We start from the raw sequence: 69638 nt of genomic DNA, 5'->3' as shown, positions 1-69638 counted from the left end.
ATGTTCTATGGACTGTTGTTCGATGGAAGTTTGCAGCAACCGGCTTTAGTTTTCTCGATTATCTCCTTTCTTTACATTCTCCATAATGACACAACTTTACAGTCAAATCTTTGTAACTTAATGCCTTGCAATTAATATAGAACACTTTGACACCGTTTTGATTTACGATCAAATTCTCGAAAGTTTTGCTTACTCAATTCTCTTGTTTTCTATCACTGGTGCCTGACAGGTGGAGGCAATACTAGACAAGGAGAATTTTACTTTGGAAGAGCTTCTGGATGAAGAAGAAATAATCCAAGAATGCAAGGCCTTAAACAGTCGTCTCATAAACTTGTACATTCCTGACTCCGAAGTCTGGTCAACTCGAATTAGTGGAGTTTTTACTGCCATAAGATTTATTTTTGGCTCATGTTTATCTTGGTTTTCAATAGAGTCCAAAAGTTTATAACGGTGTTAATAGGAAGCTTGTATAGTTAATTACATGAAGTGCAGGCTGAATATGCAATTGATCTAACAAACGTAATAAATTACTATTTGCTTATGTGTGCATGTGTTTATTTATCTATTTCAGTCTGAGAGATAGAGCTCAGGTTGAGCAATTGCTTCGCTACATTACTGAAGAACCTCCAGAGGATGCTGAAAACAAACGGGTTTTCAAGTATGCAGCTATATGAGTAAATTTGTTTCAAAATAACTCTTTTAGCAATTTAACTTTCTTGTTTCCCCCATGTTAGCATCTGACAATTGGTTTCTAATTTAGGTTCCCATTCATTGCCTGTGAGATCTTTACATGTGAAATTGATGTCATTTTGAAGACCTTGGTGGATGAAGAAGAGGTTATATTGCAGTTCATAATGCAATTTGATTCTTTCTTAGAAATTGCATTGCAATGCTTTGCTTGTATATATTTCCACTTACCATTCCCGATATTGCAGCTCATGGACTTATTATTCTCCTTTTTGGAACCTGATCGTCCTCATAGTACTTTACTGGCTGGGTACTTTAGTAAGGTATATATTTGACAATGTTGAAACTGTTGTTTGTGCGACATTTTAACATTAACTGTATGGTTGTATATAAACAACTTGTTCAATGCTAATTCCCACGCCATTCTACAGGTTGTTGTTTGCCTAATGACTAGGAAGACAGTGCCTCTTATGAATTATGTTCAAGTAAGTAAACTGATTGACTTTTGTAGTAGACCTTGCTAGTTTAATTTTTTGATAATATTCAACTTTTTTAGGAGACCACAAATCATTAGTGGGAATAAAAGTCCTTTTTCTTGTTATTTTGTATTAGCACCTTTTCTGAAGCAACTTTTGGACTGTACACACCGCATAAGCTGTGTGGTATGTGGTCTCCTTATGAAATAATCTTCTCATGGATCAACATAATCTTTGCAGGCTCATCAGCATGTTTTTCGCCAACTGGTTGATTTGATAGGAATTACATCCATTATGGAGGTGAACTTCTACCTAGTAGTTATAATGAAGTGAGATCATGCAAATTTGTTAGAATGAATTCTGAGATAAGTTCTTTGCACAGGTTTTGATTCGATTAGTAGGTTCTGATGACCATGCATATCCCAATTTCATAAATGTGGTGCAATGGTTGGCTGAAAGCAACCTGCTGGAGATGATTGTTGATAAATTAAGTCCATCTGTAAGAGAAGCATCTATATTATGTTTATAGTCCTTAAAAGCGGGATTTTTGACCAGCAATATGTTCTGTATTCACCTATCTCTGCCAAACATTGTAATTTCCCCCTTGTCCCATAGGAGGGTATTTAATTCATGTTTTGGTCTTAAACTTACCCAAGCCCTTCTGCTCTGCCCATTTTAATTGATTCCAGGCTTTCTCCTTGAGCTTGAAGCCACACTCATGAATTGAATTTAGGCTTCTTAGGTTGAGCCTTGAGTGCTGGGCACTGGCTAGGTGAAGGAATTTGTCTACTCAGCAACACAATTTTGTTAGTGATGCTTTTACTACTAATGCGTGGTCGTAGTGTTTTGTATTTTCCGCATAGACTTGCATAAATAGATCTTCGGGCTAGAAGCAGAACAAAGACTGGAAGAAAATGAACCCTTCTTGGAAATTGATATATCCCGTTTAATTTTAATTAGGTGTTCAAATTATATAGGCTCTTACTTTGTTGTCTTCGGTTTTACATTATCTTACAACTTTTTTCTTTTCTTGGAACCAGAGTCCTCCTGAAGTTCATGCCAATGTAGCTGAAACATTATGTACAATAACTAGAATTGCATCTTCTACTTTAGCGGTCAAACTTTCAAGTCCAAGGTTTGAATTGCAAGTTTTTACCTTTTCTTTAAATATATAACCAAAATTCATTAGTAACTTTTTTAATACTGTGCAGTTTTATCACAAAAATTTTGGATTATGCATTGGAAGATTCACAATCGAAGTCCAGCCTTATCTACTCACTCTCAGTGTGTATTTCTTTGTTGGATCCCAAAAGATCAGTTGTGTCATTTCCACTATTTCATTCGTTCAGAAGTCAAAACATGTATGAGCCGCCAATTCCTATAAACCCGGATACTATTGGCGCTATGCTCCCTAAACTTGGTAAGCATTGTCAATTTGACATGGGAACAAGCATTTTATATGTTTGATATTAGAGTTTTCCATTTAAAGAATATATATTTAAATTTGCAGGATATTACATCATCATTGCTATAATTAGGGTTTGATAGGTGCTAACTTGAGGCCTCTAATTTTTCTTTTTTTTTTGGGGGGGGGGGGGGGGGGGGGTTCTTTACTCTATCCTGTTAAATCACTGGAGAGCTATATTCTTTTACCACTTAGAAGTAACTGGATTAATTGTTTTTTGCCTGTTGAAATTGAATCAATAATTATACTAGAAGAAAGGTTTTGGAAAATTGCCAATGAAATGGACTTCATCAATAATTTAACTTCTATTTTTATTCATAAATGAGTTTTACCCTTCTTTCCCCTGTTTGATAAACATTTGTTTGAGCAGCCTTGTGACATCATTAATATGTATATCTTTTCGACAGGTGACTTGCTTGTGATTTTGAATGTGTCATCTGATCAGAAGGTATTGCCTACAACATATGGTGAATTGAGACCTCCACTTGGGAAGCATCGATTAAAGGTTAGTTGTTGATATGTATGGGTTTCACCATCTCCTTGAAATAGTTTTAGTGTGTTTATCAATTGAGGCCGAATTTTTGTATACTGTGCACTTGGAAATGGGTGGAAATGTGTTAGGCTAGTCCAAGTTTTAGCTTAAACATGATTGACCAGCATTTCAGATATGCAGCCCAAGCTTGGGCCTATTACCTGACATAGACTATTTTGTAAAGTGTTGTTTGCCAACTAAAGAAGTCTAGCTTTGCTCAAAAGCTTAATTTTAGTGCTTAGTTGATAATAATGCTTCTAAATGATTTAAATAATTATGACGACAACAAGAAGGCTGGGTTAGGCTAGGCCAAAAGCCGAATGGGCTTACGTGGCATATGTCAACCTCTACATGAAAAATGCTTATATTCATGGTTTTCCAAATGTTGCCTTCAAATATGTTTTATTGTCTGACCAAGCTTTATTTTTTTCTTTTGGCCAGATTGTGGAGTTTATTGCTGTACTTCTGAAAACTGGAAATGATGTGGCAGAAAAAGAGCTGGTCAAATCAGGAACCATTCAACGAGTTATTAATCTTTTCTTTGAGTAAGAAACTCCTTTTCAATTTGGAAGAATTAGTTGTCTTGAGAAACCTTGATCTATTCTGTTTAAATATTCTTATATCTTTTGTGATGCATTTTCTATGAATACAGGTACCCATACAATAATGCATTACACCATCAAGTAGAAAGTATCATATTATCATGTTTGGAGAGCAAAACTGATGCTATTACTGATCATCTTCTTCGAGAGTGTGATTTAATTGGAAGGTTTCTACAAGCAGACAAACAACGTATTCTGTCTGCTGAAAGCAATCTGGTACATGGATGCTTCAACTCATAGATAAGATAACATGTAACTTTTCAGATGTTTTAATTATTGAGTCACATTACTTTAGAACCTTTTTCTAAGTAAGAATTCAGTTATCTTGATTTTCTTTGTGTACTATCGAATTAAAAGGAATAGAAAGATGCACATGGGCTCAAGTGATATCTCCTATATACGGAAAATTATACATCTTAATAATTTTGATTAGTCTATACGAATGCCTTTCAACTAAATCATGTGTGATCTTTCAGCCAACAGTACCTGCCGCAGGAAAACGTGCACCACGGGTAGGAAATATTGGACATATTACTCGAATTGTCAATAAGCTTGTTCACTTGGCACATAACCGAGGCCAACTACTGACATTTCTTCAGGTTAGTTGCTAGTAACTTGCTTCCATATACAAGGTTCTTGGTTTTTCTACTTGTATACATGTTTCAACGATCTGTGATACTTCCCTGAATGCATGCCCTTGAAAAAATTTCTTAAAAACTCAACATTGAAGTTTTTGTGTCTCATTAACAGTCTTTCATGGAAATAGAAAATTTAATTTGGCATGGAGGATACAAGTCTTTGATGTGCCTTGCTTTACAATTGTTATTGATTTTGCATAGAAAATGTGTTTTGACTAATTGGTATACTCCGTTTCTTTATATTACATATGATATTAAATATAATAATAGTAGGTTCCTAAATCCAACCTATGTGAAACAAGAATCAATAGCTGAGGTATCTGTAACGTACACTTGATTTAAATGTGCTTAATTCTAACAAAAGTTACTTGAGCTACAATTACATCAACTTAAGTAGACTTAAGACTCCAGTGCAAGGTCCTTTCTTTAAATACTGCTGATGTTTTGTTTGTGCTCCTCTTTGTAACGTGAAATTTCTTCTCCTAGGACTTCCTTATCTGATTTTCCCATGTTCAAAACCATGGGGTTGAACTTAATAAAATTCATGTTGGATGGACTTTATTAATACCACTGTTTCATTTGTTTAACATCTGCAGCAAAACAGTGAGTGGAATGAGTGGCAAACTACAGCTCTTCAGGAGCGTAACATGGTTGAGAATGTTCACCGTTGGGCTTGTGGGTAAGCTTTCTGATCTCAAGAATCAGCCCCAAATGTGTAGTGAAAGTGTTGTTGGGAGGATGAAGATGCTCTTGTTTATAAGATGCTCTTGTTTATAAGATGCTCATAGTTTGGGTGCTAATTCTGGTTGTAGTAACATGAGGCGCTGGCCATGTATTTTAATGGGCAGTCCTTTAACACAGCCAGAGATTACCTCCAGCTGTAGGGATTATGTGTATGATAGTAAAATATTGGAGTGGAATTTGAGTCCCTTGACATTTTGATTGAGCTTCTTTTTTTTTTTTTACGTGCAGACGACCAACTGCATTGCAAGATAAGATGAGGGATAGTGATGATGATGACCTTCATGACAGAGACTATGATGTTGCAGCTCTAGCAAATAATTTGAGCGAGACTTTAAGATACAAAATATATGGAAATGATGATAATGAAGAGGTTTGTACGTACTGGCCACCACTTGTTCTCTCCCTGCTTATAGTTTTTGGTTTTTGCCAGGTTTGTCTTTTGTGTAGTTACTGCAGCCTAAATGCTGGACTCACTTTGATGATCTTGGTTGCAGGAACGTGGAAATCTTGATCGGGATGATGAGGTAATAGTTCTATTTATAATAGTAACTGAAGTTATTTTATTTGGTTTTCAGGGGATTTGAGAACCACTTTTTGCTATTTATTCTGATCTCATTTGGAATCTGGGCAACGCACCTGTGCTCAATCTGGCCCTTCCATTTATAGAGTTGTGAAACAAAAGTTGATGTGTGGTGCCTCTAATTTTTAGTTTTACTTTTTGAGCATTAGTCACCTGACGTCTCTGGTGCCTGTTATCACTGACTGTTACTTTGTGGTATACATCAAGCAAAACATATAGCAATCTTTTAGTCCTTGTTAACGATTAGATAATAAAGTTCTCTTGTATCAAATGCAGGATGTTTACTTTGATGATGATTCTGCTGAAGTAGTCATATCATCCCTTAGACTAGGTGATGATCAAGGGAGGTGAGAATTTTCTGTCAACTAGCTACCTCGAGGAACCTGATTCTGTGGATTTTTCAAGCTGGGTGTTTTTATTTCCATTCAAATTAATGTTCATACAGTCATACATATGCTGATCTCAACCTTCGCAATGAATAACAGACCCGTTATGCTCCCCATACATATATACATTCATATATGTGTGTGTTGTTTTGCATAATTATGTATTTTCCTGTTACTATGACCGGCATACATATTTATAGGTTGTCCAGTATGCTTCATCTTTCATTTTCCAAGTGGTATGCATTCTTCATGTCTATCTATCGTCTGTGCATTGTACTGGATTTACATGGTTGTATTAACTTCTTTATGCTTTTATATGGGTATTGTGCCGTGATTTGTGGTTACCAGCTCTTGAAACAAAGAAAAAGTTGGTTAGGATACATTGCCTCATGATTGATGCATTACTACTAAAATTGCCAGCCGACATAGGATGTCAGGTGTTTTTCTTTCATTATTCTTCTAAATGATAGAGTCATATCATGTCAAAGAGTATCAAATATGATCTCTTAAGAGTAGCATTTATATTTATCCTTATTACTATTAGGGTTTTACTATTGTTATGAATAGATGATAGTATTCCTCTCATGACACATCACATAAGAGTAATATATTCTCTCTCATTTGCCAGGTTACTATTTGATCTATTATTTTCCTGGTTAATCATGGATTTTAAGAAAATATTTGAGTAAACATTCTTTTTTTCTTTTAATGCAGTAATCTGTTTACAAACTCAAACTGGTTTGCTTTCCAAGATGATCAAATTGGCAATGCACCTGGGGCCACATCATCCTCAGAGATGATGGATAAGGTAAAACTGAATGAAGCTGCTAATGGTGGTAGCAACAGTAGTGACGATGAGGTAGTTGTTGGAGTAGATGAATTGACAGACAGCAAAAATACTAGTATTGCAGCCAACTCAAGGACAAACTTCTTTAGTGGTTTAGCTGGTAGCAATGCCATGAATGGGGATGTTTTAGACTTCAAAAGTGTGAAAGCAAGCGGTTCAAACGATATGGAATTCTTCAGGTTTGATGCACCTGAGAATGAAGACTTATTTGGGGACAGGCCTTTACCTGATTGGGTGGGATGGGGAGAACCTGCCTCAAGCACAAACCCCTTTGTGGATCATGACGAGTCGGATGGTTCTACTAAGCCTCAAGTAGGCAGCCCTAATGCAAGTTCTCCTACAAAAGGCGAATCAAGCCCATCAAATGGATCACCATCAAGTAGAGATTCTGGGGAGGGGGGTAGTCCAAAACCAGTCGTGGTACCCTCTCTATTTGAAGAGGATGTTGAATTTGTAGGTGTAGAATTAGAAGGTACTGAAAAGGCAATGGAACAGGCTCTTAAAGAAGGGATAGTTGGGGAAGCAGGACCTTTGAAAAGGAACATAGTCCCGAAAGTGCCAGAGAAGGAAAGTTCTGAAGAAGGCAATCCTGGTATGAAGGAATTCAATGATGCAAATTACTGGAGGGTTGACCAAGAAGTTGCTGTTCTGGAGTGATGCACATTGCAGTGATTGATTTTTGTGTATCTTGCTTTCCATTGTTTGTATGAAAAAGAATTGGACCAACAGAATCGGATGCAGCCCCATTCTCAGTTCTCAAAGGCCCAAGTCACAAATTGATGTACAGTATATTTTTGTTTCACTTTTTGTCTATGTTGTTTTTCCTTATCGGATATTTTAAGCTTGTTTATTATTCTGTCCAAAAAAAAAAAAAAAAAAAAGCTTGTTTATTATTTACAGTTTTGCTTCTAAGGGAATTCGTGCATTAATTGAATATTTATTCTTGCCATAAACTTTGCTTCTCTTCGAAGTTGAAGTTAATTTGCCTTAGTTACTTGTGTTGCTGTAACAAAGCTTGATGGATAGGGTGCTTACTCCTAGTTCTATATATATATATATAAACAAGGATTGGGAGGAGTTTGATGTAAAACTATTGCAGTTTTTTTCTAAAATGTTGTCTCATGTATTTGGTCTATTATTAATGCGAGTTGAACCAACTTTGTTTTTTGTCAGTACTAATTGTCAACATACTATAATATTATTGGAGATTTTAATACCGGTAGAAAATTTTCCTTGATCAATTGTAATTTTCCAATTAATTCCACACCACGACTGAAAGCTATTTCCAATAATTCAGCAATTCCAGGAGAAACAACACACTTCATTTTCTTTAAACTTGAAAATTAAGTTGCATTACCATATGTCAATGTTGCTAATGGCAACACATTTGACTAAGAAAACTTCAATCAGTTTTTTTTAACTGTTTGATTAAACAGGCAATGAATGAGTGATAATTATGGTGTCTGGATTATGATATCATTCCGCACTCAGATTCTTCACGTCACTTCACTTGGGAGATAATAAATTAATAATTATGCTAAGATTGCCATAATGTTCCACTATAATTGCTCTATAGTATAGAGGTAAAAAAAATAAAAATCACCTCATTTGTCCCCATTTGGTAACTTGAATAGTTTTTCACATTTAAGTAGTAGATCATAATTTCTTATTTTCTTACTTTGTAATTTTGCTACACCTTAGAGTAATGGTTATAGGAGAAACATAAGGACGTATAGTTATTTATCAAAATTATCCATATTTTTGCCCTCTAATTAAATATACATTTGGTGTAAAACAGTGACAACCATTGTTAAACATAAGCAAATGTTTATTAGTGTGAAAATAGACTATACTCGAACCTAATAAATCTAAGCTAAAAACGAGTTTATAAGTCTGGGGCGGAACTAGATGAAATATTAGATAGGGACAAAAAATATTTACACAATAAAATAAGACTAAAATAAAATTTTAAGGGGGGCTAAATTAAAATTTACATATAATTTACATATAAAAAATTAAAATTATGGAGACATTGCCCCTTTTCTATGTATGTAGCTCCGCCCCTGTTATAAGTGATAGCAATATAAACCTTATTATTATAAGCAAAAGCTTATTATCTTTTAACTATAATAACTTTATTAATTTGACTTTAAATATCAAATATTAAATAATATAAACAGTTATTTCATATCTATTTTGTAATTATATTACTTAAAATTTAAAAATAACATGTTTTCACATATTTCAGACATAATTGATTACCTTATTAATATTACTTTTCAATATCCAAATATACATTAATTATCACATAATTGATTATTTTAAAAAATAATTATATAAAAAGAGTTATTTAAATAAATGTAATTTTTGAACATTCCAAATACACTTTGAATCTCATTATTATTTCATTAATTTAATAATATTAATATTGAATTTATACAGCATGTGCAATAGCACTTTCCACGTAACAGGAGTAGTAGATGCATATGCAGAGCTATATGTATCCCAGAATTTATTAAATTCTGAATTTTGTTTGACTAATTATATGTATGGAATATTAGTAATAACAGAGAAAGTAAAAAGGTTATTAGTCCTTAATTAGGCAAGCATATTGGGGTGAAAAGCACAGTGGTTGGTGAGGGTAATGAAGTGGAATCTTAGCATATCTATGTCTGATCTCTTGTGAAGAAGCAACATCTTCTTTCATTCAATTATTACATCAGTCCCCACTCCTATAACCCTATATCACCTCACCACCACACCCAAACCAAATTTGCCAACTAATTATTAACATGGCCTCACCGTCAAAATCACATGTATATATATAATTTGATTTTGATATACTTTTAAAGAGTTTTAAATAATTGTTTAATTAGATTTATGTGTTTAGATAATTTTTGAAGTAATAAAATATAATATTGATGGCAAAAAAAAAATTCATAACAATTAAACTAATATAACAACAGAATCGTATAAGCAAAATTGCGATTAAACTCTTCGTAAGTTTCTTCGTTCGTCTCATGACAAAATAACGCTGTAGAGGGTGAGAACTTAACTACATGATCTCACTACACAATTTTAAAATTGTCATGAGAAGATATTTAATTTCAAGTTCAGTAATTACCGTTGTCTTATGAATCTTTTTAAAAATTAGTTATTTTTATTGGAGTTTAGCTAACATGTATTTTAAGAGCCCATGATAAATTTATTATGAATAGAAAGGATTAAATATTTTTATTTAATAAAATATAAAATAAATATATTGAAAACTTAAATTTTTATATTTTTAATAAAAACTTTAATTTATAAAATTAATATGTATTTTTAAAACATAAGATAGATAAACTTTTTTTATCGATATAACAATACATAATTAATTATTTGTATAAAACTCTTATATAATAATAGTATGAAAAAGGATGGCTGAGAAAGTAAAATTTTAGTTAACTAATATTAATTAATTTTTTATTTTAAATTCTAAACATTTTTATTTTTTAAAGACTTTAAAATTTAAGATTTATAATTTAATCCGTGCATTTAATTTTTCTAGTGCTTGAAGCCAATATGATTAATTAATAGTATCATATCTTTTGGTTGAACTTGACCTGAATGTTGAAAAATTGATTAAAAATTGATTCAGCAAATCTCAAAATGGCATAAAAATGGATAAAATAAAAAATAAAAAATAAAAATAAGGGCGTTACCATCAAAACGGCGACAGAGTTGGAGAGCTGTTGCTGCTGCACGTGCATTTAGAACAGTCAAAATTTAGATTTGTACTTCAACTCCTCCTTAATCAACCTTAAATTTTATAATGTTTTATGTTTGGATCCACAATATATATGAATCCATATAATTTTTGCTTTTTTAATTTTATTCATCTCATCCAATAACAAATTATTTTACTTTATCTTTTGAAAACTGAAACAAATATAGAATATCCAAATTCTTATTAGCAATCAATAATAATATATTAGTATATTACTACTAATAAATATTTTAACCAAAATCTTGTAATAATTTCTCCTGAATAAATTAATATTAATGTTAATGTCTTTGGAAAGATGAACATATTGGTCTAGTCCAGTCCCACGTGTGGTGAGGACTTTTGTAATTATAATAAGAAGAGTGATAATGAGGTGGTTTTGGATAATTTAATTAATTTAGGTGCATTGAAAAGGAACCTGTCTATGCTTAGTGTATAACGCCTCTCACATCTCATTCATATTTTTTTTTCCTTTTTCTCAATATCTCTCAATTCCACGAATTTAGATTTTTTAAAGTTTGAATTTTATTTTAGAGAGTAAAATGTGATCTTTCATTATTGATTTTATAGGTGTGACAAAAAATAAATATGAAAGAAAAACTATTCAAGTGTAAAAAATACACTTTACTCTCTAAAGTGAAATTCAAACTTTAAAGGATTCAAATCCCAGTTTGACGTATCAAAAATTAATTCATCGTAGATCAAAACTCTTTTAAAAATTTATTATTAATCAATAAATTATTATATACACAAAACGATATTTAAAATTCTCAGCATTTATTTAAGTAGACTAATAAATTAACTACTAAACCAATTAAAAACTAATAACACATGTTAACTACACACATATTATTAAAATTACTAATTGATTTTTTAATAAAAAACATACAATATTAAAGTTTTTAATATTTATATATATTTATTAAAAAATTAAAATCTTTCATTAATAATAATATTAATACGTGCCTTAAAATACATGTTAGATAAATCTTTTATTTTAAAGATACATATTAATGTGGTTAATTAAAAAAATTGTATAAAAAATATAAAATATAATTTTTTTTAAAATTTATTTATTGTTTATTTGTTTCGCAGAAGTTGAATTCCAATTAGAAACTAAATTGAGTGAGACCAAACCCTCAAATTGCTGAGACATTTAATAGCCACAATTAGTATTCGTGTTTTCTGGACCTCAAATCAAACGCCCTCAAAGTTAGATATAAAATACTAATCCTCTCTCCATGTCATATATATTTCTTTTCAAAAAATTTATACTATTTTAGGTTCAAATAATTAAGTTTTCGGTTTTTATAAACTATTTTTCTTTAGTTTTCCATTTAATAATATTAAAAAAATACCTAATCTCTATCATTAGTTTATTTCATTAAGTGATGTCGCCGCGTGTTAAATTGTATATTTTTTTATTTGAATTTTTATAGGATCATTTAGTTAAGTATTAGAGAGTAATGCAAAAAATTGAAACAAAAGTTGATCTTTAAACTTTTTGTTTCAAATTCTTTTGTCTATTAAATAAAAAAAGGAAAATATTTTCACTTAGTATAAGGTCACCAAATTCTAAAAATAAGAGAGTCTAACTTTTTAATCAAATTTACCAAAAAAAAAAATACATTAAGAGCCTATTTTAATTTGTTTAATATTTAATTTTTTGTCACATTTTATTATTTTAATATTCTAAAAATATTTATATCAACATCTAAATCATTTGAAAGCATTTTCCATAGTTTAGTCATCTCATTCCTATGAATTGATCATTTATATTATAGGAAGAGTTTTAAGTGTACCGAAAACACCGATATTTTAGTCGTTTTACTTGTTGATCTAAATTATAAAAAATATATATAATATATATTAATTGAAATCAACAGTTAAAACAACTGGAACACCGGTATTACCGATACCCTTAAAATTTTTCTTATATTATATGATCTATAATCTACAAACTCCCTCTCTCTTCCTGGTTCTGTGTTTCATGCATTTGGTAGGACCATAAATGGTAAAAAATGTCATTTACTAATAGTAAATTATTTCAGAAAGCCTCTGCAAATATTCAACTGTTTTTCTTCCATAGAGGATGCAGAAATTGTTTCCTATTCATTAAGCAATCTTATATATTTATAGAGGGAAAAAAAATTAAAACAGAAATTTGAAAATCAAAAGAAATAATAAGAAATATTGAAAATTATAGTACACCTGCCATTAAATGAATGTGAATCTTTAATTATGAAAGAAGAAGTTGTTACCATTCCTTAAATTAAAGCCAACTAACACAAGGATGGAAACTTAACATCTACACTATTGTAAAATGAAAAAAAAAATTATAAAAGTTTTTAAGAATCAAATCATATGTTCACTCTTTAATTAGTATATATAATGGAGTATATAATAATTGCATGTTATAAGTGTATAATAACAACAATAAAGACAGGCTTTTAAAGACTATACTATATCAAAATTAAATAAAAAGAACTAGGGTACTTCTAGTCTAGGGCATGTTCTTTTTTAATTTTTTCTCTCATAAGGGCCTACATATAATCTAGGATTATAACTGTTGAAATAGCTCTTTCTAGCACAAAGATGCTTCTACTAGTTGCTAGCCTTTTGTTTTAAATTAAATATTTTAGAGAAAAAGGCAAATCATACTTGACTTTTTAGACATTTAAGTCATTGAGAATTTAAAAATATATTTAAGTTTTTGACCTTTTCAAAATCTGAACATATCGATTATTGAGTTTAATTTGTCCAATTTTAAAAATCCTCTCACATGTGCATCCGTATCAACCATGTCAGTACGACGGAAGTCACATTTATTTTTTTTGTTGAATCTGATTGATCCAAGTGAACAAAAAAAATTGATATGTTCAAATTTTAAAAAAGTCAAAGACTTAAATAAAATTTCAAATCCTCAAAAACTTAAATGTCTACTATAAAAAAGTCAAACACTTATTTGTCTTTTTCTCAATATTTTATTAGGCCAATGCCAAAAAATTAACTGTTGATGTAGACTGCAATTATACTCATCCATTTTTAAAAAGGTAGCACCGTTATTATGTAAATATTGTTAAAATAAAAAAAATATTTTTATATCTTAATAATATTTTTTAAAAGATATTGTTACATAATAAAAATATATTATTTTAATTTTAATAATATTTTAAAAAAATATTATTATATTATTATAATTACTATAATATAGATATACTATAATAACTCTTTTGGAATTCATGTGATTGTATTATTATTGTTCGTAAATAAATTTAGAAAGTCAACAAATTATCTTGAACATAATGTGATAGCATAAGTTAATTTTACAAGAGTTATCTTCCTACTAGAATTATAATTTGCATTTTGTATTAACTTTTTTGTCTAGATATGTTATTATGTAGTGAACAAATTTCAAATAAAATCAGATTAATGTCTAATTCCATTCAGATGAAAAAAAAACATGGCAATGTATATATGTAGCATGTACAAGTATTAAGGAATGATATATTTCATTTGATAAATAATAATAATAATAATAATAATAATAAACCCAATTTTATTAAATATTAGTCAACTATTTTTATTGTAAAATTATCCTTTTAACTTTTTTTGAAGATTTAAAATTAAAAATTAAAAATTTCAAAAAATTAATTGGTATTGACTAAAAAATTAATTTTCTAATAATAATAATAATAATAAATGAGCTAACATCATCATATGCTAATTTCTAAAGAAAGCTACACATGAAAGTGTTAATAAATGGCAGACATTACCACAAGCTCCCATGACCCCTCTAATTCTATGCATGCCCCACACAACATTAAATAATCATTATGGTCATGTACTACACATACTACTCACTTCTGATCTGGATACACTTAAGCCATTATCATAATTTCAGAAATAATAAAAAAACATGCAAACCACAACAAATAGGGTCCAAATATTTGGTTAATATATAACCATAACCATATAGTTACAATAGTAATAATCATTGACCATGATGCTTGCATAGTTGCATCATTATTATTTGTACACTTGATAGAACAACATACCAACTTTTAAATTTATATATATATAAGAAAAAGATATTTAGTTCTTTTTCAAATTCAAGTGACTCTATGTCCTTATAATAATTAACTTCTCAAAAATACAAATATATCTTTAAGTCTTATTAATTTTTTAAACAAATATGCTAAGAGGACCAGTTTTGTTTGATGCATCAATTCCATGTTCACCACTGCGACTCCCTGTAATCCATGCCCTGCCATAAAGATTTAGATTAAGAAAAAATTTACATCAAAATTTTGGGATATTTCCTTTTAAAATGTATCTTTTTCCACTTCATGATAGATCATATTATTAGTATTTAATTCTCAAATAATATACTAACAAAAACAAAGAAAATATTCAATTTCAGTCCTTATCACTTCGATTCGCATTAGTAATAAATTTGAGCAGAACTTTCTCTGTTACCTTGTAATATTTTTGCTGCTTGAATCCATAAGAATTGTCAATCTTTTTGCTGTCTTCATGAATTCACTACATTGAGATGAAAAATTGATTCAATGTATATATAAGAACATTTTTGGACTAAAACCATGAATGGTAATAGTGTTATACCTGAAGGGTTCTTCTCCAATTTTCTTAACAGCACTTGTTTCGTCGCGGTAAAGAACATGGTTGAAGATCTCAGATCGTTCCATATCAAACATGTTGGCCAGTTTTCTATAGAGTTCTTCATATGAACCAAGGCTTGATAGGTCTAAGGTTCTTCCTACATCTTCTGATTCCAAGAAAACCTTGCAATGGCTAGTTTCCAAGCCGATTTGCCACGAAAACTCGGCAGCATTAGAAGCTTTTCCTGGTGGAATGTGCTGTGAAACTGCAAATTTAGCTTCACCTAAGAAGCACTTCTCTTTGATCTTAGTCTCGTCCGGCGAGTCTTTTCCGGTTCGAGAGATTTGTTGCTCAGTGAGAATAGGCTGACCAAAAAGCAAAAACTGGTGTGTCTTAACATTGTTATCAGAACTCTCCAGACTCTTGTTGGATTTTCCCATGGTGAGCAAGCATGATAAGCTCTCTTTGCTCTTATCATGGTTGGTCATGTCGCGGTTATGAACATCGAGCCGATGGATACTAGTTGGAAGCAGCCCCAACTGCAGTTTATTGCTGAGGTGGAAATCTGAAAGAGATATTCCAATTTGAGCATGCCTGGTTCCCTGTATGCTTGCGGGAGCGTTTTCAGATAAACAATACATGGGGCTATTCGGCCCGATATAATTGCCCGGAAACATTGGTAACGATGTGAACTGAATGTCCTGAGGGAAGTCTGGGTGCTGAGGAAACCTCAACTTCTTCCTTGGTGGCGAGAATGGCGAGATATTGATGATTGGCATGTTTGATACCAATTCAACCAACCATGGACTAACTCTCTTCACATTTTGTAGCAAATCAGGCTCATCCCAAGTAACCTGCAGGGGAAATAGGAAGAAAAGACTAATCAAGAACCAAAGCATACCGAGATTCTCTATGGTGTGTGAATTCAATGTTCGAGATATAACCATTCATGTGCCTCTTCCTATCTGCTTAAGTTTTTGGAATGAAAGATTTCATGACATGGTATCAGTGGTTTCAATGTGTTGTATGCAATATCTATCACTTGGGAACCTAAAAGGTTTGAGTCTATACAAGTAATCCATTTCAAACATATACATTCACATTTTAGAACCAACATTGAGAAAGAACAATAGATCTCCAAAGAAGCATATACAAGAGAAGGACCTATTACATCATGAGAGAGTTAAGTTACCTGAAGAATTCGCCAAGGCGAATTCGGCCAGCGGATAGGATCAGCAACCTGAACAGAAGCAACAGTCCCCATGAACCAGCTGATCCTAGAAGAATCCTCAGTCTCAAAGGGCATCTTGAACCTCATGCCAGAACACCATTGGATCCTCATTGCATCAGTCACAGAAGAAGCCTTAATGCAGAACTCAGGAGTGCTTGCCCTTGGAGAATACACAACCTCAAATGCTTGCTTCCTTGCAGCCATTGACACAGCTTCCACAACATCTTCAGCTCTCACCCTTGAAGAAGAAGAATAAGAACACCTTCCGTTACTATTCCTTAAAAGCTTGTTGTTCTCCTCTCTCAAGAACATTGATAATGCTCCATAAGGCCCTCCATTACTATTACCATTACCAGAAGAAGCTGAACTCCACAAAGATGAACCCTCACAACCACCACCAATTCCAATTCCAATTCCCCTTTTTGCCCTCCTAATCCCAACACAAAGATCACCATTTTCAGCCCTCAGAAACACCACAGAATCACCAGCTACAAGCTTCTTCTGATTAACAAAAGTGCTCCAACCAGTTGTAAGCAAGTGCCTCCTTGGTGTACCTCTATATATATGCCTAAACTTCCATAGCTCACCATGAACATCCTTTGCCACCACCGTCTGAACCGGCGGCTCCGCCGAGTAATCGAGCCGGGGGAAGATGGTTTCTGCACAGTAACGAGGGACTGAGAAACCCCCACCATTGTTAGCATCAGATTGGGTCAAAGTCTTTGCAAAAGATGCAGGCTTTTCTTGATTCTCCACAACAACTTCACCCTCCAAGGTGTTGTCGTTTTGATCAAGCTCTGAACTTTTCAGTGGAACAAGCTTTATCTTTGCGAAAACTTCATCTGTTTCAGGGTCAGCCATGAATCTCACTGTTGCAACCCTGCAAGGGATGAGTGGTGGAACCCTCAAAGAAGGAGCTGAGAGATCAATGGCGGTTTGAGCGTGTTCTGCATGCCCTTGTGGAAAGTAGAACACTTTCGAGTTCACTTGAGGCATCTGAACCATGGAACCTGCACACGCATGCCATAGCTGCGGATCCAAGCTCTTCTCAGCTTCCTTCATTTCTCTCCTTCGCTGCAAACTCTGTTAAAACCAAAAACAAAGTTTGATCAAACAGTGTTGGTGAATGGTGAATGGTGAGTGAATAATGTTTCTGATTTTGTGATCCAAAATGTGAAAAATTTTCACTTTTGAACAGAGAAACAAGTGAAGTGAAGAAATCAGAACATGGTAAGTATCTGAAAACAGAGTCTTTATTATTATTTGTTAGTGGGTGAGTTAATACCTTAAAATGTGGCGAAAAAACTGTGTGTGTTTGCTTGCACCGTTTGAAAAAATTGAAAGGCAACACCCAACAAAAGAAAGATAACAACTTTGACGCAAGGTGTGTCTATAAATCACGTTGTTCCCATGCGCGCCATTGACACGTTTGTTGATGATGAAATGAACAAGAACAAAAGAAGGAGAAGAAGCAGAGAGAGAAAGCGGTTCAGAAGAGACAAGACACACAACAGTTAAAAACACTGTTTTTTTTCTTTCAATTTTAAGGGAAGATGGAAAATGAACTAAGCCCAATGGTTTTCTTCTGCTTCACTCAACCAAAAAGTTGAAAAAGTTTTAAACTTTGCAGAATCTCAGAACAGAAGAAAACAAAAAAAAAGGAAGAGCTTTTGAGAGTTGAAAGCAGAGAAAATCTGAGTCAAAATAATGAAATGGTGTCTTCTTCTGAAGGGTATCACAAGACCTTCATATTCATTCATTCATTCATTCATCTGAATTCTTGAGATCCCAAAGAGAGAGAGAGAGAGAGAAAGGAACAAGTTTTTGGTTGTTCTCTCTCACACACGCGACAGAAACTATTAACAAAATAAGTAACGAAGCCAAACAATGAGCTCAGACAGAACTTGTTTTAAATAATTAATTAATTAATTAATTAAAGTGTTATTTTATATATATAATTATGAGCATATGATATTGTAAAGATGCAAGTTATTAACATTACGTGATGATATCATGTCAGAAAATATCACGATTTTTTGGTACAAGAGCAGTGCTAGTGTAGCTACCTACCTCATAGCTGAATCAACTATATATGCTTTCAAGGACCATTAATAATTTAATATATATATATATAGATAAAAAATCACATACAATAAGATTGTTGAAATTGAGAGTCAAAAAGATTAAAATAATAATTTAGTTAAATTTATTAAATTATTTAATAATTTTTAATTATTAATTTTATATAAAGATAATTATATGTGAATTTTGAAAGAAACAGGTTAAAAAATTTGGTGTAAGAGGTCAGAAATATCGAATTTATATTGCTAAGAAATTTTTTTTGATTGAAAATTGGAGACAAATACTAAAAGATAGTGATGAATTTTGTGTGATATAGTATAACTAATAATGTGTATTGTATATAATTTAGTAACTATAATTATATATATATATATAATTAGTTTTTTAGTATTTTGATGACAATACCGAAAAGACATTACGGGAGATTAATAAAAATGATTATGTGAATTGATCGATTGATTGAGGAAAAATATCTCTTTAAATGATTAAGTATAATAGGTATTTAGAAATTAGTTTTTTTGAAATTACGAATTATTTGTAATTTATCTAAACAATTATCTCTTTTGAATCGAGATTCCTAACAATAATAATAAAAAATTGTATGTGAATTTTTTTTAAGTATGAATAATCTAATTCTCAAAATTCAACCGATGAATTAATTTAGTTTTCTAATTTTAAAAATGACTAATTAGATTTTTTAAATTGATAATATGACTCAAAATTCTGAAGAAGTTATTGGAGTTCAACAATCTTGTAAAATTAATTTAGGGCATTGATTAATAATAGATAAATTACTAAAAAAATGTTTACAATTTTATATTACTTACTAAAATAACTTTAAAATGTAACAAAAATAAAATAGTTTTAAAGCTTTTCATCATAATTTTATATGAACAAAGAAAACAAAATAGTAGTGCATTACTAATTTACTATCACTGTAAATAGTTACTTAATAATGATTTGACACTTTTAATAATTTTATTCGTTAAAGAAAAATTATCTTTATAATTAACAGAACAAAACAACTAAAAGTATGAGTTGATTGTGAAATTCTTAACCATACAATTATTCTTTGTTTTTATTCATTAGAACAGATAGCAGTGTTTCATAATTTCATTTAATTTGCTACCAAGCAAAGTGGGTTGGGGAATATATTGTCAACAAATAACAATTTATTAAGCTAATTATTCATGAAATTGTAACATGAATGCCACCGCATGCTTTTTCCCACCTAATGTATTTTTTCTCTTTTTATGGAATTATTCCTTTTTCCTTATTATTAAATGGAAATATTCCTTTCCCAAAGGGAATAATTGATTAAAATATAGCACCTCACCAATATAGCACCATGTTGGTAGAATTTATTCATAATATATTTTACCTGATTAATTTTAAAATAACTATTTATATAGCTTCTATACAACAATGACTAAATTTGTTTTTAAGGGTTATGTAATTTATTGTATTCTCTTAACCAAAAAATAAAATGTAAAGGCTATTTAAAATTATTTTTTATATTTTATTTAGTAATAAATAATAAAATAATGTAAATTCTATTTTAAAAAAAAGACACTTTTTAATTTAGATATAAAAAGAAGAATAGTGCATAATGTAGTTATGGAGTGTATAGGTATTTTACACAAATGTAGTGTCAAGAACAAAAATCAAACCGTTTGATTTTTTAGTACAAAAATCGAAGAGTTAGATTATTTTAGGCAAAATTTAAATTTTCTCTCTACGCTAATCGGACAGTCCGATTACTGAACTTAATTTTTTTTACAAAAAATTTTTTTTCATCTTTTATTTCAGAAAAAAACTATCTCATAAGTCACATTTATGTCTAGCACCCATATTCTCCGCAACAATGGATAACACACATACTTCTCATATCCAAAAAAAATGAGCCGAAAAAGGAAATGGTAAGTTAGTACCGGCTAATTAATTGAGTTTGATGACATAACAAATGGAAATTAAAGCAAAGCACAATCTGACAAAAAGATAATATTAGGCAGTCACAAAAAGTTTGAAAGAATATTATTATTATTATTATTATTATTATTATTATTATTATTATTATTATTATTATAACTTTAAATTTTTCTGATGAGAATCTTCTGCTGCCTAGCTAATGCATGCAAAAGTTCATAAATAATGAATCAAATAGAGTCAGCATTGCTCTAAGTACGTACAACACATCAATGGTGATGAAGAATTAGGTGACGAGTCAGACACTGCCACCTTTTTTATATATCTACTCGGAGTCATTGGTACTGTACTTAAAGTTTCGTGTTTAATTTTTTAAAAAGGTCAAAAACAAATATTTAATATTTACCTTAAAAAAATAAACTATTTAAATGATATTTAAAAATTTATATTATTGATAAAAATTTTAAAAAATTTAAAAATACGATAAAAATAAATAAATATTAAATATATATTTTAAAAAATTAAATTTTAATAGAAATTTTATAATTATTATTATAAAAATAAATTTTTTTATTCTTAAATTTGGTAATTTTATATAAAAAAAATTTTTAAAAAATTATTTTTAAAAATTATAATTTATATTTTTTTAAAAGATCTTTTTATTTAAAAATAGAAATTTTTAATATAATAAATAAATAAATAAATATTTTTTATATTTTTATACTCAAATGTAATTATTAGATAAAAAATATATGAAATATTTCAAACATAAAACTACTTTTTTTTTTAAATTCATAAAAACTCATCTGGATAATAAAAAATAAGAAAGAAATTAATTTATACCATAGAATAAATAAGAAATTTTCTATGGTATAATATAATAACAGGGCAGGAAAATAGTTGAAATATATGTGAAATTAATATATATATATATATATATATATATATATATATATATATATATATATATATATATATGCAATATTTCTTACAAAAAATTAAATGTACAAAACTAAATTATTGGTATTCATCATGTTAACACTTCATTAACTTAAAAGAATTGAGAAACAATAAAATCTAAACCTTTTAATCATATAAAATTTGATATATTCTTATGTCATAAATTATATTATATATATACTGTCTAAAAAGTAGAAACGCACAAATTATTTATATAAGGAAAGGTATAGTAGAATTGTTGGATAATAATTAATAAACATTATTATATGGTTATTGACTTAGACATAGAACATGCATGGAAATTGAATGATGGAAACACATGGAGAGCAAAGAATGAATGTAGAGAAGAAAAATGTATAACACAAGGTAGATAGATATATAAATAGATAGAATTGAAATTTAATGAGATTGAAGAACCAAGCTTACTAATCTTATATATCCTTTATTATACTCTCCTCATCAAAGGTCATACTCATAAAGTTAACAAATGCCCCATTTTGCCGTCCCACATTTGACTATACATTAGTACTATATACTTTGCTGTAATTCAAAAATAAAAACAAAATTAAATTCATTCATGACAATGCCTACATTAATAGTAATCGGTTGGGATTTAATTAATCTTGCTCCTAAATATATATGTATTTTTTAGTCCATCAATTGAGCTAATTAAAGCAAAAATTTAAGCTACAATTCTAGTATATTTTGATGGGTTATTAATTAGGTTTTGCTAACTCTATTTTTTGTATATATTATAGTAAATTTTACTAACTTATGAATATAATAAGGGGAAAAAAAGAGGAGTCAATTAACTTACTTTTACTATTAAAAAAACATTTTCAATAATTTAGTTTCAATAATCGATAATCAATACTAAATCATATTTTACTCACTTGAATAATAATAATAATAATATTCAAAATTTTTACATTGTCGATGTATTAAAATTTAACTCTAAATAAAATTATCAATAAAAATAATATAAAACGGAGGCTTTTTCTTCTTCTATATATAAAACCAAATACAAGTTTAAATAAGTTTGAAGAAAACTACTCGTGATTGTGATATTAGGTGTATGCACTTTAATTTAATTAACGTGGACTATCGTATGCTATTTACATGAATTTTGGTTAGCATTGAATGAAACGCAAATTGAGAGAATGAAGAATTAAACTTACTTTGTATTATTGGGCATGATATTGGGGTAGCATCGGAAATTAAAATGAGCAACAAATAAATGTTTCTAATGGCAAGATTGGGTGATTAGGGTCCCCAAAAATTGACAAATGAACTCAACTTTCGCTCTTTGTTGGGATTTCGTTTTCTTTTGCTATATGTGTTTTGTTATTGTTGTAATTAAGTTTTTAAATCTCGACAACTGAACTTATACTATAAATTTATATTTGTTGTCACGTTTTTAATTAAGTCATATATACGTACTATAGATCATGTATGTCTAAGCATAACATTAATCAAGTAGGAAAACTTATATCTAAGGGAATAATGAGGAAGCTAATGATTATTTATTGGCGTTAAAATGGGCTAAATCTAAAGTCAGTCAGTTTATCTATTTAAATGGATAGATTTTGTCTTTAAAATTAAGTCCATTAAAATTTTAGACTAAACGGATTGAGTCCGATTAACTCAAAAAAAATGACGGGTTAAATGGATGACCTGTTTATTTTTTTACCTTTTTTTTAAAAAGTAACACTTTTAGCCGATATTTCTCTTGATTCGACCGAAAATTCGATTAATCAACTAAAAAGAATATTATTTTAAAAGATTTTTGACCTAAAAATAGTATTTTTATTAAAATATTTTTCAAAAAATAAAATTAAATAATAAACGGACTAGCTCGTTTAACCTATTGGTTGATCATAAATGATTCAAACTAAAAATTTTTGACCCACAAATAAAATAAACTTAAACGAACCAATTCATTTAACTTACAAACTTAATGGATCGAATTTAAATGAGCCGAACTAGCTCATTTGATAGCCCTAATTATTTGATTACTCTCTTGTTGAATAGAAGGCATGACAAACAATAATAATGAGGAAGGTAATGATTAAATGGATCAAGTGGTGGATCGAGTTGGCGAGGCATCTAATCAAATACATAAAGGACCACGTACTTAAAACACTAAATAGGACTTATTAGCAATTCTCAATTGGTCCATTGCACTATACTACTTAATTAGCTACTTAATTTCATCTATTATATATAGTTCCATCTCTACCACACAGTTGCAATGTTGAGTCAGCAGCATATGCTATGTTGCTACCCAATTCATCTCTTATGTTCATTAATTTCAGTTTATCTAGTGATTAATTTACTAGTTCGCTTAAATAAGTGTTAAACTTTAAATTTTATATTGAATATGCAGCAATCTATTAATAACTAATAATAAACATTTAAATAGAGTTTTAATTCGCGACGAAATTAGTCATTGACTTACTAGATTTGAAAGATATTAAAGGAATAAAAAACTAGGTACATATATAGCTTTATTTTTTTCTTTATTTGCATAATACAAGTTGGTTTAAGGCTTCAATAACATGTGTTCACATACTAGAAGCAATAGGTATATTTATACGTATAAAGTTTTTTTTTTCAACTTGTTTAGTTTTTATTTGAAATTAATTATATTAAATATATACAAAAAATTAATCATTAAATTAATTATTTATAAAAAATATATAAAATAATATAAATATATAATAATTAACATTTTTATATTTCAAATTATGTAATAAAGTTCAAGACATATTCGAATATGTCCCAAGTCTACCCAGCCCACTGGCTAAGAAGTGTAATAAGTCAAACATTGACGAGGAAAATTGTGTTAGGATTAATGCACGTGCTTTCATTTTTCAATTCTATTCACATGTTATGTAATAATCAGCTAGAGACCTTAGACCTTAGGGCCTTAGAGCATATATGTTTATATGTACATAGTTGTAGGCATTAGGGGTAGTGTGGTACATGCATGGTAATCATTGAAACTAAAATTAGCATAACAATAAGTAGGGTTGTTTATGGCCCGGATCGGATTTAAGTAGATCTAGACTCTCGACCTTAAAAAATAAGTCGAAAGTGATCCAAAATAAATTAGGGTTAAATTGGATTGATTTGATATAAAATTAGTATATATAAATTTATAAATTTTATATATTAAAATAATAAAATTTTATTTTTAAAAATTAAATTTAACAAATGTTATATTCTATTTATATCAAAATAAATTATTTTTAAACACATAGTATCATATAAATATAATATAAAAATATTAATTTAAGTATAAAGGTATTATATAACATTATTAATTTTACTCTAAAGTATATTTTTTTATTGTAAAAAATAATTTTGAATTAAATCTGATGACCTAAAATATAATCCGATTCCAATCCGAAAATAACACTGATAAAAATAACAAACTTAAATATGACAAAATATGCTTCATATTCAAACCAAATTTTAGGTTTGGCCGAATCTTAAACACCCTAAATATTAAACACTCTAACAATAAGATTATTAGGTTTACAAGTTGAGAAAATAACATAAGAAGAACCCTAAACTAAGAGAAAGTAGTATAATAACATGTACATTTTTTTTTAAAGTTAGGAGTGAAATTTAAATTTACAATCTTTAAATAAATATAAAAAAATTATGTCATTTGAGTTATAGCTCGTTGACTAATAATTTGCACATGTTGTACAATGTACGTAATAGTTAGGAACATGTCATTAGAAAAAGGCAACAGAGTCAACAAATTAATTAAGCTTTGCTTTAATGGTAGCCTATGAGATATTATATGTTGAGGGCATGTTTGTGGTCATACTAATAATTATACTATCTACCCCACACTCAATTTTTCTATCAAACAGCTATTTATTGATGTTTAAAAAGCACTTATTAGCATAATAATAGTAATAAAAATAAATTGATATCTTCGATATATTACAAAATATTATAAAAAAAAAACTTTTTTCTAATATTATTAGAATTGAGATTAAATAAATCTAAATGTCTAACTTAATTTCAAAAACTAGTTCATGAGATGATGGATGTCTTATAAACTATTAAAATCTTACCCTTGAGAGATATAATATGAAACTTGTAATATCTCTTCACACCAACGAAGAATCGTCTGAAACGTGAATATTTATAGGTAAGTGACCTAACAACATTGAATAAAACAATAGTTAACTCACTAGTTCACTTAAGTAAATGTTTGGAGTTCAAATCTTGCCTTATGCATGCAGCAATCCGTTGACCAACGACAAACTCTTAAATGGGGTTCTAATTTGCGATAGATTAATCCTTAGTCTGCCAGAAGTTCCAATCTTAAATTTTAAACTTCATACTCTACTATGACTTTTTCCTTGCTTGTCATGAGAGTTCCTAATACAATTTTGTATTGTATTTTCTATTTTTTGAAAGATGTTTTGTATTGTATGTTAAAGTTGGATAAAATTCTTCTCCAAAGGGAAATGAGAAAAAGAAGGGGAATTCAGAGGCAGATTCTCTATAGAAAACCACATGCAAAATTCCAACTCTCATGAAGAAATTACTACCAAGAATACAAAACATGTTAATCTTTCACCTCACATGGATCTAAAATGGACATAACATAATATACTGAAAATGAAGCTGTAAAAGTAGAGGCACCATTCAGGACTACAGGTCAAAAAACTATGCATGTTGTCCTTTCTACACACTTGATCTGAGTTCTTCATGTCCTTGAACTTGCAGCATTCAATTTCAAGGATTCTTTATCCACTAATCCAATTTCACCTCATTGCTTCACCTGCTGTTACTTGATCCGTACTTAGAACTATGCTTGACTGGTTCGCCGGCTTCGCCTCCTCCGCCGGCGAAATGTACTCAAACACCGCCTTCATTCTATTCTCTCCCTCTTAAATCTCACAACACTTTGTCCCTGAATGGCAATTTACCAGCATGAAGTAAAAACCAGTGATAGTGTGTTAATACATACTACCTTTAATCCTACCAATGAATTTTTACATATAAACAAATGATACTAAGCAATGTAAGATAAAGAAAAAGAAAGCAAATAAACAAGATGGATCCTGTTTAAGACTACTGTTTCTTCCTCAACAAATTCCAACATAATATTAGCTAAGAAGGATTTTTAGGGAAGGTGTCATGATGATTACAACATAGAAGAACCCTTAAGAGTCTCTGTCGCAGTTCGGCTCCTCATTTCGATGACCTTCCTGTGAGAGTTCGAGTGCAATGATGGTACAAACGTAGGGCTAGCTGCAGGCCGGTATTCAGGGAAGAGCCGGCCGGACCTATACCGAACCCCACAAGCATTGCAAAGTGTCTTTGGACCCATGGGTCCTTCTCTCCACTGCGGCGTAGATGTCACCTCACAATGCATGCATTTTCGGTGGGTAACTGACCCTTGCAATGCATATCCCTTCTTCTCAGTATGATCTGAAAGCAAAGGTAGATCCTTACTCCTCTGCTTCTTTTTGAGACTGCTTATTAATTTACCATCAGCTTGTGTTTGTAAATTTGATCCAGAGAAATCATTTGCCTCACCTTTTGGGGAGTTAGAGACGAATGGAACAGATAATAGCAAGCTGAAGCTTGAGAGAGGCCGGCGTTTGCCTCGAGGACGCTTTACCGGGATGACAGGTAGATCAAAGTTAGAGTTCTCGACCGAGGAGGAACTACTGCTTTCAAAGACAGACACAGGGCTGTAGGTTTGGAACTTGGGCACCCTTTTCCCATTAAAAGAGACATTCTGGTTCCGAATAGTATTGCCATATGTAGGCCGAGCTGGATCGGCCACCTGTATTATTACAGAAAACACATCAATGCACAAATTGGATGTAATAATTATAGATATGTTTACATGAGGTGGAAAATGGAAATATAGCAATCCACATAGATTCTTCCAACAATCACATGTTTACTCCTCAGAGCTAATCACATGAAATTAATGCTTCCTGCTTTAAATTACGCATGCCGACAATATGTGTAAGCACTTATCAACCTAAAGCATGTAAAAGACACCTCACTAGATGCAAATTTTCCAGGGTTTGAATTGGAGGGAAATGCTACATGCTACTCATCATTAGTGTACTTCCATCTACTTTTTACTTATTCATGGAAGAAAACTTTACATCTTTTGTTCCATGCATAACATCTATTTATGATGCATATAGCTAGAACACTTCTAACTTTTAGGTATGGTACCTCAAACTCTCACTTCTTGAGACAAGACTCTTTCAAAACATGGAATGGGTACAATGGTAAACATGAAACAAAGATTTCCATGGCAAGTGGCAACAACAACTACAATTCAAAACAATAAACATGTGACAAAATCTTTAAGTTGTTAACTTACTACAAAAGTACAAATTAAGCGTTTGCAACAAGTTCAAGTATTAGACCTTTTTTTAAATAGAAACACACATTAGCATCTTAAGCATGTCAATTCAAGGTAAATCAGAGTACCACTGTAGAGTGTGGACCAAAGTTATTCAAAATAAATAAATAAATCTTCTCTTTTATCCACAAGTTTGGTTCTATATCTTTCTCCAACAAAGTCAGAGGACTCTTCAACAAAGGGGCAAGTCAATGAAAGTAAATTTTGAAATGATGCCCTCTCTTTTGGTAATCACAAAGTCAGAGGACTCCTTTTTTGTTTTTTAATATCCTCTGTCACCTTACTTGCTCATGTTTTAGACTTGAATTACCAATATTTCTTTTCAATCTGACAGTTCTTGAACAACATCATCTTAGTAATTCACATTTGCTGCTAAAAATCCAACTAATAGAATTATGTAGTTGTCTAAAACTCTAAACTGATATGTCGACATTTGACACTTAGCTGTTCGATTATGAAAGTTACATTCATTCAAAAGTAATGATGCTATCAAATGAAACAGCCATTGCAAGTAACTGAAAAGGGAACGAAATATCACACTACTTGAAACAACTAAGCATTAGCATCCTTCAATGTTGATATTATAATCATGTCGCTTCAGCTTCACACGATAGAATTATATGTATGTAACTAATTCATGTATTAGAAACAGGACAAGTAAATTTTAGTTTTCTTCTACATGATTGTGAGAGGAAAAAGACATCTATTCAGATTAACTGAGCAAATACTCACAGGAGTAGAGATACTCCTCCCAAGTTTCGGATTCTCATTCTTAGTTTTATCACTCAGCCCGGATGGTGATACCGAAAACACACCAAGAGATGGCTCTTCAAGTTGTTTAAACTGAGCACCCCAATCCTCCTCCACAGCATCATCTTCCACATCTTCTATTGGGAAATCAAAAAACCCCACCACATCAAAAACTTCATCCGATACCCCATTCAAATTGTTGTCCAAAAACCAACAATCCTTCATATTAGCAGTATATACTTCAACTATATCCTGTGTTTGAAATTAAAATTAAGAAATCCTCAGTAATTAAGCATTAAATTATAAAAATAAATATGAAAAAATGTGCAATTCCCTAGTCACAATGAGAGTATGTGCAATGCAACATAGGCATACCCAAAAAGCAAAATGCTTTCAGCTACACACACCCTCTATCCTTATCTACCAAATGTTAATGGAAAAGTGAAACAAAACCCAAGAGTATAACATTATATTGAACTAGCAAGACATTATCAACAAACAATCCAAGAAGCCTAACATTGTATTGAGCTATCAGTACAATACATACATACCTCTTTCTTTGGGGAAAAAATATGCAAAATAAACATACCCAGATAAGAAAATGAACATAAAAAAGCAAAATAAATATGAAAAATAAAGAGGGGGCCAAAAAGTTAGGACCTTTGGGGTTCAGAGAGTAAAGTGGGTGGTGCAAGTGGAAGTGCAAAAAAGGAACTTGAACATTTGCAGACACTCACAGAGGATGATGAAGTTGCTGGAACTCAACCAAGGTGAGAATTTTTTTCTTTTTTTCACTCCGAATCTTTCTTTGTCTGAATACTTTCTTTTAAAAATGGAAAATTTGCAACATGCGGCAGCGCTACCATGCGGAAGCCCTCATCCTGTTCTTGGAATGTGTCTGTAGTGATATCTCTGAGCTGTCCGAAAGTCTTTAGTTTTCAACTGCGTTTATATAAAATTAAATTAAAATAAATAATTAAAACATTTAAAAAAAATTAGAGCTTGCTTCAATTGTTTCCTATTCCCATGTGATATGTCTCTACTTTTCTGTCATTTTCATGGTGTATATATATATATATATATATATATATATATATATATATATATATATATATATATTATTCTTAAAATTAGATTTAAACTGCGCCGTGCAAAAAAAAAGTACAAAAATAAAAAATGTAATCTTGTGGTAGAAAATAAAATAATTTAAAAATGTCTAGTCAAGTGTTTCTATAAAATTATTTAGTCTAATTTTAAAATTTTATTTATTTTCTCTAAATAAAAGTCATTTATTATTTATAAAATTTATTTAGTCCAATTTTAAAAAATATATTAATAAATGTAATCTTGCTCAAATTCCATAGCATTTTTAGTATAAGAAAACTCAAATGATGACAATTAAAAATGAAATTTATTTTTTTTTTTTTAACATCAATTCATTTATGAATATATAAGAAATTTTCGGTTTTTATACGATGTTTTTGGTCTTTACAACCATAAATATAATTAGTATTCAAACTTTATTATAAAAAAAACTTTTAAATGAGTATGATATATTGCTTATTTGAATGATATTATGATTATTACTTCCATATATAACCAGATATGGCAAGGTGGTTCTATGGATAAATTAGAATGATGTAATGATGTATTATATCTATTCGGATTATTCAAGACTATTAATTCCTTATATGACTATACACGGAAAACAATTTTATAAGAACTAATTAGAATTATAAAATTTATTTTCCAAATAGTTAGTTGCAATATAATGATATGAAATTGACTATAAACTAAAATATATGAAATAAAAACAAAAATAAGACAATAAATATATTAGAATTTAACCGATAAGTTATAACTCAAATGGCATAATTTTCCTATACTCATTTAAGAAGTTGTGAGTTCGAGTCTCTATATCTTTGGTAAAATATATATAAATTAGAATTTAAAATCTTGATATAAAAAATTACATTTTTCTTTATATTCTTTTATATATAATTAAATAATTTAATGTGAGAGTCACCAAAAAAATAATTTAATGTGAGAAATTAAGAGATTGATGGTAAGTTAATTATATAAATATTAATATCTATTACATTATAAAAATAGTTATGTAAATAGATTGTTAGAACTTAAACTAAGTCTATCAATTACTAATACTGAGTTGCTAAAAGATTATAAAAGTTTTAATATGACAATTTATATTCATCTGTCTAAGAAAAGGTCAAATTGACTTCATCAATATTGATAAGAACAAAAATATTATAAAAATTGTATCAAGTTTAACAAGTTAAAATTTGTCAAATTGCAAAAAGGATAATCAAAGTTTGTAGCTAAAGTTTATTACAATTATGTCATATGTTGGTATGTTTATAAAGTAGTCAAATTAAGTTACTAACTTGCTATTCTCGAACCTTGTAGAGATATTAGTTGGAGTTGTTAGAAATGACTTAGTGATTAAGAAAATTAATATATTCGATTATATAAATAAATATCATAATAGTATGATTCAAGTGAAATTTATCAGTAATATGGAATTATATTAAGAGTTTTTTATTTTTCTTTTTATTAAGAAAGTTAATCGAAAGTAAAAATATGCATGTATTATTATTATTATTTTAACTTTTTTTGTAGTATATTATTATTATGTTATTGTTGAAAGAAATTATATTGAGATTATATTATATTATTGTTGAAGTATTTATTTTAGTGAATAATCCATGATAAATTAATTGAGTATGATACTTACATATATGCTCTTTCCTATCTCGTTAGTATTGATATGAAATTTAGGTATCATTAACTTATTATAATATTATTTTAATCTTTTTTTATATATTATAATAAAATGTAATGGTGGCTTTTACCCTTTGTATATTTTACATGACAAATTTTAGGGCATAAATAATTATGGACGGATCTAAAGATCTGATCATTTGAAAGATTAATTATAAATAACGAATACTTGAATTATTAGGCATAAAAATATTTGATTTTTGAATTCTTAAGAAAATAATAATAATCAATTGGGCAACAACTGTTAATTGGGGTCACAGATATTTGATGAGGGACCCGGAGACAATGGTTGACATTAGCACGACTAAGAAATGGTCAATTTTATTATTACTTTTCCAAATTTTAAGTACCATTTTAATTTTAAATTAAGTATTACAAATTTATAGCTAATTTTATTAGATATTATACATTCTTTGTTTGGTAAATTCCTAGATATAAGGCATGGATGCGCCAAAAACAGTATACAATTATTACACAATAAATTGTTTCATAATATATTGAGTAAATTGAATTGAAATTCTTTTATAACTTAATATTAGTATGATCAATTTTTATGTACATAGTATCCCATCAATAAAAATATATCAATATCATTTTAGTTTTCCATTAAAATCCTTTCTCATTATTGAGGTAAAGATTAGTCCATATAAGTATAGTTACATTTGCCTCTATAAAGCTAAAAAACTAAACATACATTAAAACAATTTCTTATGAATTCATATTATTTTAAAAATATTACACTATTTGTCCAATTAAATATCATTTATATGATTTTTGATATAGTGGATAATCAAAATACTAATGTAATAATACATCTATAAAATCAACTTCATAGAGAATACATCTGATAGCAAGATTCATCAACGATTTAATGGGTATTTTGGTAGGAGTGTACTGTAGAATATGAAGGGTATAAGTGTCCAATCAAACATTTCACTATTTTAAAATGCTCAATTATATCTGTTCAGTACAATGTACTTATGTACATCAAAACCTTTAGTTCAAGATAAAGTTGGCAAGCCAATAAGTCTTAGCTCACACGGCATTCTGCCCCTTCCTCGTCTCAAAGGTCTCAGGTTCAAGTCCTACTAGCTGCAACCGAGAAGAAAAAAGTGGTAAATATGTGAGGAGTGTGTGGGTGTGTATTGTGTACCTAGGATTGGGAGTTGTCCAATCCACCGACAAAAAAAAAAAAAAAGGTGGTCAAAAAATTCTATGCATAAACAAACTCACTGTCACGTGGTTTGATCTATGTAGTCGACCAGGCTTTGTTGTTGCTGCTTGACACAAGAAATTTCAAGTTGATTTTTTGGACACATCAGCATCTTCTTGACTTTTGGAATCTTCTTTCTTCTCCATTACTTGTTGAACACCTTCTTGGTAACCTACTATGAAGCTTTTAAGAGCGTCTCTGTATGCAGAAGCTCTGGTCATGTACACGCGCTGCAAGGCAGGTCTGAGAGTCTCCATTCCACCTCTGGCAGCTACAGCTGAATGTTTTCCAGTAGAAGATCCATGTGTTTTGTGAAAATCACCTCTCAAACTCATTGTTCAAATCAATGGCAGAAAGCTACCGAAAACAGCAGTTTCAAATTTGCACAAAGAGCAAGAGCAGAGAGTTCTAATGCTGAATGAATAAGCAAGGGATGGCTCACTCAGCAGCATCATTCATTACTATAACTAATCTCTCTTGCTATATTATTAGGCTTCTAAGCTCTATGTTGTTTACCTTTCCGCGATAACTCGTTAATTTACAAGAAGAGATAATATATATATAGTATAAATAATTCACTCAATCACACATTTACACCAGCTAGAAACTAGTATGTAACTGTAATCTTAGTTTTGGAAAGCTATCAGATTCCAAACAAGATAATGATGTTAATATAAACTTGGGAAAGAAAGAGATGGTACCAAGATCCTCCAGTGTTGAAGGCTCTCTTCCTTTAGCAGGTTTCTTTTCATCATTGGGTTCTTCGGTCATTTCATCCTTCTTATAATGTGCTGGCCAAAGATCAGGACCAATGTCGCGAACCCAGCTTGCGGCATAAAGCCTAGTAGCTCTCTTTAAAACCTGAAGATTGAATGTTACGGTACAACTAGTAAGTTACCAACAGCCAAGTTTCACCAGTTCAATTAACTCTAGTCTATAGTATGGTCCTCCAAAATTGCATCTTTGTCTACTCAAAACATTAATAACATTAACTATAAGGAAAAATCACAAGCCCACTGCATGATTAAAAAACAATGTACCGAATTGAGATAAATGTAAAAGGTTTCCACAAGTGTACCACGGAATCACATGTTTCAGTGGTTTCAGTCATTGATCTCAGTCATAAAATATATATATATATTTGAAATCAATGGCTAAAACCATTGGAATACCTGATTCCATGATACACTTGAAAGTTTCCAACAGTAATATAAACAAAATTACCCAAATACGCTGGTCCCAGGTCAATTTGCGACGCTTTTTAATGTTAGGAGGGTCAGGCAAAGACGATGGGAAAGCAATCTCTTTGAGATCATAGCGTATGTAATCATAGATTTTCCTACAAACAACCCTCGCTTTCATCTTGCATCTGCAAATCGAAGAATGGAGTTCACACTACACATGAGAAGAAATTGAATAAAATTTTGACTGAAATTCTTATGTTTGAAATAAATTAGCATGTATGTAACTGAATTCAATAGCATTGTTTAGAATATCTGCGAAAATGAATTGAATCCATCATTAACAATTAACAATATCAATGAGAGACACAGGCCAACTCATATTGCATACAAGCTAAATAACCTGCAAATGCAAACTGAAACAACAAGAACAAGAACGTTTGACTATTATTGCATAATTAAAATCCTAAATTTAGAATCTAATTAATAAATCAAGCAATCATGTTTATCTAAAATTTAAAAACTTAAATCAAGTAATTATTATTACAGAAAATTAAAAAGATGACGGCACAGGAACCAGGGGCGAGCAGATGAATCTGCGAACGAGAAACCACGAGTCCACGACGAGACGCCGGCGCCGGAATGTGTGAGCAGAGCTGCCGCCGCTTCTGCTTGTGTGTCAACTGTGAAGTGTGTTTTGTGCGAGAATGAGGCACTCACACAGTGAGAGGAATAAAAACTACGTCGTTTTTCTGTTTTTGTTTATTTTTTATAACTTAATATTAGCATGATCTTCTTTTTTAATATATCAATTTTATTTTAGTTTAGATCCTTTCTCCTTATTGTGGCTCATTTTTTGGATAAAACCATAGTTATCATAATCAAACCGGTAATCAACTCGGTCATATAACTGGATCACCGGTTCAATCGATAAGTCACTGATTCATCCGGTTAACTCGGTCATAATTAAAAAATATAAAATTATATAAATAAAATTAAAATAATGTCTTAAAACTTAAAATGCAAGTCTTTACAAACATTAATAATCTAATATCAATTTTTAAACATAACTAATTTGTCACAATATATGCACATCATAGTGATTTTTTCTTATTTTTCCACAATTTGTTTACAATGACCCCAAACAGGATCAGTCTTCCCTCTATTATTGTAAACTCTTTTAGTGGTAAGATCAGGAGTTGTTGATGATGCTTGTTCTTGAGATGGTGGTGTTTCTCATGGTGTTTAAGATGAAGACATTTTTAAAATTCTAGCAAAAGAAATAAAAGATTTTCAGCAACCAATTTGTTTACCTAAGTGAGTTTTTAAGCAACACAGCAACAACCACCAAAGTATTCAATTCAAACGTTATCCAGCAACAAAATTCAAGTATTCAACTCAAACATTATCCAGCAACAAAAAAAATTCAGCAAGTATTCGACTCAAAGTCTCAAACATCATCCAGCAACAAAAAATTTATCTCAGGTTATCCAGCAAAGTATTCAACTCAAACGCTATCCACTTATCCAGCAACAAAAAGATTATCTCAGGTTCAGCAACAACTCTAAACTCTAAAGATTAACCAGATCCAATAACAATTCTAACTCAAATTTTCTCAAGTTCAAGTTCAAGTGTTCAACAACTCTAAAACCAAATACAACAGCAACATTAACCAGATTCAATAACAATTATAGGTTTCTAACTCAAATTTTCTCAAGTTCAACAACTCTAAAACCAAATACAACAGCAACATTAACCAGATTCAATAACAACTATAAGTTTCTAACTCAAATTTTTTTTCACCAACTCTAAAACCAAATACAACAGCAACATTAACCAGACTCAATAATAATTCTAAGTTTCTAACTCAAAATTTCTCAGTTCAACAACTCTAAAACCAAATACAACAGCAACATTAACCAGATTCAATAACAATTCTAAGTTTCTAACTCAATTTTTTTTTCAACAACTCTAAAACCAAATACAACAGCAACAATAACCAGGCTCAATAACAATTCTAAGTTTCTAACTCAAATTCTCCCCAGTTCAATAACTCTAAAACCAAATACAACAGCAACAAGCCAACAACCACCAGATTCAACAACAATTCTAGTGAAAGAACAGAGTAGAAATTTCGGTAGGGGGGTTATTGAACTGGGGAGAATTTGAGTTAGAAACTTAAATGTTTTCGGTAGAGTTTTCAACAACAATTCTCATGCCCTGGTAACTCAAATGTTCAAAACTTGATCGGGAGAAAAGGTAATTTCATCTTTATTTTGAACCTGACTTACAAACGAAGTTCAGTCCTTCACAAATTAACAAGAACTGAATAATTAATACAAGAAAGAATAACAATATCAATTAAAACATGTCTTCTAACAGCAAAGTATCCAGGTAAGTGGGTACGTTAATAAGATCAATTAAAACTGAAAATCAAAATAACAAGAACAATTAACATTTTAAACTACAGCAAACTAACAACAATAACTGAATAATTAATACAAGAAAGAACAAGAAGAAGGAAAAAAAATCACCCTAGGATGGAGCAGTTCTGAAATTCAAACAGTGCAGGGAAAGGGAGGAGCTTTAAATCGCGACGGAGATGGCTGAATGGAGGCAGACAATGGCGGAACGGTGGCTGAAAGGCCGCGGAACAGAGGCTCGAACACGCGGCGTAGAGGACTGAACAGAGGGCTAAGCAGCTCGAACAAGGGTTGGCCAAAAAACAGACGCAGAAGCTTGGCCAAAAAGGAGGCGGATGCGCGGCGAACAAGGGCGACGTTGCGCCGAAGCTGTAGCAGCGGCGGTGGCTGGACGTTGAGGAACGGCGACGAGAGATGGCTGCTTCGGTGCTTCCTCCAAGCTGCGTTCGAGTTCTCTTCTGTCTTCTCTGCGTTCTTCGGTGTGTTCGTTCAGAGGCCAGAGAGAGGGAAGTGAGGGAGTGAAGAGGAGCTCGATGAGAGGAAGGAGGAGAGTGGCTGAGTGAGACTGTGAGAGAGGAGAGGCCAAGAAGGTGCTGCGCGTTTTGGTTACTGCTTAGGGTTCCTCTAACCAACGGCACCGTTTGAGCAAATTTACAAAACCGGTCGGGTCCTGGTTCGGTTCAACAGACCGGTTCTTGACCGGTTCGATGGTTTCTAAATTTTTCGATTTTGATATATGACCGATTTACGGTTTGACCGACCAGTTCGAACCAATTTCAAAATCTTGGTCTGAACCACTTTTTCTTTCGGTTCACGATTTGATCGGTTCGACCAATCGATTCGAACCGTTTTTAGAACTTTGCATTTTTTCCTTATTCCAAAAATCCTGCCAGGTGATGGTTCGGTTCAACCGACCAGTTCGACGGTTTAATTGCGATTTTTAAAATTGAGGGTTTTAACATTTGTCCGAGTTATTTTTTGTAGTGGTTCATGGTTCAACCGGCTAGTCCGAACCGATTTTCGGACGATATATAGGAATGTATACTAAAATAATATTGATAGTTGTTATTTGTATTGCGCATATAAACTAGTGGCTGAAATAATGCAGCTGTCAGAGAAGACAAAGTTGGATCCCAACCGTCTGCCGCTTTGTATCACATATGTTTATTTGGGCAAAGTTGACTGCTTAAAAAGAGTAAGTTTATATCATTTTAAATTCATATTAGCAAATATTGGCATAAAATAATTTTAATAACTAAAATGACTTTCTCTTGATTAGGTCTTTATCCGTGTATCTGAAACTACTGACGAAGGTCATGAACTATGGTACCTCATAGTGATTGATCGTGTTAAAAAACAAATCATTTTGCTAGACCCATTACCCATTGAGAAACAGTTCAAGCGAAAGAGGACAGCTTTGAAATTAGTAACTATATTTTCCTTTTTTTGTTAATTATCTACATATATGACTAAAAAAGCAAACTCTAACATAAACATAAACAGGCCATTTATTTGGACGAGGTATTGGAAGATCGTTCATTCTATGACTTTGAGACTATTCCAAATCTGATTTCTTCACAATTTGAATTTGAAGAGCCAGAAGGCCTTCCGACCCTCGAAGTTGGATCGTAAAATTGTATAATTAGTAGTTATTGATATGAAATTTATGCAATTATATAATACTCTAATATAGCTTCCTCAATATGTAAGAGTGACGCGGGTGTGTGGGTTGTAAGTTGGATGATAGCTTGTTTTGAAGATGATCATTTTAACATAAAGGTAATGTTATGCACTAATCTTTTCCTTCATTCTTTCTTTTATATTTAGGTAGTTAAGCCTAATGTGTAATTATTCAAATTTTATTAGGTGGATGATGGGGTTAGTATGAAGATTGCAGTCTCACTCGTGTTAAAGAATCATAATATGATCAACTATAAAATCAAAGAAAATGCCATTGAAAATCTTAATAAGCTGTATGATAATCACCATCGTGATGATTATAAATTTTCACAAAATTAGATTTATAACATAGGATATTTATTATTATTTTTGCTTTTATTATTTTTTTGTGGGCATATGAACCATATCTAGTGACATACGACATTATATTTTGTTTACGTTTGTGTTGTTATTTGTTTGCCGAATTATTTAATGTCTCCATTTGACTATGTATGAATTTATACTCTTTTGGTGATTAAAATTTAGTTCTATTATATTCTTTTATACTCTTTTAGTTCAGTGGCATCGTCTTTCTTGAAAGCATGTTTCTCTTGTGGGGATGACCCTACTCTTTTATAATGATGATAAGTCTGAGCAACCTTTTGAGACTAAATCTGTGCTACCTGCTGAAGCTATGTCAGCAGCAGATTCTGCAGACAAGGCTGAGCCACCACTGAGGACAAAAGTGAGAATCAAGAGGCGGTTCCTGAGGGTATTCCACAGCAATATGGCTGCTATTTCACCTATGAAGTTATATGTGCATTTTGAAAATTGAGTGTATTTGAATCAGTTGTTTTCATTGCTGCCAGGACATACCCCTAACTGGCTTATATTTATGAATAGGTAACCTCGTGTAGAATCTTTCAAACCTCCTAACTAAGAACCAACGTCCCCTATCTTGTCTTGATTGTGTTCATGGCTCATTGAAATATCTGTTTGTATGGTTAATGGTTGAAATATGCTGCCAGCCTATGCTTGGCACTTTAGTTCACTCACTGACTTGCCTGCCTGTGTTGATATATGTGACTGGTAGATTGGATACAGCTGTGATTGATATTGGACCTCCTGCTGATTGGGTAAAAATCAATGTGCAAAAAACTGTAGGTAGCTTATCTTGTGTTCAAGTAGAATATAATTTTTATATGCAATTTCCTCATTGCAATGGAAACTTTTGTGTGCAGAAGGATTGCTTTGAGGTATATGCTTTAGTTCCTGGTGAAAATGTAACAGATTTCAGTCTGACATCTGCTGCATTGGATACTAATTCGAAAGGGAAGGACAAGATTAGGTCTGATCAGGATGAAGATGAAATTATAACCCCTTCTGATGCTGTTGTGGGTGAAACATGTGAAGGGGAGTCTAAAATGGCAGTTAAGGATGCAATGAATGTTGGCTTGTCAACTGTATCAGATCCCCACAAAGCTGAAGTGATGCCAGATATATTGCCTGAAAATAAGATATATGCTGATGAAAATGTGAGAGATTGCGTTTTTACATCTGAACTGGGAACTAGTTTGAAGGGAAAGGATGAGATCGAAACATATGTTGAAGAAGTTGAAATTATAGTCCCTTCAGATACTGGTGTTGGTGAAAATGAAGATGACTCTGCAATATCAGTTAGAGATGCAGTTAACTTGGATCCTCAAGTGGCTGGTGGAGCTGTTAATCTGAAGGAAAAAGACAGTGCCGAGTTCCCTTCTGTGCTTGGCCAAGATGATTCCCCACTTGGTTCAAATTCTGTTGTAATAACAAATGCTTCAATACGTGATGTACAGTTAGAGTCTGCTCATGTTCAGTTTTCTAATTCTTGTGATGCTCAGACTTTACTTGAAAAAGAAGAAGAAAATACTAATTCTAATATCCTTCCTACAAGTGTTGATAGAACTGAACTTCAGCTCAAGCTCTGATAAACGACACTGCAAAAGAATGGAACTCACCGGCATATTGGATACAATTAGTATGTTGCTCATCAGTGGATCTTCAGAGAAGGCAAAAAACTGCCATATGATGGTTATGGTTATAGTTATAGTTATTTTTATGCTATTTGGGGTCTTATCTGCTTCTAGAGTTGAGATATATATTTTGATCATGCGTCTCATTCAATTGATTCAATTTATGTGTATTGGTGTAATTCGACTTAACTAGATTCGATTTACATGAAATTATTTAGAACAGACATATAACCAATTTGAATTTGGGACATCTGTTTAATTTTGATCTTCAAACAATTTATTGAAGTGAATTACCCTAGTTTATTGGAATAATCTTTAAAGTTATGTCTGCCTTGAAAATATGGAATTTCTTATAGTTTTGCTTGCCAAACAAAACAATGTACTGCGCATAATTGGAATATGGACCCATGTGTGTCATGTTAACTTAGAGCCAATGACCGAAATGAGTGTGGCTGCATGTAGTAGTGTCTCTGAAAATTGAAAATTGAAAATTGAAATCGCTTATTCGCTTTATCTTGTTACCACCTTTAAGTAGTTTATGACTATGAATTGGATACATTCTTCTTAAGTAAGACAACTTAGGGGTAAAAATGGAATAATATTTTTATGTATCAGCTTCATGTGTGATTTACATTACTAACAAAAACTAAGGAAGATATGCAATTGTTTTGAAAGATTAGTACCAAACATCATCACAAACTGCTTTGATTGAATAAAATGATGGCTTTTGGAATTCAATTAAAGGAATTGGAGCCACCAAAGAACTCTCCTTGTTTCAATTTATATACAACATGGCAACCTCCTTCATAAGACCAAAGGTACTTAAATATCTCATTGAGAATCAAGGCTTCAAAGAAACTGATTTGGAAGCATCTAGATGGTTAAGGCGACATGTCCCTAAAAGGAACTCCGGAAGCTCTTCCGGCGTATTCCCCTTAACAACACATAAAACACAGTAGTCAATATCATATTCTGAGCCGACATATCATCCATTTACCATTGGCCAGGTATAGGTCCTATGCCAATTGTGAATGAATGGTATGTTGACAGTACATAAATACATTCAATAACACTCTTCTAGAGGAAATGGTGACAATTACTTCAAAATAAAAAGGAACGTGATTGTTATTTATACCTGTATTAGAAAGGCCATTTCAATAACTAGATGATTGAGGTATCCAAGGACAAGACTTACAACACCTCTTGCAACAGTTGATGATCCAATATCAACCCCAAGCTGAAAATAGATGTCATCATTTCAACATCAGCATTCTTTCAAATCATTGTAAGATGATTGAGAGTTTAACATGTGATGCATGCATACAACAAAAGTTCCAATCATTCACTTCCTTTCAACTTATTTTAAGGTTTTCTTCATGAACCACATAAATGCAAAGAAAGAGAGAACCTTTTAATACCCTAAATCTTTATCTTCATTCCCTTGGTCTAATTATTAGTTCAAAATTTACCTCCAAATAGTTCTTCCCTTGGAAATAGTTAATTTCCAATGCTTGACCAATTAAGCATGCCTTCTTTCCCACACTTTGTTTTACTATCCATGAACCCTGAAATATGATTTGTGACACATTCAACATTTCAAATAACGCGCAAAGAAGAAGAAAACATTTGTGACACATTCAACATTGGGGATCAGAGATTCTAATATATATATATAGAACCAGTGATGACTTCTACCAACCTTGGATATGTATGGTATGAGTTTAAATCTTGAATTTCGGTAGGTATCATCACCCTTGATAAAACTCTCAAGCAAAGGGGTATCTTCAACAGGTGTAGTCATCATGTAATATAATGCCAGGTTATATGTAGTTGCACCTGGAACCTGGTCCGTATAAACAATCAAATTAGTGTTAATTATGTCGAGTTTTAAGTAAGAACAACATAAACAAATGAATATTAACCAACCTGAATGTTTACAATGAAGAAGAACTCAGGCCCACCCTTTGCTGCATATTTCTGTATCATCAGTTGATTTTTCTCAGTCAATATGTTAATCATAAGTTGAAAATGCATTGCCTGAATATTATCAACATTTGGAACCGGAAATCATTAGAAAAATAACGGACCTGCACAATGCTCTCTGGTCGGCCACCAAGATCATCTTCTCTTTTATCAGATCTCAGCCAGTCTGCAGCAACCATTTGCATCAAGGTTCCCTTTGCCTTAACCTAGTAATTGATTACCCCCATAAAGGAATAAATTTGTACAAACAAATATAAGCCATAACTGACTGGCACATGAAATGATACAAATGCACTAAAAGAATGGAATAAAACAGAACATTCACAAGCAGCAGTGGATCATTTGTGAATGACATAATTAAAGTACCTTTTTTTCCCTTTTTGTCCCTATATTTATCTAAGTGAAATGAACATTTTTCACGTATACCTTCTGGCGGTCTTCGAGGTAATTTGCCCCACGAATCAGGAAAGTGGAAGGATCTGCTTCTGCCCAGCTGCAAGGTAATGTACAAGAGGAATCTTTTGGAAGAGTTGATCCATAGGCGCATAAGGTACTTTCTTCTCTGACCATTTCGTGTAAGTCCACATAACCCTTCTTCTGAACTGCATTGTATGGTGCCTAATATTGTTAGCTATAGAAGAATAAAATCATGGATAATCTTGATATGTCATACATATTATATTAATCACCTGCAAGATCATGCAATTTTTTCACAAAATTAGCAGCTGTTGACAACTTAGGTTGACGGAAGTCCTGAAACAATCAAATTCACAGGAGAAAAATGCCAAGTTTAGCGTAGTTTTCCAACTAAAAGTACAAGACAAGTGCACTACATGCATTATAAGGGTTATAGACTTATAGCTAAAATATGCCAGAGGACAGTATGACTTGAGACTGTTGGTGAATATACTTATTGCAAGCATCTGATGAGTCATAAAGAGGTAATAACATGCTAAATTTCTAGACTATAATATCAAACAGCTTTTTACCGGAGACTTCTTGTGACTACAATCAGGCATCCATCCATTTTCCGACTCGTCACTGTCTGATGGTTCTGGAACATCAAAAAACTCATCATCAGCATCATTTAGGCTAACAAGGGTTGCATGCTCTGATTGTGTTTGATCTACTACTCCATCTGAGATATGTTGGGCATTCTCATCTACTGCCTGCCTTTGGCTATCAGAGTTGACATCTCCTTCCTTCAAACTAAGCCCGATGCTTCTTGTCAACTCTCCAGATGAACTATCAGATGAACGACAATTCCCACGTCTAGCTTTAAATAACTCCCGCAATGCTATAAGAACATGCAAAATATAGATCGTCGTAATCTTTGACTGTAATATAATACTGTCTAACAACATAAAAAATACATGTTGGCAAATGGCATATAACATTCATGTCATTAATATAAAGTTATCAATAGAAAAGAATTTAAAAAAAAATAATAATAAGAGATTACCAGCAACTCTCTCAAGCATACGAATGGTCATGGAATGTGTTGATGAAGGCTTAAGATAGGATTTCCAGAACTTCCAATCAATGGCAAGCATATGTTTTACGACTGATTGTTTTCCATTGCTCACTGGTGATATAACATAACCTCCACCTACAAAAGAACGCATGTGGTCACAATCATAACTTTTTTTAGTTAGCTGTCTTTCTAGCAAAACGTAGGCACCAATGAACAATGACACCAACATACATAGAGAAACATTCAAGAATAAGTGAACTATTTTAGTTCAGAAGAAGAAGACCAAGACCAAGGAACGTCATAATTTCAAGTAGTAATGCCTAATTTATCTAGAGATACAGTGCAGAAAAAGCTGATAGCATGAGCTAGAAATGTTCATATTCTAAAGTTTAAGCATACATTACTTTTAAGCCATGCACGTACACAGCCTTTCTGTGGCCGACACTTCTTGTGATACACAGAATGGTAAAGAATAACTGTGTCAAGAAAAACCAAATGTAGTTAGTTTCAATAGAATCTGTGTGTATTTTAAGCCAGTTTCTTCCATATATGACTCTATTACCATAGGTTCCATCATCTTCTCTCCTCCAATAACGCTGCAACAAGAAATCTCTTGGTTTTGATCCCCTGTAAAGCAGGACATGAAATCTTTAAACTGCTGCTAGGAAAGACAGGTACGATATAATGCCTTGAAACAAGTAGTGATACATAATCAGCATTGAAGGCTTCATGTTTGAATCTTACCAAGGCAACCAATCCCTATACAGCTCTTTGTGAATGATGTCAGTGTGACCATCTATGTGCTCAACCACACTGCCTTTGTAGAAACAGAAATCCCATCTGCGAGTCAATAGGCATAGAAACAAACTCAATAATACCATAATGCAAATGGCAACAGTAACCGTGGCTTATAAAATTACACTTTTTAAAAGGCTCTGACCTATCCGATTACAATTTTTATTTGAAGACAATGAATCTTTATTTAATGTTGTGGCCTATGTTTTCAAACAAAGCATCCAATAAGAAGATATGTGCGGAAAATGGGAACAACATAAAAAGTCTACTATAAGAATGCCATGTGAACTTAATGGACTTACGCTGATCTTGAAGGACCAAGTGACATAAGAGTCTGGAAAATGGCTTCGGAACTTCCATCAACCACACCAACAGCCATGATTGCAGGGTGATCATCCCACTTCTGATGATGTGACCATATGCAAAAAATTCAAATTCAACCATAAATATTGTTTGAATGATATAAAAGGAATCTCACAGGGATAGAACGTCAGCAGAGAGGGTTCTCATTAGAATATCACAAGCTTATTATGTCAGTGAATCAGCAGCAAAGCAAGCTCAAATTCATCCCACAGAACCAATCATGAATTAATCATTGATTACTATAGGGTTAACATTTTATCCGTATTTTTCTATCTTCTGAACACTATATTTTGGAACAGAAATCCTACCAACCTTCCCACGTGAATCCCTTTCTTTTGCTTCCTTGAATAGTCGCAATCCTACATTACATTTACACCCACAAAAAATGTATGTGCAGATTTTAGATCTTTAGAAAGAAACAATTTTCTTTTTGAAACAGAACAGACTTAAATCCTTACCATTTTGGCAACCAAAGATTATCCAAGATGAAGGAGCAACGACATCAGATGAACCAATGGTCCAATCTACAGAGCCAGAGTGAGTCGTATTGGACAACCCACATAATCTGCAAGCATAGCATGAGAAAAATGATCAAGGGCATGGAGAAAACAGCACTAGTGATCTTTAATCAGACAAATTAAAAACTTTCATTCATAAAGAACAATGCATGGTAGATGAAAATTTAAGCTGCTAGACCTAAATGAGTGCCATCTTCTCTTAGAACTAGCTACAACATTATCTCGTGTACGAGGAGCACCCTGCACAGTGAACACACAGTTCATAGCAACAGTTTCTTCGTTGAATATGAAATAAAACTAAAACACCCTAAAAATCCATTCAAGTTGTAGGCATACCTTCAAAGAAGATTCTTGAATGGAGTGAATCCACCTTGCTGCTTCTTCAGGACAGCTTGCTCCTAACTATAATCAATTGTTAACATTCACACTTCATAATTTTACATTGTACCAAACTCTCAAATAATAAAAATGCCAGTAATATCAAAAAGGCCTCAAGTTTCTTAAGCATGATAACTAGATAAAAACCACCAGAGCAGCTCTTTATCATGGGCTTGACTTGTACCTACTAGTCTACTACCTACAACATAATTCGTACAATAGTGATGTGAGTATATCTATGGTTACACACATATTTTTTATCAAAAAAAAAAAAAAAAAAAAAAACAATCCATCATACTAAGTATAGCTAATTGGATTGAACAATGTCATTGTGACTGATCATAACTAAATCAATAGATAAAAATGCTTTTCAGTGGATGAGGTTCACTCTACTTATTGGACTAATCCCCAATTTAACTTTTAGTTTTTGCATTCTTTAGACCTGCCCAGGAATCAGCTAATATGGCTGCCTAACATCGAAGATCTTGGCATCCACTCAACCAACCCAATGCTTATGGATCAACCTGATCTAGATATTTCTAAAAAAATGAATGAAAAAAAAATGGTGAAAATGTGAAGAAGTCACCTTTAGTTGATTGCTGTGATTGGAAGTGCTGTAAAGGGTGAACATGAAAAACACCTGAAGGAAGAAAAATAAAAATTGGTGAAAACAATGAAGGATGATGAAAAATGAGATCAGAGTAAAAAAATTATGATAATGATAAGAAAAGGAAGTTACTTTTCTGTTAATGGTTTCTCTGCCATTATCAAGGACCCGAATGGTGGAGTCAAGAACAGCACTTCTGAGAGGAAGAAAGTGGTGGTGGTTGTTGTTGTTGCGAGAAAGTGAAGGAGGGTACTTGTAACTTCGAAGATGGTGACCCTTTAGCACGAAGTAGCGCTTTCTCGAGAACTGAAGCCCCAAACGGTTGGATTGTATGAGGTATAACCACCCTTCCATTATCATTGGTTTTGTTCCACCATCACCAACACTTGCAGTTGCAGTTTCTCTGCTACCCATTTTGTCGAACACCTTGAGTTCAAGAAGAGAAAACAATTGCACCAACACCAACCACCACCTTAAAATTTCGTAGGTGGTTATGTTTTGTGTTGAAGGTGGAGGGATTTATGTAACTACTAACGTTTGAAGGTACATTGGAATCGCAGAAGAGAACAATGCATGGAATCAATCAATCATATGTACTTGGTTTCTCTCTCTTGTCATATAAATAAATAAATAAAAATTAAGGAATTAGAGTTTTGCAGAAAAAAAAAAAAAAAAGTAAAGTAACCACTAGTAATTTCAACCAATGTCTAATTAACTCAAAAAAAAAAATCTCTCTTAGATCTTCTATAATAGCAAATGATAAATGTATTTCTAATAATTTATTATGTGATTTTTTTTTGTCCAAAATAGCATTATTTTTATGTTAATGTGATAATAATAGAATACACATTTTAAATAATAAAATATATAAATAATTTCATTTTATTTTGTATTATTTATTGACAAAAAGACATAATATATTTTCTGTTTGTTGTTACAAAAGACTTAATTAGTCTAAAGTTAAAATCTTTTAGAAATAAATTGTCACTTTACTCAAAAAAATATAACATTTAGATATTAAGGTATCTAATATAAAATATATTTTATTAAAGATAAAGTAATAAATAAATTATTGAGAATTTATATTTCAAATAGATTAGTCTCTAAAAAAAATATCAATAAAATATTTTAGGATAACAAATATACACACATTAGTTTAAATTAAAATCTTTTATCCTAACATAAGAGTTAATTTGAAGATTGTGGGACCACAACTAGAAAATTTTATAGGTACTTTCTTTTATTTTAAGAATTTATTTGTCTGAAGTATAATTTTTTATGAATTTATTTGTGACATTACTCTTTTATTAAAAAGTTTAAGATTAAAGTTTTTAATGTTTTATAATTTATATATTGAAAACAAATAAGTTTAAATATTTATAAAAAAATATTATATTTATATAAAAAATAACTACTAAATTAACTATTATATATTTACGTATAAATATATATTATTTTATTTATTTTTAATATATATATTTTAATATATATTTTATATAGATGATTGATTTAATAGTTAATTTTTTTATGTATACGTAAAATTGTTTAATATTTTATTTTAAATGATCATAACAATATTGTTAAGAGAATTGTTAGGGAAAAAAATGAAGTTATCAATATAGAATTTAGTTAAGTTATCTGGTTTGTGCTTTGGGAGTGTAACTCATTTGGATGTTGTATATGTATATACTCACAACCACCATTGCTTCCTAAACAATACAAATACATAACTACATGAAAATTTATTTTAAGGACTTAATTAAGTTTGTAGTAATAATGCATAAAATGTTGACTTTATGTACCAAATAAAATACTTCGGAAGCAAGACATGGATCACACAACCTTCAACTTTCTACCTTTATTTGTAGTACTATTTTTTAATTAATTCATATCAACGCGTATTCTTCTGCTTTTCTTTCTTTTTTATTTTTTTGGTCCTTTACAATTTAGTATATTATTATATCTATCAAATAAAGAAAAGAAGAAAAAGGTGTGGAATGATGTTGACTATTAGATAAGTGGGTCAAGAAGTCATAATAGAGTGATTAATACTCTGATTATGATTAATTTTGTATTTAGTGAGTGGAATATGTAGATAATGACTTTACTTGGATTAGGAGCCATATCATTCTGTGACCACAAATAGGGGTGTTCAAATTCAAATAGATTCAAATTAAACTGCTCATCCAATCCAATTTAAATCGAAAACCGATAAAAATTGCACTAACTCGAATTTGATTGGATTCTATTTTTTGTAAATCGCTGGATTGAATCGGATTTCGGATCAACTTTTCATAACCGATCCAATTCAATCCAAACTGCACAATGTGCTATACTATTATTATTTTATTATTATATTTACAATTATATTTATAACATAATCAATTTGTTATACATTTTTCTATTATTCATGTATTATTATTATTTAATAAATATTTTATGTTCAAAATGTTATTTATTTCTTTATTTTAACTACCCTATAATTTTATTTCTATTGTTATGTTATGGTTGGCTTTTAAGATATTGTTAAGATTTGTTATGTCATTGTTGATTAATTAAAATTTGATGTTGAGACTTGTTATATGCATTTAATTTTTTTATTTAAAAAACCACAAATTCAAAGCGATCCAAACCGCTTGTAATCGGATCGGATTTTCAACAAAAAATTCATTCAATTCAAACCGCACCACACATAAATTAAGTATTCGGATCGAATGACTTTTCCCTTAAAACCGAACCAAATTGCACCGCGAACATCTCTAATCACAAATACATGGGGATTTCTTTTTTTTGGGATATTTCTTGTTATTTTGATTTTTATAATAAAATATAAACCTTCATTTTGATATCATATATATGATTAGATAATCGGATAAAAAATTATTAATAATTTATATTCTTAGTGCATTTAAATTAAATCTATTAAAATTTAAAATAGAAGAAATCAGCAAAAGTATATTATAATTTTATTGAAACAAATAGGATTTTTGTAATTATATCTTGCTATTTTATTTTTGATATGCATGATTTTTTTTATTTATAAAGGCAGAGATTCTTAATAGATTAATGATCAAGCTAATTTATTTAGCTAAAGGGCATTATTCTACATGTCTGCCAAATGATATTGTTGCATAATAATAGAGCACAACTAAGAGAAAAATTAAAGAATAAGAATGTCATAATAATGGATAAAATAAATTCTCATGACATGATAGCTGGCATATTCTAATTGGCAAGTTGACCATACCCAAATTAAATCATAGGAAGAAAGATAGTATCAAATAGTAGCGTGGTATATTAGTGTTTTGAAAAGAGATTGGGAGATAGAGATTGAAATAAGTTTTAATATTATGTTTGGTATAAAGTAAAAGATAGAGATTTAAATAAAAGTGAAGTCCTAATTTAATTTACACAAAAAATAAAGTTAGAATTAATTAATTAAAATGGGAATATTTTAGATATAAAATTAAAGTTTTAGTCTTTACTTCCAAAAATTTCAGTCTTTCTGTGTCCGCACTTTTTAAAAATACTAAAATACTTAAATTTTGAGGACAGAGACTGAAATTTTAATACTAATTTCTGGACCAAGAAACATAATATTAAGTTTTAGTTTTTCAATCTCTGTCCCAGTACTTTAAAACAAACACTACCTTAGTTATCATCAAGCCATTTAATCAAGGTAGTAATAGTACTTTAATTTGAAATTTAATTGAGCATAATACAATATTTATTTTATTCCCTAAGAGAATACTACAAAGTTTCTCAGAAGATAAGGGGCTGTTTGCATCTCAATTTTGGTTGAATAGGTTTGTTTTATAATCTCAAACTAAATAGCTTTTCAATGATTCTTTTCTTAAGTAAATTAAAAAGCAGAGAATAATGGGAAAATTGGTGTACAATGGAAAATTGATTTTGAATGGTCTTAATAATTGTGACAATTTAGGTTTAGTTGAGATTTAACACTCTACGATTTAGTTTATTTTTTCATACTATTAAGAGTAAATTATTATTTTTATATATAAAAATTAAAAATATTATAAATTTATCTATAAAGAAAATTAATATTTAAAATTAATTTGGATACTTTTATAATATAGGGATCATCTTTTATTAATATAGGAATAGTTTTGCTCATTTATAAGTATTTTGGATTTTTATGGATAAAAATTATATATTCTGCTGTGAGAGGAACCTTTCATGTCTAAATTGATAAATACTCAATCATATGAAGTATTTCTCCATAAACAATGCATGGAAATATAAACTAAATAAAACAATAGCATGTGCAAATCCACCCTCTCCTTTTTCTTTTTTCTTTTTTTTTTTTGGTTGAAAATGCAACATTGTATATCTATCTATGGCTAAGGTATTGAGAATAATGAATAGTATAGCAATGAAGCACAATAATTGGAGTAACTCTAAACTTTAAACTTTCCATTAAAATAAGATAACAATTTCATTAATAGTTTAATACTACTTTGTGTGTGTTATATATAACATATACATTATTAATAAGAGTAATTCAGTGAGCTACACTAAAGTTATAAAGTAAGGTTTATTTTCTGCCACCAAAGACTGAGGATTGAGATTTAATATTGTGTTTGGTATTAAAAATTAAAATTAAAATTTTAGTCTTGAGACATAAAATTTCAATTTCTTCAGTACTTTTAAAAAATTGAAATACAGAAGACTAGAATTTTTGAGATAGAGATTAAAATTTTAATAATATTTTTTTTAAAATACTTTTATTTAACTTTTTAAATTCCAAATTTACTTCTTAGTCTCCATATTTATCTTAAACTAAATATAATACTAAAACATAGTTTAATCTTTATCTTTTAATTTCTATATCTCTCGATCTCAATCTTTCAATCTTAGTCTCAGTCTTCTTTAATCCAAACACCGCCTAAAAAAGCATGTTTCTTCTTAATTTTTATACAACAGAATCTTTGTTTATTGATTTCAGAAGCTCATTATTCTCTTTTTCGTTTAATAAAAGTGCTGACTGTCTTTGTCTTTTACCTGTAAAAAATAATGTAATAAATAAATAAATTATTACAAACTTCACGAATATATATAAAGAATTTACATTAATAAAATTAATATATATGTTAATTTTATTATATAGATAATATCTTTGTTGTAAAATCAGATATAGATGGATAATTATGAAAATATTAATTTTTTTAATTCTATTTTTTTTCTCATTTAAAACACTTACCAAACACAATAATAAACACCAAGGAGATCATAATTAAAAAGCAAAAGAAAACTGAAGAAAGAAAAGAGAGTGTGACCTGAGATGGCAATGGAGGATCCATTGATTGATTGTTTGTTTGTATTGTCTTGAATGCAGAAATAAGAGTACAAGGCCATACCAAAAATGGCAACAAGAATGCCAATGATGTTTCTAAAAGTGAAAGGGTCCTTTAATATTAAGTAGCCAACTCCTAGAACAAGGCAAGTCTTGAGATGCCCTAGAACTTGATAGGTTACTGGTGATGTTTTTCCAATCACTAGAAATGTGCTGAAGTTTACTGATACAGCTATTATACAAGATAATACTATGAATACCTGAAAAAAAAAATCATAAAATAATTAGGTTAAATATTCCCAAAAATTTAATCGAAATTCAATCGGATATAATAAAATAATATATTTTATACAAAAAAAATACTTAAAAAAAATAATTTTTCAACAGGTTTTATCCTGAATCGATTTAACTAGTTCATTATTTTTTTACTGAATTTTTGTAATTAATATTATTGTTTAAACTAAACTGATCAGTTGTTGATTTTGGATTGAATCGATCGATTCAATCTAATTTTTAAAATTATAATCGATTTAACTAGTTCATTATTTTTTATTGAATTTTTGTAATTAATATTGTTGTTTGAATTGAACTGGTTAGTAGTTAATTTTAGGTTGAATCGATTGGTTCAATCTAATTTTCAGAATCATATGAGAATGATTTAAGTAATAGGTGTGAATATTAATTAGGTGTTAGTAGTATATAATAAAATTTTAAATGACATTAGCAATAATACATTCAAATTGAATTTTGCATAAGACATAGAGGGATTAAGGGTTGGTATTTGATATTATTAGTTACCAAGACCATAGGAGTGTAATTGAAGGCAAAGACATTTTTGTTGACAAGCATTTGATCCACAAGAGGGCCTGTTAGAAATAGAATTGCTGCTTGAAATGGAGCAGATTGGTAGAGAAGCTGAGTGGAAGACACATTAAGCTTCTTCTGTATGGTGCTGGTAAGCTGAATTCAAAACTAAGTTAAGAAATAAAAACAATAAGGCTAATTTAATAAATAGATTTAATTATTCTATTGGTCTTAATAATTTTATCGAATTTTTAATTAGATCTTTAATTTTTTTTTTTCAATTTGGTATCTACACTATTTTTAATTTTGTAACTAGATCATTTATAGTGTAAAAAATATTAGAGTTAACTGAATATTTTTCTTTAAATTGAATGTATCTTTAATTAAGAATCTAATTAGGTCTTTTGATCACATATTTTTTAAAAAAATATTCTATTAATTTTAATATTTTTTATATGAAAATAACTTAATTATAAAATTGAAAGCAGTGTACGGATCCAATTTAAAAAACAAAAATATAAAGACATAATTATAAATTTGATGAAATTATAAGAACTAACTGAATAATTGAATCTACTAAATATAATAATATCTTAGTGAATATTTATTAATTAACTAAAGGATACAATTTGGCTAACACATGTTGTTATGATAGCTAGAACTGAAATTATTGTTCCAAGAAAATTGAGCTGAAGGTCTGTGATTGAAGCAATGCCAACTCCCAAAAGTAAAAGGGAGAGAGAGAATTTTATTTTTAGGCTGCACATAATTAGCAAAACAATTTTTAGTTACATAATAATATATCATATATAGTATACATTGTTTTCTGTGTTCAATTTCACTATTATGTTTCAAATACTTTACACAAACTTGTTACCTGAACTCCTTTTTGAGAAAAACGGTTTCCAGCAATACTGTGAATGGTATGATTGCAAGTTTTGTCATCTGAAAAAAAAAAGAAAAATAGGGTAAATAATATTTTAGTGTCTCATCGTTTTTTTTTTTTAATTGACCCAACAGTTATTGTTATTATTTTTTATTTTTTTTTACCACACATTGACTTTAATTATGATGCAAAATTAATTTTTATTCCATATTTTTTTCCTTTCTTTTTTTTTTTTGGTCGATATATTTTTTTTTTCCTTTCTTGAATACAAGGGCCAATTTTTTGGACCTTGTTAACAACTTTTTGTTTATTATCTTTTTTGGGTCAGCAAAATGTTTGGGTCTAAAAAATTTTGGGCCTATATATAAGTAAAAGTTAACTACCTTCATATCTTGGGCCAGGACAAAAATCATTTATTGGGCCTAAAATTCTACTACACGAAGAAGTATATAAAAACACCATGACCCAAGTCCAAAAAAAACACCATGACACAAAAAAAAGAAGTACATATAAAACATATGTTAATTACTTAATTAAGATAATTAATTAACCTGGTAGAATCCAATGGAATTGAAGCCAAGGCTCAAGTTGAGGAATCCAACAGAGACACCATTTAGAATGCCAAAAAGTATGACTGTCTTCATGTCAATGGGTTTGGCCTCAAAGAACTTAAATATTTTAGCAGCATAAAGTGTGCCAAATGTAACAATCATATGCCAACTTGTAAGAGTTGTAGCTGCTCCCAAAAAAATAATTAGCCAAAAAATCATATTAGAAATAAAATTATTAACATTGCATATATTTTATAATACACATCAAATATTTGTGTAAAATAACTTTATACTGACCGTGCACATAAATTAAATATTATTATATGCATAATAAAATTATATATATTTAGTTACCAAATGGAAAGCCAAGGCTGCTCATCAAAGCTTTGTTGCAAATGACAATGGAGACTGAGGAAGCCACTGAAAGAAAAAGTGCACCAATCACACCTAATTGAAAGCTTGATGATATCTCTCCCATCTTTGCTGCAAAAATGATCAAATGGATAATTTTATATATAAATTATGAAGCATATATATCTTGATAAAATTAAACTAATTCAGGGTGCAAAATTAAAGATATTAGTTAATTGTCTAATTTTGAGGAAAAGAAGATAGACTTCTTTTGAAGTGTGTCATTTGGAAAAATCTAGAAAAGGGAAAAAAAAAGGCACATAATTGAAATAATACACCTTGATGAAAAAGGGAATTTTTTTTTTTATTGTTGATATATGTATATTTAGTTATTTTTATGATAATAATAAAAAAAAAAGAAGAAAGGGGAAAAAAAGGGGGTGGGATTGTTAAAATAACTCATCATTTTTTGTAATCAACAAGAAATTTTAATCAACACCTACTGCGTTTAGTTGTATTCATAAGGAAATAATTAAAAGCTACATGATCCTTCAAGTACTACTTGCAAAGATGTAGCCCGGAAAATAATCACAAAGTACAAATTAAATAAACATTATCCATAATCATATAGAACTAATAATCAATTAAACTTGTTATATATGATGAGATATCAATCATGTCACTTACCTTATATATCTGAAGAATGTAGATAAATTGATATAATTAATAATTTGCAACAAAGTTGTTCTCAGCAGCAAGAGATAGATACAGAATTTTTTTTATGTCAATGTCTATGGCTTGTTGTGGAATATATAATGGCAGCTTCTTCCTCTGCCTTTTATATAAATAAAAAGAAAAAAAAATGTTTGTTGAGTTTCATTGTTTTTTGGTTTGGTTTTCTGGATTGGGGTGTATGTCTGGTAACTCAATTGCAACTTAATTAACCAAAGTTGACGGTCATTTTGAAACAAAAGAAACAACGCATATATAACAATAATATAATCTTATCTTTTATGATAAATATGGACATCAATATCATTGTCCGGATTACTTTTTCCTTGTTAGTTATTAATTATTATATTTCTTTTGGATAGATCACACTACTCAATTACTTATCTCTCTAGAGATTAAGTTATACAGTTGGCATTTCTTAATTTGCTATTTTTGTACTAATTTACTTAAAGAAAATGTTTACTAATGTCATCTTTATATAGAATAGGCTAATATTACATTTAATAAAATATATAATGGTACTAAGTGTAATATCATAAAAAATTTCAGAAGAAATTAATTTATGTATATATATTTTTATAAGGAAATAATTAAAAAGGTGATATATGTAATGTCCCGTTTTCCTCAACATAGATATTTTAATTAACGCTAAAATTAAAGCAATAAGTAGTAAAACATACATACAAGAGATAAACAGCTGGGAAGTTCATATCAAGAGGATGTTTTAAAGTCCATTTAGATATGCACCAACTTCTATATTCACCAATTCATCATTTATATACCAAACACCTTTGTTTTTTTAATCCCAATAAGTAGCTTTCATAAAATCGTATAGTAATCAAGTCTTGGTTCATAAGGATGAAAGGTGTGTGAAACCAACATTTAGTTTTAGGCCAGTTGTATATATCTGCCTTTTTAAACAAGGCTCTCCAACCCAAATACCCAATTTCAATAGAAACTTCAAGCTCATTCATAATTCTCCAAATGAGAGTTCCATTTTGGCTTCCCCCCTTCCTTATTGGACTCTATGTACTTCTTTCAAATGCAAATTGAACCAATTTTGAAACATTTTGTGAGGTTAATTTTTTACATCAACATTATGTTGATATGATTCTTCAATTTATTAAAGTGATTTCAGGATCAAATTTACGTAGTGAATTTTGCGGATTTATTATTCGATTTTAAAATGGAGATTAGTTTTAGTAACTAAATAATCGGATAAAAAATGTCAAAATTTAAATATTATAAAAATAAAAAACTTTGTTAATTACACAAATTTGGACGTAAAGTAAAAGATGTAATTATTTTACAATAGAATACCATTAACCATTTGTTAGAGAGGAATATCAAATTCAAAGCTATATAATTATTGGTTCATGATGCTAAGAAAAAAGGGTATCTTTGGCGTCTATAATGCTATGTAAGTGTAATGAATCTCGACAAAATGATCATGAAAATGTATAAGTCATGATGCTTGCATTACAGCCTCCAAAAATTACATATCCATATGATCACAGCCTCAGCTAAATGTAATTCTTCTTACTTATTCACTACTTTTTCAGTTAAGGCACATGCAGATCAAGATTATCAAAATTAAAGCCTGCAAACTATTTTTCCAGCAAAACTTTGATTCCAAAATCGCTGCAGAATTCTGGCAGCATATATTTATAGTTAGAGGTAATAAATAAGCTTGAATATGTTCTTTCCTTTCATATATATCTACACTTGTATGCGCATTGTAAAGATACCTTGCACCCGAAGAAAGGAAGGAACCAGAACTCAACAAAATATGCCGAGTATATAAATCAATACTCAATGACAGGGAGAAGGAACAGGGCATTGCATATATATGTTGTTTAACCCTTCATATTACGTTTTAGTCCTTTAAGGTATGTTAAATCAGCATTTGTGAGGCGAACTTGGAATTCGGCCCACTCATTTTTGCATCTTGTTTTGACCTGAAATTTACAATGCCAAAGCATAATATAAACTCTATGTTGGGGGAAAATTTTGGAAGAACACTGCGTTAAAGTAAATGAAAGCATATTATTGAACGCAAAGAATGATATGAGGGACATCATTTACATGTGAAATACACATACCGCATCATATGGAGCTCTTCCCTCGTCAGTTTCTCCCTGAAAATTTTATTGATATACATATACCACGGAAGAGTTATTATTTTCAAAATTTTATAGAAAATGACACATAAAGAACTGTTATGGTAAGTATAGTATCTTGAAAGGAAAGTTCCAAATATTTTGCAAGTTGGTCATGACTAACCTGGTTCCCAAGGGAAGGAATTCCTTGATGAATAATCCATTGTGAATCAACTACACCAATTTTCTGATGTGCAGGCTGCCAAAACCAAACAAAGATTAAAGTTTTCAGGTTTGCAAGGAACTTAAGATAGCTTTCATGTCCTGATAGAACAAATATGGAGAAGGACCTGCTGACCTCTGCACATCTTCTGAGATTGAAATCCAATCCCCATCCATGCACTAAATCATTCTACAAAACATTTGTGGCAAGTCCATCAAAGCCAATAGAATGTTTGAACATATCAGGAATTCAAGAAAAATCACGTTGAAAATAATAATATACCTGAATCATATACCAGACGCAACGCCATGCTTTCCGAGAAAAGACCGGAGCCATAATTTCCACAAATCTAAAAAGAACAAGAGAAACTCTAGGAAGATGGCACAGCTATCAGTTATAAGTTAAAATAACACTTTGAATCAAGGAGGGAAAGCATACCCAGCACAAGGAGGCAAATGTGCATCACTACAACGGCCTGGCTTCTCTTCTGTTGACCTTTTCACCAATAAATGCATAAAGTTGTCTTAATAATACATGTGAAAGCATGATAATAAAAAGCAATGCAACAGCAAAGAAATACTTGTGAACTTCTGTGTCTTCAGTTCTCTTTGTCATCTCCCATACCAATCCATCATAGGGCTCAAGACCAGGTTGAGATATCTCCAAACCATGTTTTATGACCAATTCAATGTATCTGGTAAACAAGAATTCAGTTAAAAAGACACTGCATTTAATGACAAATATGAGCTGAATAAACAGATAGGCAAGAGAATTACTCGTCTGCATTGAAATTTTCCAGTCCAAGATCTTCGTCCCAAATAAAAATATATTCATATGATGCAACAATATCAGGATGCAAAAACCGTTTAGCATACCACCTGCATAATTAACTACGTAAGATCCAAATTGTAACAACTGGGGGAATATTAACTATTAAGTTCAATACTCCTAATATCATTATCAATACAATATTATTTCCTTTTTTTTTTGCTGACGTAAGAAGAAATATTATTAGATGATAAACAGTTAGATGAATTCCTCCAGTTAAATGAAAACATAATGCTTGTTGCCTGCAACAAAGCATAAAAAAACCCTGTGAATTGCCAACCATAAGCCAGTGAGGATTAAAAGAGGGATAGGAGAAAAATGAAAGTTACCATTTTGTTTGTTTCCTTGCACTAACATGGATGACATTCTTTGACCACTCAAAGTGATCCCACTCACTAGTCCGTCCATCATAATGAAATAGCAAAATTGCAAAATCATCAGAAAACTACAGAACAATATGAAAGTCAGCACTCTGATCTGAAGATAACATGGAAGGGACAATAAATTAAAAAAAATTGTGAGTTCATCTTGTAACCTTTTTGACTGCAGCATCAATATTATCTTTCTGATCATAACCGACCGTGAATGTTACTAAATACCTTGGCCTTTTCTTCAGATCCTGCAAAATTAAAGGGTCATAGACTCATAGTGAGGTTCATGAACAAGACATCTAACTAAGCATGCATAAGAGTTGCATACAGACACATTTGTTTTGTATATCATGTGGAAAGTATATTGAAGAATGAAAGAAACATTGTCGATATGGCAACACATGCAAATGCACAATTTCAACTTTTGATAGTCCAAATTCAGATGAAATTAAAGTTAATAACTAAAACCCATGCACATTTTCAAGTCCTTCCACATTAAGTAACTTTTACATGTCATACCTCACTAGGTTGACCCCATAGTCTGCGTAAATGAAAATCAGATTGCGGTGCAATAATTCCCGGGGGCAGAGATTGGGCTCCAATAGGATTTGTTGGAATATATAACTGCAAGATTAACAGTTTTGAATTATACTTGATTATTTTCAACTATGTTGATAACCAGCATTTCAGCAAATTCATATCCAACTGTCTAAAGCACAAGCATGACAATAATTAATTACGTTTGGCAATCTCATTGACCCAAGGGCTTCAATACGCTGGGTTCCAGAATAGTCAGTAATAGCTTGAACATTGTCTACATCAGCAGCATATCTTTCTATTTCTTCTATAGATACACCAAAGGAATGTCGACGGCTTGAAGACATGCTAGCCTACAAGTTTAATAAGAAAAAAAAGAAAATATTAAAAAAGAATGTTAAATTATGGCTAATTTTTGCAACATTGAGAAATTAATTAGGTGGCAAATATAATATAGTATAATACCTTATTCGAACGCATGGATGGAATTGACATTCCAAGACAAAATCCAAAGGCAGCTGCCATAATTACCTTGATAATAGACCTGGCTCTACCATCATTATTTGACCTTTTATTGCTGCAAAAATAATTAGCTAACTAAAACTCAATCATTTCTGTTAACTGCAACAAAATTAATATTAACAAAGTTTAATATAAACATTTAATCATACACGATCATATATATATACTCATTAAATAAAATGAGTAGTCGTTTAAAAAAATACATCATATACCTGCGATACATTATTCCAGAAGAATCTAAGAGTCTCCAACACAATCAATCAAATGAAGAGATTTATCGCCCGAGAAAGGTTGAAATCCTTGAGCAATCTCTGAAGCAAATATATCATCCTTCAACAACTAAAAGTGTAACCTCTACGTATAAGTCACAAAAAGAATATATGATACGTATAAATTAAAGTTATTATCTCTATATATACGTCTGAATCTCTCAGTTCAAATCATGCGAATATAAACTACGCATGGAACAGGTAAAATAGCTTAGCTCGCTTAGCACAAATTAAACAAAGCAGTTAAAAATTGAAATCGAAACACGTAAAATTGCATTGCATTATATTCCTGATCTGCATTGTAGAACATTATAATATAATTTTAGCGACGAAAAAAATATTCATTCGCATTGAACTTTGATGTGACAGAATTAACTGAGAATAGATAGATAGATTAACTTACAGGTTGTTAGAGAAGAAGCGGCGGAGAAAAAAGATCGTGGTGAATGGAGGCATGAAAGATCGATCAGAAGAAGAAGAAGGAATGGAGCGAGAGGTAGCGGTTTAGGTTTGGTGGATCGAATGGAGAGAGCGAAGGGACTCATACGCCATTGTCAACGTAGCTCTGTTTGCTGGCTCAGACTGAAACTGAAACTGAAACTCTAACTGAATTTGAGCTAGCTTATTTATACAATGACGAAACTACCCTCCATCTTGGATTTTTCAGTGAGATAAAAATAAATTTAAAAAAAAAGATTTTATTATATATGTGTTAGAAACTTAGAAACATGTATGGCAAAATCAAGTTCATTGAGGGATAAAAATAGTTCGAATTTTATCTTAAATATACAATAATTTATTTTTAATTATAAATTTTATATAAAAAATGTGTGTGTTTACTAATTTATAAATGATAAAATATTAGATGTAATTGTCTTTATATAAAATAAAATTAATATTTAATAATTAAAAATTATTGAATAATAATTTAATTAAATATATCAAATCGAATATTTTTAGCTATTAATTTCTGATAAAAAAAAATAAAAACCACTACAAATAATTTTTTACCTTTATAAATTGGCTAACTTTATAGTAATTATTCTTATGGTGATTGCATGATGACTATGAAGTAATTTAAATATTTAATACTATATCATAGGAAATAATTTTATCCATATTTAATAGTAAACTGTGTCACTTGCCCTTTGGCTTCATTCTTCTTTATAATAGTCTTAGTTATCTTATTACCTTATTCTGACAAACTTGTCTCATTATTATTCTACTTAACCCGACAACTTTGATATCAACTAGCAAAGTACATGATAATTACGTAATTAATGGATAAAATTGTCTAAACCAAAAAGATGTTCGTGCTACATGAACTATATTATTAAATTTGACGTGGATTATTGATATGATATGCAGGGAGAGAATAATCTTAGTACTAATCAAATGTATAACCAATAATTTAATTACAATTGTTTCACTATGGGAACGATCACCTTGTGACACAGCAAAATCGCTGACCAAATTTCCCACTTAATTTAAAAATATAACAAAAACAATGCAAAAAAAATAAATAAAAATTAAACCAATGAGAACAATGAAGAGAGATTATATTGTTGTGTTCCGTCAGAATTTGGAGCAGCGTTGTGGTAGACCAGTATCTTGATCCACAGCTACAACCTCAGAAACATTGTTACACCTTAGAACATCTTGACCCAACTTAGCACCAGCAGATTTAAGACCCTTTAGTGAAACAGGTTGATTGAAAAGGTTCAATGATGGTAATCTTGAAGCTGGTGGCATCTTCATACTAGGTAGCAATTCTCTAAAATCTTGACTCATTAATGGAACCTCAAAGTCTTGTTTGTTGTGTTTGACAACATTGTCCTTAGCACTAATGTGTGCACCTGGCTCCATGTGATTGGTTGAGAAGCTAGCTTGGTTAGGGAAATTAGGGTAAAGACTAACATACCCTCTGAGGTACATCATGTCAATTAGGAATTTTTTCCATGATGCTTGCCACCCATTTGTTCTTGACCTTGGGATTTGAACCGGGTTTGTTTTAGCATCCTCAGTGAACCTCATGTTCATGTAAACATAGAATTCTCTCCAATGTTTGGGGAAGAACACTGCCCCCCAAGAACAAGGTAATTGGTGTAGGTAAGGTGTGTTTGGATGAATCTTTTTGAAGAATTCAGTGGCATTCCATTTGGGCCTTTCTTTAACAACCTCAACAATCCTTGGTGTGTAGAGTGAAATTGAGGACAATTCAGGGAGAGAAACTTGTGGATCATAGTGGTATGCTAATAATGCATATTTGATCCAAAGGTAGTAGTAAGGAGAAACTTCAATGTCATCTTCAAGTAAAAGGCCAAAGTCATCATCATTGGATGGGTACCAACTCTCACTAACTGCCCTAATGAGCCCACCTTGGATGATCCTCCTTCTTAGGGTTTTGGGCCCATGAGGCCACTCAAATGAGCCCACTAGCTTTATTGTTGCCTCATCTACCTTGCTATCCATGTTGAAGGTTATGGGAATTTCATCACCAAGATAGTATGCATTGCTTAGAGATTTGAGGAGCCTTGTTAGTGAAGTTACTCTATTTTGGGTGATGATGTTGATAGAAAGTCTCATCTTATTCCAATCTGCAACATAAAATTATGTTAAAAGCAAAGAAACTCAAGAATTTCGTTAGATGATGATTTTGTTAGGCCATTTATAGAGAGTTCTCGACCACAAACCATATCGGCTCTGATACCATTTGTTAGGCCACTCGTGAAGAGCATGAGAACAAAAAATAAAAACACACCACATCGAATTCAAAACTTTAAGATAGTAAATTAATGAGTCTCTCATCTTATAAACTCCTCACTCTTCTTTACTTTCTTTGATGTGGGATTAACTTCATACTCTTCACACTTACAATATTAACATATTTAACAAATTTGACTAAATTATCATCTAACGAATATTAACATAATTCTTACTTGGCAATGCAGTTGAACGGAGATCAGGCATCCAAAGCACTTTGGGGACAGAAGCTCTGGGCAACAACACTAAAGTAGTAGCATTGGAAGTGCTCTCTGATGCCATCTTGAGAGCCTTCCTCACATGAGGATCAATGTCATCCAGTGTGATCACAACACTAGGATTATGAATCTTGATCAAACCTTTCATGCTAGAATACACTGCCTGTATCACCGGCACCTCTGAATCCGAGACCCCGGAAATGGCCTCTATTCCCAAGTCAAAGATCTTGAACCTCCTCTCCTTGCACACCAACAATGGCCACTTCAATGCCCTTGCAGCATCCTCGCAAGGGCAAAATTTTCCACCCGAGACCACGATGTAGGCCTTTTTACCCATTGTAGACCTATTTAAAGAAAGATACACATTAAAATCAGCCGTTAAAATTAGGGGGTGTAAGTTACCGAATCGGACCGAAAATTATCGTAAAATTGAATCGAAAATTATAACAACCGACTTAAAAACCGAAAAAATCGATTTTTTTCTAATAAAACCGATCGATTCGATTCGGTTTTTGGTTGGTTCGATAGAAACCAAACCGAACCGAAAATATGCATCCATATCAATGTTTTAATCATTTTAACTTTTAACCTAACAACAAAAACCTCCAACCCCTAACCATTTCAATGTTTTACTCTTATTATTTTAGTTTATTGACTATTTTGAACCTCTAGTTATTGTGATTCATATTTTACTCATTAAGAATTAAAAACCAAAAAAATCGACCGAACCAAACTGCTATTGGTTCGGTTCAGTTGTTGTAAAAACAGCAAATCGAACGATTGTGTATATATAGGAACCGAACATATCGATTCGGTTGATTTTTAGTCCAAAACCGAACCAAACAGAACCGATAACATCCCCTAATTAACATTAGTTTCTATATTTTTATGTATAAATATGTACGTAGTTTAACTTATTTTTAATATAAATTTTGTATTTTAACATGTATTCTGTACCTGAACTTGTCAAGAAGTGGTTGAAGTGCTTTAACATGGTCAAGTGTGTGAGCATAGAAGAGGGCATCAATGTTTTGAGGGTACATTGCTGCCCATTGAGTAACATAGCCTGTGGAAAGTGCTTTCCACCATTGATCATCTCTAACTTGAACTATGTCCTTGAATATCACTGTGGTTTCGGATACATAGGCTAGCCTATGTTCACTGTCACCCCATGTTTCCTTGTCATTAGGGTCAACTGGGACAACAAATGACCCTGCATTCTGGTACTTTTGAAGCTGATAGCTGCAATTCAATAACAACATTAATCATTGGTTAATGTATAGTGGAAATGGAAATTCACTAAGAAGAAGTCTCAGATTCAATGGACAATTTTTTTGAAGGCAAAAATGTTGTAATTGTGATGGTCAAATTGTAATAAGACACTAGTATTAGTTTGGTAGATAACTAACAAAAAGTCTATCTTCAATTTGACTACAATAACATATTGTATTGTGTACTACAACTTGTAGTATGTAGTGTTTTTGAACCTAATGGCAACAACAACTAATTGAACACTACCAGATATTGTTTAGCACAGTCAACTTGATGCTTATTTGACTTTGACATGTTTGTTCAACTTGTTCAAATTTTTTCACCTATATTCTCATTGTTCGAATAAAATAGAATTAAATTATTCTAGAGTGTGAAACAGAATTTTGCAGGGAAATGAAAGGGTTACCAACCTCAAATGCAGATCTTCACCAGTGGAGAAAGTAAAAGGAGTCTCAATGAAGAGGGTCTTAACAAGTTCAGCAGAGAGAAACCAAGAGCTAGAAAGAAAATCAACCTGCACAATCTTATCAACAGTGATATCATAAGCAGGATCAGGCAAATACAACCCTGCTTCTTTAGACCTAAACTTTCTATAACTTGGAAATGTAAAATCTTTCTGCCTAAATGGCAAAATCCTCCCAATACTTCCCAACACTGAGTTCTTGTACTTCTCAGTCCCAGCAACATGTGCTAGAATCTCAAGCATTTTCTTCCCTGGAATCATGTCATCATCAACAATGTATACAAGATCAGATTCTGTTTGTAGTGCCATTTGGAACCTTCCATAGTACTTGAAATCATAGCTTGAGCTTATGAAGCTGATCCTTGAATCATTGTAGCTTTCAACAATTCTCTTCAAGGAAAGTTCATTTGGGCTACCAAATGATAGCACCCAAGCATGGTGAAAAGGGAGAGTTTGTTGTAGCAATGAATCAATCTGTGCACAAAGTGTCTTTCTCTTGAAATGGTTCAACAAAACTGTGATCTTTGGTTTTTGGTTTCTACTACCCTTTATGTCCCACTTGGATTTCATTGCCATTAACTGAGGTAATGTCTCAGTTCCAATGCTTCTGCTTTGAAACTCCAAAACCTCATCATACAGCTCCCTCTTCAGCTTCCTCATTTGAACATCATTGGACTTCTTCTGCATGAAATCAATCTTCTCATACTCACAAACTTGTGATTGGTTCAAAGGTTGTTCTTGTTGATGAGGAGGAACAAGAATGTTCATATTATGATTATTATTATTATTATCTTCTCTTATGAGAGAAGAAGCAGCTTCTTGGTAGTGTCCAACAACATGGGGTGTGATCATGTATTGCTTCCACTGGTTTGCAATTCTTGTGGCCCATGTGAAATCTGGCTTTGATGTTCTTAGATCAATGGAAGGTCCCATGTAATATAGTAAGAATGTTGCATAAACTGCAAAGAAGAATTGGAGACATGTTAGTGCTGTCACCAACTTTGCTGGTGCACCACTCCTTTGGGATTTCATCACTTTGTTGTTCTTTGATCCTACATAGTCTTGGATCACCATCCCTTCTAGGTACTCTCCGCTTCTCGACGTCGAATTTCGCCCGAAACCCGTGTCGAAAATCGAACTCCTAGATTCAATATCACACCTACACAGAAAATAAAACCAAAGTTAAAGACTAATTCAGTTTCTATTCTCTGTTCAGTATTCTCTGTTTACAAGAATAAAACTAAAAAAACGAAAGAAACATACTCTTAGATACTATTTTCTATAGTTGTGATGAGCAAGATTTGGTGATGGAGATAGATAGAAGAACAAGGTTTGTGTGAGTTTTATTATATATTAGTGGGGAGAAGTTAAGGAAAAAGGTGATGAAAATTGCAGCAATGATCACATGGGATAGGTGTATCTATATAGTGTATGCATGGTGCTTAAGAAATTTATAAGTGTAGCAAAACTAATTAAAGTGTTGCCTTCACTCATTACACATATGGTGGAAATTCAGGTGCGGTCAACTTCACGTGCAGTTGATACCTGAGAGCCGTTAGATGATTTGACTGATTTGACTAAATTTTCATCTAACGGCTCTTAGATATCAGCTTCACGTAAAGTCGACTTCACCCAAGTTTTCACCTACACATATACATACACTACTTTGTATCATTTTTCTTCCTTAAGACACCATTATTGTAAAGCCATTTTTGGTGCCGTGGAAAAGGGTCACCCCTGCGTTTTTGGCACTACATACCTCCATGGTATGGTAATAATTAATTCATCATCCTACATTCTTTTTTCTTCTTCAAAAAGAAATCAAATTCCTCTCTACCTATATTACTTCTTTTTTAATAAAAATATATATTTGTGACTTCAATTTTAAGTGGAAATTCAAGTGCAGTCGACTTCACGTGAAGTTAATAGATGAGAGCTGTTACATGGTTTGACTGATTTGACTAAATTTTCATTTAACGGCTCTCACGTATCAACTTCACGTGAAGTCGACTACACCTGAGTTTTCACCTTAGATTATTCTAGAGAAACCTAATTCATAAAACAAATACATAAAAAAAAACATGATTTAAGGGCAAATGGTCAAAGTTAAAGTTCAACTTCTATCAAGATTAATAATATCACCTTGCTTAAAATGAGAAGTATACGTAAACAAGCATGGAATATATAAGATATATTAATATTATATAAATATGAAAATAAACAAAATTTAAGGCGCAAAGAAACATGAGAAAGAACATGGGGTGTTAGAATGAAAGGCATGCATGTATGTATACAGTATACGTACATTTAATCAAATCAATGGCTTGAATACAAAGATATATATGTAAACAATCACTTTTTTTTTCTTTTCTTCTTCAGCAAAATATGCAATTGGAGACCTAAAGCTAGACCCTTCTTATATATATATATAGATTCAAGCACAATCAACGGGTGAGACCTAAAAGAAACTAGATAGACCAAAGAAACATTATTATAATATATGATTGACTTTTTATGTGTATGAATAAGAGGATACGTAAATAGAAACTTAGAAGAGAAAAAACTTTAAATTAATTTATTTGATAATGGTTTATTGCCGAACTTAGGCGGGTTCGACGCAACAATCTCATGGTTTTGGTTGGTTCTCTTACACATGACTGACATGAGAGAATTCAAATGAATATTTGGTAACTTTGGCTACAAACAAAGGTTTTCAAATAATAATAATGGGAACATGCCATTCTCTATATTTGTATCAAATTAATAGGATTTTTAATTTTTCAAATCTTAGGTTTGCATTATTTCCAATTTTTTTTTCTCTTTTTCTGGTGAGTTGCCATTGAAGTTTGCCGATGAAGATTGATTGAGATTGAACATGAGATTTTTTAGATATTTATAGGGTGCTAGGTTTAATTATATATTCTGTAATTTTTTTAACAATTTTATCAAATTTTTAATTAAATCTTATTAAAAATTTATAATTATTAAATCTTTGTGTTAGATAAAAATTTGCAATTATACATTCGTTCTAAATTCTAACTTTTCTTGTTAAAATATTTATTTTTGTGTTTGATGTAAGATAAATTATAAAATATTTTAAATTATTGTATATTTTTGAAAATAATAACAAATAAACTTTTATCTAATATAGAAATTAAATTATAAATGTTTAAACAGTAAAAACTTAATAATTAAGAATTTAATAAAATTATAAAGACTGATAAAATAAAAATTTAATTTTAAATGTGTATTTAATTATATATAACATTATATCAATAAAAATAATTATTTTTAATATTGGATATAGAAATAATTATTTAAAAAATAAATATAATTCAATAATTATATAAAATATTTTACAGCATTAATACATGCAGAGATTAAACCATAATGAGCTTATTAGGGAAAAAATATATAGATTTACGCTGTTTTGATTAAGCAATAATTAAGATGAAACTTCTATGGTTTTTATTTATTTATTTTGGGGTAACGGAACTACGGAAGAGTATCGATTACTTTAATTGACCGTGTTAATTACGTGACTGAAAATACATGGAATGAATGGTTGTGAAGTTTATAATGTTAATGTAAAATATTTTATAAGACATGTATTAGTTAATTTTTATTACTTTTTAGGTTTATCCATTAATAATTTTACTATAGTAAAGGTGGCTTGACACGTGTAAAGCCGCCTATGGTCGTGAAGTTCTCCTAATTAAACATTTTAAACAAGTCAATGTCGGTATACATACATTAATCTCCTATTAATAACACTACTTATGCAAGGTTTTGACTTTTGAGTCTTCAAATCCAAATATAGTATAAAGTATTTATGACATCTATTAGTATTTCTCCTAACTTGAGCTTAATCTTGGATTAGTTGATACACTTTCATGTCATATCATGTTTATTTAAAGAATTGAATTAGACAATTCACTTTTTTTTAAGTTAATTTCTTAAAATTATCTTAATTTTAAACCATACATTCTCTTAAAAATTGATTAATATTAATTAAACTTAATTTTTTTATTAGTTATTTTTTTCTACTTAGTCTTACTTAAGAGGAAGGAAAAAGAAGAAACATTTCTAAAGTCCTACTCATAACATGGAGTTGGGTATGATTTGACCACGCAAGAGGGGAGAAGGGTGAGGTGGAAACCACATAAGGCAACTTTTTTGCTCTTTTATTTAGATTTTTTTATGATATTTCTCAATTTGACAAATTAAAAACTAATTTGTCGTAAATCAAAACTCTATTTAAGAGTTTGTTATTGGCCAATAAATTACTACGTGCATAAAACGAAATTCGAACTCTCAATACTAAATTTTAAGCAAACTAGTGAACTAATAATTAGACCAACTTAACTTAATTTTTAACCTTTTTAATTTAGATGCTTTTTATGATGTCTAAATTTTATATATAGAATTCAAAAATAAAAGAACGAATTCCATTTTTTTTACCTCTACTTTTAAATAGTTTAGACACATAAATTATAGACACCAAAAACTTTCCTTTAATTTATTAGTAGGACTTTGAATAATCTTTTATTCTTTCTTGCCATAGTCTTCTTTCTACCACGTGCCAATCAATACATCTTTCATTGCATTTATTTATATTATTAATTTAACTATAATTATATTAGACATATCAAAATAAATTATTAATATAAAATATATATTAAAATATTAATATATATTAAAAATAAATTAAATTATATATATATTTATAAATAAATATATAATAATTAATTTAATAATTAATTTTTATATACATATAATATTTTTTTATTAATTAACTATCTTAATTATTATATTGTTTTCTATTCTACGAGTATATGCCACTCAGAGTTTGTTAACCAACTTGGTCGGTTGGGACGACAATGTCGAATTTTTGTTCTTAAATGAATGAATACCAATTCTATCTTTTCCAAAAATAGTGTACTTTTACCTAATTAAAAAAACTTCAATTTGAATAATAAAAATATGTACATTAAACGCCACCGATATATAAAATGGAGGGTCCAAAATGGATAGAAAGCAATAATAATAATGGATTGCAAACTAAAATGGAGGGTCCAAAATGGAAACTGAAAAAAGAAGAACCAGAATTCAAATTTAAAAGAGTATTAAGAGTTATGAGTTGACAACTAATTAGGATTACACTCAGTTCTTTAACACTTACACTTACACTCAGTTCTTTCACTTAGCTTTAAGCCATTAGTTAATTACACTAACAACATTGTTTCTATCACTTTTTGCATCATCATCATCATCATCATCATCTAATTAATCACCTTGAGATGTCACAATT

At 30.8% G+C, this 69638-nt stretch overlaps 9 protein-coding genes across 15 annotated transcripts in view; 2 read left to right on the top strand and 7 right to left on the bottom strand.

Annotated features, from left to right (window-relative positions):
* Window positions 1-8098, top strand: part of LOC130968354 (uncharacterized) — a 9116-nt gene extending 1018 nt beyond the window's left edge. Inside the window, exons 2-20 of one of the 2 annotated variants that reach the window (XR_009081639.1) lie at window positions 230-333; window positions 572-658; window positions 761-836; window positions 936-1010; window positions 1119-1172; window positions 1404-1463; window positions 1546-1662; window positions 2204-2298; window positions 2375-2583; window positions 3036-3133; window positions 3602-3705; window positions 3813-3978; window positions 4239-4361; window positions 4997-5079; window positions 5373-5514; window positions 5639-5668; window positions 6001-6071; window positions 6459-6547; window positions 6825-6971. Coding sequence is in view for 1 of the 2 variants with exons in the window: in XM_057893571.1 (XP_057749554.1) it covers window positions 230-333; window positions 572-658; window positions 761-836; window positions 936-1010; window positions 1119-1172; window positions 1404-1463; window positions 1546-1662; window positions 2204-2298; window positions 2375-2583; window positions 3036-3133; window positions 3602-3705; window positions 3813-3978; window positions 4239-4361; window positions 4997-5079; window positions 5373-5514; window positions 5639-5668; window positions 6001-6071; window positions 6825-7614 (2484 nt within the window). In the remaining variant the exon portion in view is untranslated. Of the gene's footprint in view, window positions 1-229; window positions 334-571; window positions 659-760; window positions 837-935; window positions 1011-1118; window positions 1173-1403; window positions 1464-1545; window positions 1663-2203; window positions 2299-2374; window positions 2584-3035; window positions 3134-3601; window positions 3706-3812; window positions 3979-4238; window positions 4362-4996; window positions 5080-5372; window positions 5515-5638; window positions 5669-6000; window positions 6072-6458; window positions 6548-6824 lie in introns of both variants that reach the window. The other variant, XM_057893571.1, reaches the window with a different exon arrangement.
* Window positions 8099-14671: 6573 nt separating this feature from the next.
* LOC130969502 (auxin response factor 10-like) lies at window positions 14672-18412 on the bottom strand. The gene is made up of 5 exons (XM_057895252.1): window positions 17863-18412; window positions 16539-17660; window positions 15350-16200; window positions 15203-15268; window positions 14672-14990 (listed from the first exon to the last, which is right to left on the bottom strand). The coding sequence occupies exons 2-5, from the start codon at window positions 17637-17639 to the stop codon at window positions 14909-14911; spliced, it is 2100 nt and encodes a 699-aa protein (XP_057751235.1). The 5' UTR covers window positions 17640-17660; window positions 17863-18412; the 3' UTR covers window positions 14672-14908.
* A 7677-nt stretch (window positions 18413-26089) lies between these two features.
* On the bottom strand, window positions 26090-29653 carry LOC130969503 (GATA transcription factor 11-like). 3 transcript variants are annotated; one of them, XM_057895255.1, is made up of 5 exons: window positions 29380-29648; window positions 28702-28971; window positions 27117-27369; window positions 26726-27008; window positions 26090-26487 (listed from the first exon to the last, which is right to left on the bottom strand). In XM_057895255.1, the coding sequence occupies exons 2-5, from the start codon at window positions 28942-28944 to the stop codon at window positions 26472-26474; spliced, it is 795 nt and encodes a 264-aa protein (XP_057751238.1). In that variant the 5' UTR covers window positions 28945-28971; window positions 29380-29648; the 3' UTR covers window positions 26090-26471. The 3 variants fall into 3 exon arrangements, with proteins under 3 accessions (XP_057751238.1, XP_057751237.1, XP_057751236.1); XM_057895254.1 differs by having other exon boundaries at window positions 26726-27369; window positions 29457-29653; XM_057895253.1 differs by having other exon boundaries at window positions 26726-27369.
* A 2626-nt stretch (window positions 29654-32279) lies between these two features.
* On the bottom strand, window positions 32280-36941 carry LOC130967786 (uncharacterized). Of its 2 annotated transcripts, none has more exons than XM_057892796.1 (5): window positions 36447-36462; window positions 33956-34126; window positions 33433-33592; window positions 32752-33008; window positions 32280-32610 (listed from the first exon to the last, which is right to left on the bottom strand). In XM_057892796.1, exons 2-4 carry the CDS (start codon window positions 34091-34093, stop codon window positions 32815-32817), a joined length of 492 nt encoding a protein of 163 aa, XP_057748779.1. In that variant the 5' UTR covers window positions 34094-34126; window positions 36447-36462; the 3' UTR covers window positions 32280-32610; window positions 32752-32814. The 2 variants fall into 2 exon arrangements, with proteins under 2 accessions (XP_057748779.1, XP_057748780.1); XM_057892797.1 differs by having other exon boundaries at window positions 32282-32610; window positions 33956-34100; window positions 36447-36941.
* Window positions 36942-38882: 1941 nt separating this feature from the next.
* LOC130970760 (uncharacterized) lies at window positions 38883-40140 on the top strand. 2 transcript variants are annotated; one of them, XM_057896938.1, is made up of 3 exons: window positions 38883-38897; window positions 39088-39154; window positions 39236-40140. In XM_057896938.1, exons 1-3 carry the CDS (start codon window positions 38890-38892, stop codon window positions 39959-39961), a joined length of 801 nt encoding a protein of 266 aa, XP_057752921.1. In that variant the 5' UTR covers window positions 38883-38889; the 3' UTR covers window positions 39962-40140. The 2 variants fall into 2 exon arrangements, with proteins under 2 accessions (XP_057752921.1, XP_057752920.1); XM_057896937.1 differs by lacking the exon at window positions 38883-38897 and having other exon boundaries at window positions 39005-39154.
* Window positions 40141-40695: 555 nt separating this feature from the next.
* LOC130967069 (protein ENHANCED DISEASE RESISTANCE 2-like) lies at window positions 40696-46700 on the bottom strand. The gene is made up of 20 exons (XM_057891891.1): window positions 46257-46700; window positions 46104-46157; window positions 45476-45541; window positions 45318-45379; window positions 45080-45186; window positions 44934-44980; window positions 44561-44661; window positions 44208-44303; window positions 44026-44090; window positions 43868-43939; window positions 43452-43598; window positions 42979-43286; window positions 42679-42742; window positions 42416-42591; window positions 42094-42195; window positions 41933-41983; window positions 41706-41849; window positions 41476-41571; window positions 41142-41243; window positions 40696-40940 (listed from the first exon to the last, which is right to left on the bottom strand). Exons 1-20 carry the CDS (start codon window positions 46536-46538, stop codon window positions 40848-40850), a joined length of 2235 nt encoding a protein of 744 aa, XP_057747874.1. The 5' UTR covers window positions 46539-46700; the 3' UTR covers window positions 40696-40847.
* Window positions 46701-51018: 4318 nt separating this feature from the next.
* LOC130970027 (UDP-xylose transporter 1-like) lies at window positions 51019-54989 on the bottom strand. Its single transcript, XM_057895970.1, has 8 exons — window positions 54718-54989; window positions 54034-54162; window positions 53680-53864; window positions 53120-53187; window positions 52869-53001; window positions 52237-52398; window positions 51422-51698; window positions 51019-51146 (listed from the first exon to the last, which is right to left on the bottom strand). The coding sequence occupies exons 2-8, from the start codon at window positions 54155-54157 to the stop codon at window positions 51058-51060; spliced, it is 1038 nt and encodes a 345-aa protein (XP_057751953.1). The 5' UTR covers window positions 54158-54162; window positions 54718-54989; the 3' UTR covers window positions 51019-51057.
* A 1629-nt stretch (window positions 54990-56618) lies between these two features.
* Window positions 56619-59565, bottom strand: LOC130969048 (uncharacterized). The gene is made up of 14 exons (XM_057894608.1): window positions 59555-59565; window positions 59286-59397; window positions 59024-59173; window positions 58803-58907; window positions 58448-58531; window positions 58242-58357; window positions 57861-57962; window positions 57665-57778; window positions 57523-57579; window positions 57367-57433; window positions 57220-57273; window positions 57046-57120; window positions 56865-56900; window positions 56619-56720 (listed from the first exon to the last, which is right to left on the bottom strand). The coding sequence occupies exons 1-14, from the start codon at window positions 59563-59565 to the stop codon at window positions 56619-56621; spliced, it is 1185 nt and encodes a 394-aa protein (XP_057750591.1).
* Window positions 59566-61001: 1436 nt separating this feature from the next.
* Window positions 61002-66736, bottom strand: LOC130967778 (uncharacterized). Of its 2 annotated transcripts, none has more exons than XM_057892783.1 (5): window positions 66633-66736; window positions 64275-65486; window positions 63550-63834; window positions 62551-62936; window positions 61002-62208 (listed from the first exon to the last, which is right to left on the bottom strand). In XM_057892783.1, coding segments are annotated over exons 1-5 (2907 nt in total). In that variant the 5' UTR covers window positions 66635-66736; the 3' UTR covers window positions 61002-61186. The 2 variants fall into 2 exon arrangements, with proteins under 2 accessions (XP_057748766.1, XP_057748767.1); XM_057892784.1 differs by lacking the exon at window positions 66633-66736 and adding an exon at window positions 65591-65657.
* Window positions 66737-69638: the final 2902 nt, after the last annotated feature.

This window comes from Arachis stenosperma, chromosome 3 (assembly GCF_014773155.1).
Source record: "Arachis stenosperma cultivar V10309 chromosome 3, arast.V10309.gnm1.PFL2, whole genome shotgun sequence".
Taxonomy (NCBI): Eukaryota; Viridiplantae; Streptophyta; class Magnoliopsida; order Fabales; family Fabaceae; genus Arachis; species Arachis stenosperma.
This window is presented reverse-complemented; position numbering and strand designations above follow the sequence as displayed.

What these genes read in the sequence shown, in the direction of transcription:
- LOC130969502 (XM_057895252.1), bottom strand. Translation starts at nt 17,639, where the DNA reads ATGAAGGAAGCTGAGAAGAGCTTGGATCCGCAGCTATGGCATGCGTGT. An exon ending in ATTGGAGAAGAACCCTTCAG is followed by an intron (nt 15,269 to 15,349) that starts GTATAACACTAT and finishes ATCTCAATGTAG; the next exon opens with TGAATTCATGAAGACAGCAA. An exon ending in AGCAGCAAAAATATTACAAG is followed by an intron (nt 14,991 to 15,202) that starts GTAACAGAGAAA and finishes TCTTTATGGCAG; the next exon opens with GGCATGGATTACAGGGAGTC.
- LOC130969503 (XM_057895254.1), bottom strand. Translation starts at nt 28,944, where the DNA reads ATGAAGGATTGTTGGTTTTTGGACAACAATTTGAATGGGGTATCGGAT. An exon ending in GGAGGAGTATCTCTACTCCT is followed by an intron (nt 27,370 to 28,701) that starts GTGAGTATTTGC and finishes GTAATAATACAG; the next exon opens with GTGGCCGATCCAGCTCGGCC.
- LOC130967786 (XM_057892797.1), bottom strand. Translation starts at nt 34,093, where the DNA reads ATGAAAGCGAGGGTTGTTTGTAGGAAAATCTATGATTACATACGCTAT. An exon ending in CCTGGGACCAGCGTATTTGG is followed by an intron (nt 33,593 to 33,955) that starts GTAATTTTGTTT and finishes TTCAATCTTCAG; the next exon opens with GTTTTAAAGAGAGCTACTAG. An exon ending in TTCAACACTGGAGGATCTTG is followed by an intron (nt 33,009 to 33,432) that starts GTACCATCTCTT and finishes GAAAACATTCAG; the next exon opens with CTGTAGCTGCCAGAGGTGGA.
- LOC130970760 (XM_057896937.1), top strand. Translation starts at nt 39,026, where the DNA reads ATGCTTGGCACTTTAGTTCACTCACTGACTTGCCTGCCTGTGTTGATA. An exon ending in AAATCAATGTGCAAAAAACT is followed by an intron (nt 39,155 to 39,235) that starts GTAGGTAGCTTA and finishes TTTTGTGTGCAG; the next exon opens with AAGGATTGCTTTGAGGTATA.
- LOC130967069 (XM_057891891.1), bottom strand. Translation starts at nt 46,538, where the DNA reads ATGGGTAGCAGAGAAACTGCAACTGCAAGTGTTGGTGATGGTGGAACA. An exon ending in TTCAAGAATCTTCTTTGAAG is followed by an intron (nt 45,380 to 45,475) that starts GTATGCCTACAA and finishes TTCACTGTGCAG; the next exon opens with GGTGCTCCTCGTACACGAGA. An exon ending in CTTGGTCCTTCAAGATCAGC is followed by an intron (nt 44,304 to 44,560) that starts GTAAGTCCATTA and finishes ATTGACTCGCAG; the next exon opens with ATGGGATTTCTGTTTCTACA.
- LOC130970027 (XM_057895970.1), bottom strand. Translation starts at nt 54,157, where the DNA reads ATGGGAGAGATATCATCAAGCTTTCAATTAGGTGTGATTGGTGCACTT. An exon ending in TTTCTCAAAAAGGAGTTCAG is followed by an intron (nt 53,002 to 53,119) that starts GTAACAAGTTTG and finishes AATTATGTGCAG; the next exon opens with CCTAAAAATAAAATTCTCTC. An exon ending in CAACATGTGTTAGCCAAATT is followed by an intron (nt 52,399 to 52,868) that starts GTATCCTTTAGT and finishes TTTTGAATTCAG; the next exon opens with CTTACCAGCACCATACAGAA.
- LOC130969048 (XM_057894608.1), bottom strand. An exon ending in CATCCATGCGTTCGAATAAG is followed by an intron (nt 59,174 to 59,285) that starts GTATTATACTAT and finishes TTAAACTTGTAG; the next exon opens with GCTAGCATGTCTTCAAGCCG. An exon ending in GAAGACACAGAAGTTCACAA is followed by an intron (nt 57,580 to 57,664) that starts GTATTTCTTTGC and finishes ATTGGTGAAAAG; the next exon opens with GTCAACAGAAGAGAAGCCAG.
- LOC130967778 (XM_057892783.1), bottom strand. An exon ending in GGTGAAGATCTGCATTTGAG is followed by an intron (nt 63,835 to 64,274) that starts GTTGGTAACCCT and finishes ATTGAATTGCAG; the next exon opens with CTATCAGCTTCAAAAGTACC. An exon ending in CCGTTCAACTGCATTGCCAA is followed by an intron (nt 62,209 to 62,550) that starts GTAAGAATTATG and finishes TTTATGTTGCAG; the next exon opens with ATTGGAATAAGATGAGACTT.